The following is a 72,089-nucleotide window of genomic DNA, read 5'->3' on the forward strand; positions in this document are numbered from 1 at the left end:
CATCGAGGTACACGAACCTTATCGAGAATACTTAAGTCATCGCGAAATTTAAACCAAATATGACACAGATCTTTAGGTAGTGGAGTATCCCAAGATATACCCGTAGACCAAAGAGTCTGTATAAATACCTTGCCCGGTATAATGACTGGTGCCAAAAATCCAGTGGGGTCATACAATTGGGCTACATCACTAAGAACTCGCCGCTTTGTCGGCATTTCATTATACTGCTTCAGTGATACCATAAATAAAAATTCGTCACTCACCGGGTCCCTACGCAGCCCTAGCACTGTAGCTATAGGTAGGTGGATATTGCATTCATGTAGAGAAGAGGATTCTCCAATTTTCGCTAGAACGGCGGCTCTATTCGAATTCCACTTTCGAAGTCTAAAACAACCATTCGACAAAGTCAGGGATACATTCTTGGCTAAAGTGACTGTGTCTTCAACGTTAGTACAGCTCGTAAGGAAATCGTCCACATAAAATGAAGAAAGAACGGCAGAACGCGCCGACTCGGCTTGATGAAGGTCACCAACTACTCCACAATTATCGACAGCACACTGTTGTAATGCTCGCACTGCGTTGTATGGGCTACATGCCATGCCAAACGTCACCGTCATAAGCTGATATATCTTAACGTTCTCGTTCGGGGATTCGCGCCAAAGGATAAGTTGGAGATCTCGATCCTCCGGTGCTACTAAAACTACCTGGCGAAACGTCTTTTTCACGTCAGCGGTCAGAGCAACTGCGTATCTTCGGAATCGGAAAAGGATATCGTTCAACGAATTCTGAATGGTTGGACCCACACGTTGTATATCATTTAGAAAAACACCATTTGATGTTGGTGCTGAAGCATTAAAAACGACACGAAATTTGTCTAGCACGGCATGATGCGGAATGTAATATACATGATTGGAATCATTATAGGTACCTAGAGCTTCCATGTGCCCTAGCCCGATATACTCCTTCATGAAAGCGATGTATTTGTCACGTAATGGTGTATCGGAGGAGAGTCGACGCTCCAAACGATAGAATTACCTTAAAGCGCAGCAATAAGAGCCGCCTAGGGGTGGTGCGTTAGCTTGCATTAGTAAGCGCACCATGCGCCCATGCGCAAGCGCCCTTCGATGTTCACATTCATTTGCTCACATTCATCATCAATAACCTCGCCGCCATCAGACTCTTCCAAAATGTTGGCGCTATATGAGCGCAAGCCTGAATTATTTATTGAAGATGTTGACGCGGGCGCAAAAATAGCCCAACCCAAACTCGTAAGTTTTGCATGTGGTTCATTAGGACCACCATTAATCGTGTCTCCCTTCAAAATGAGACCCCAGACGTCAGCTCCTAGCAGAAGGTCAATGCTTCCCGGAGTACCGAAATGTGGGTCTGCCATTTGCAGCCCAGCCAAATGTTTATATTGATTTCCAAAGATTTGTGCTGTTGGAAGCACCGATGTAATAAAATCCTTGCCAACCGTTCCTCCGAATTGTCCTCAGAAACATATGCACATGCTGTTGCCAGAAGTATGATCTGGTCACCCCGAACATGGCATCCAATAACCGAATCGTGACGTCATAGCTTGAGCCGGCATTAAAGGTAGACCAAGCTGAGGTTTAGTAGTTGTAGTAGTTTCCACTCTCCTTGTGGTGAGAGGAGGAGCAGACCTTTGTGGCTCTCGACAAAAAATGGTATTATGTCTGCGGCCACATTGACGGCATCCTCCAGATGAACACTGTTTAGACATATGCCCTGACCTCAAGCAATTAAAGCATAGGCCTGCTTTCTTGAGGGCATCGAAACGTTTCTCCTGTGGTAAGTCAAATAACGTTGGACAACGCGTGACCTTATGAAGATTTTGACAATATTGGCATTTTGCTTCTTCCATTGAATGGTTGCATTTGACGGTGCGCGCCGTTGATACACGCTGATGTTGACGACTGGATGTGTCGGTACCATTGACGACTTCAACAAGCTCCGTTGACAAACTTTGAGCCCTTTTCTCCAAGAACTTGAGTAGCTCCGATAAGCTTGACAATTCCGTTGGGGAGCAGTGCATGCACCATTTACGCTTTGTTGTAAGAGGGAGTTTTGATACCACAATATGCACCGTTAATGCATCCCACTCTTGAACTGGCAAATTCATAACAGCTAACGAACGCAGAGAACCACATCTACAATATGCAACAATGATTGCGCTGACGCCAACGAAAGGTTTAGGAAACGTGTAACACGAATTTCAGCCAACTGTTTAGGGTTATCATATCGTTCCTTCAAAGCTGCCCACAGTTCTTCGTTACCTCCTGAATAAATACCACCACCTAATGGCACCGCTGAGCAGGGAACAGCTTGTCGCAGCTTACCAAGTTTGTACGCGGTGGGCAATTCTCGGTTGTGCACCAAGGTCTCGAATGCGTCCTTGAATGCCAACCAATTGTGTAACGCGCCATCAAATGAAGGAATATGTAACGGCTCCAATTTCAATTCGACCGACGAATTCATATTGCCCTCCGTAGGAGCGTACGTCTCGTCATTCTTGCTCGGACGCAAGCGCATCAGGCTGGAACATAAATCATTGTAAGTTTCTTTGGTGACGTTCCACCATGCTGAATGTACTTCCAACTCCTCCTCTTTCGCCAGACTCACGAGCGCCTCGTGGTTTATGAGCATGCGCTCGTAATGAGATCTCGCCGAATTCAACAGTTGCTCAACCTTGGGTGCATCTAATTTACCTGTGCGCGCCTTGCGCACCTGTTCCAATGTGCGAAAAATAGCCGACGCATGAAACTGGCGAAGATTGATTTCTGCCATGTTTCACTACGTATGTAAAGTGCGGGTATGCTTTACAATTACAACGAAGATTTTATCCAAAAATATCGCGTGAATCTTTTAGGATAGCGTCAAACCAATTTATTTACGGAAACCGCCAATTAAGGCTCTCAAAATTAAAAAGGTTCTTAGTCCTCACAGGAGGCACCAAAAATTATGTTAATGATTAAATCGAACGCAGGAGTAAGACACGTCTCTTTATTACGGCAATCCAAAGTAGAAGAGGCCGTTACAGCGATAGTAATACAATAGTTTAACGAAACAATAGAAATAAGGAATACTAGATAATTGAGGAACAACGCACAGGGTGCATCGTGTGAAATTCGATAATAAATTTAAAGTAAATCTTAGACATGTGTCTGAAACATTTTGAGAAAATTCCTTAAAAGGTTGACACCGAGCGTATTCTCCTGAAAATTGGGGATGTCAATTTGAGGCAAGGTACCATCTAACCATTTTCTGTCGAAACTATCCTGAAGTTTCCTTAATTTCTTAATTCTTCTTTTAAATTTATAATCATGGTTCTAAAATGAAATTTTGCGGTTCTTCTTTGATTTTCCATTTACGTAAGAAAAGATATTATACTATATATAAAACTATGGGATCTGGCCACACGTCGCTTCATTTCATTTAAGTATTATGTATATAAAGAATGATAATCATCCAATCAAAGGTATATTTCCTTTGCCAAAAACTATGTATAGCAATCCAATTGATGGCGATCCGTTTCTTTATATGCAATTTTTTATTGTCATTTTTTTTTTTTTGTTAATTTAAAATCTCGATACGTATTATCGAATTCATAAATGGTTAATGACTAACAAACAAATCTTAATTACAAGCCAATTCCTCCAGATATGTTCATTTCAAAAATTTGTTAAAAAAATACATTTGCAATTTAGTTACGAATATATTGTAATATAAATGATTTATTTTTTTTTTCGTTTTTATTTAAAGTATGTACATACATTCCTGTTCTGACATAAAAAAGTCGAAGTTATCTCCCGTTGAAAGTAAATTTTCATATGCATATGCACAAAAGCAATATTAAAAATGTGTCCATGAAACAGACTTTTAGTTCCCGCGTGTCCGGGTGTTCTTCACCACAATTATCTCGGTTTGATTATCTAGCAAGCCACTTAAATTAGTGCAGATAGATTTGAACGCCCATATCCTCCTCTCCTCGATACGGATATGAATTTTGGTGTGAAATTTTGAACAGCAAAACATTTGTTCACGTAAAATCGAAATATTAACCTACATGCATACATACAATTTTCCCGAATATATATCAATTAGCATTTTCTATAATGAAACTAATTTCGTGTCTTTATTTAGATTCTTTTATGAAATAAATTTAAAGAGACGTTGCTCCATTAAAGTTATTTTAAGATAATAAAAATATAATATTATTAATACAGAAGATGTTACTCAATGCGTGTGATTTGAAAAAAATATTATTGGTATGGAAATGAAACTGAAAATATAATAAGGTTGTATTTAAATCAGATGTCGGTTATTTTAAGCCGCCATCCCAGGGCAAACCTGAACCCAATGGAATGCAATAATTTCTCCGAACTGCGATGAAGGTGTAAGAAGCGATATTTATTACTGGCTTTCGAAACAACAATGATAGCGTCGCATTCTTTTTAGAAGTTCAATGCTTATCATTACATCAGTACCCCCGCGTCATTAATTAAATTAAACTCTAAGGAATAGAAACAGCTTCAAAGTGACAAATCTACTAAAGAGTTAATCAGAGTTAAATTGTCGATAACCATTAATAACAGCATAGATATATAGTCTAAATTCGCACGACGTATGCATATGTTCAGGGTTATATTTTTTCAGTTCACAGTTAATTTTCAAAAATGGGCACCAGCATACATACGCGTACAAGGAAGCAATTAATTACTCGATCGCTTTGTCCATGAAGTCAAGAAATCGTTTGGCATATTGTTCGGGATCACATGTAGAAATTCCATCTACATTACTTCCATACTTCACAGTTTTAGCTGCTTTGGCGGCCTAAAAAATAGAATTATAAATTAATAAACGAAATTAACTTTTGATCATTAAATAAACAATGTCAATACATTGAAACAAAATGTGTTTTACACATTATGATAATGTATATATATTTTTTTTTACAAATTGTAAGAAGTTGAACACTTTCAAAACCGGTCCTTACGAAAAGAAATTCTAAGGAGTCCAATTAAGAAGTTTGGGGTACAGTAATTTCAAAAGGTCTGTTTTATATCTTCAAGTACAAAATATTAAAAATATCTTAAAGTAAAATATTGAAAATTTTAAGTTCAGCAAAAACTTTTCGAATTGTTCGATAATTAGCAGAAAGTTCTCTGGAACTCGTGCGTGTAAAACCTCGAAAGCGTTTCTCTCGATAGCTTTCAACGAAATATTTACACCTTGTTTTTTGAAACCTGAAAATCTAATGTGTGCTCGAAGAATTTTTTGTTTTCTAATTACGATTTTTTATAAACTGTTGGTTTATTTAACGAAAATCTGGAAAAACAAACTTTTCGAAAACTGAAAAAATATTTTTTGTTCTAAAGATTTTTCATTTTTAATTTCGATTTTTTAAACAGTTAATTGTTGGGTTTTTTCCCGAAAATATGAGAAAAAATTTTTTTAAACATTTTGCTGGCTAAAAAAAGGTTTTGTTTGATTGATGAATGTTCAAGGATTAGTGGTGGGCACCGCCGGGAGCTTCAATTGAAACTAAATCAACACAAACAGACATTACTTTGAAAGTTATTATTATTTTTTCTGAATTCTGACAAGTCGAAACCCCATACATATGCTTTGTTTTTCACTTTTTTAAATCAAAATACTTAAAAATTTTTGTTGCATCTTTTTAGAAATAAATAAATATGGATAATGTCTGGTTAAGGTCTCGTAGCGAATAAAAATAAATAAGAACAGAAAGATCATGCCATTCATAATCGTGTGGTGGGTAACGGAAAATCTTTTAGAATTACCTTTCTCTGAATAAAACCCGGTGCTGGACCGACCAGAGTTTTTTTCAAGAGGACTTGCTCTTTCCGTGCATACCCATTTTATGGTAGCTTCGAAGTTGGCGGATGCTATTCTAAATCCCATTATTTGATTTTTAATTTTTTTTTTTTATAAATTTATTCCGTCTAAACAAGAGGACCAAAATAGAAAATTACCTAAATATTTTTTTCCATTTAAAATGCGGCAACTGAAACGGGGCCATTCGAGATGGCAATTACGACAGCAGTATTGCAAATTTGTCAAAGTATCACGTTCTTCGTGAATTTTTGGAAACCCTTGCAACAACAATATGTTCTGCCGTCACTACAAATTTACAACACTGAACAAGATGGAGGTGGACGAGTTGTCGGAGCAGCCCTGCGGGAGCAAGTCCGGACAGGCAGGGCCAGCAACGACCACTGACGTCCCCGCAGATGACCGGAGCACGGAGCACGGAGCTACCCTCAACGCAGGAGCTCCTAGACGGACTAGGAGACCCAATGGGCAGCAGTGCGGTTGATGGCGGGGTAGAGGATCTCTCCCTCCTCGAACCCATTCTATGATGGCCGACGTCATGGAAGTTGCCCAAGTGAACCTGCATCATGCGGCGGCAGCCTCAGCTGTCATTACAAGCAGGTTCACTGCGGAGAAACTGGGCGCACTGCTGATCCATGAGCCTTGGGTCTATAAGGGAGAGATAAAGGGCCTCAAGACGGAGGCAAATAAGGTAATCTGGGACCTCTCGAGCGAGAGGCCTAGGACGTGTATAGTTGTCAGAAGCAATATTGATTTCTTTTGCATTTCAGAGTTTCTGACACAGGACTTGGTGGCGGTACAGGCCAGGGATACTGAGGGCAAAGACCTCGTCCTCGCCTGAGCATACTTCCTCATCATCATCATCATGGCAGCTGCCCCCTACAAATGACCACAGACAGGCGAAACAGTCCCTGGTGGTCCAGGAAACTATCAGACCTCCGGAAAAAAGTACGCAGACTATTCAACAAAGCGAAGCGTACGGGGGTCTGGGAGGAATATAGGAGCTATCTCACCTTATACAATAAGGAGATCAGGTCTGCAAAGCAGGCTAGCTTCAGGAGATTCTGCGAGAACGTTACCTCAACGCCAGAGGCGGCTCGGCTGCATAAAGCTCTGGCCAGAGGCACCAACGACGCAGTATTAGCAATCAAAAGAGGAGATGGGACATTCACGACCAGCGCAGAGGACAGAGCGACGGAGCTTCTGCGGGCGCACTTCCCGGAGACGGTTCGGGAAGACCAGTGTCTACCTATGATCGAACACAGGCCATCCCGCGAGGATTGGAGTACCGCCAAACGGCTTTTTACGGCGGACTCGATCCGGTGGGCAATGGCCTCGTTTGAGAGATTCAAGTGGATGGTATTTTTCCAGCGCTGTTACAGCAGGAGGAGCAGCATTTACTGCCTCACCTGATTCGGCTGCTGAGGGAAAGCCTCGCATTGGCGTTCATCCCTGAAGTATGGAGGACATCGAAGGTGATCTTCATACCCAAGGTGGGTAGGAAAGACTACTCATTGGCGAAATCTTTCAGGCCAATCAGTCTAACGTCTTTCCTACTAAAAACCATGGAGAAGATCGTGGACCATGAAATAAGGTCAACAGTGCTGAAGAGAGCACCCCTGCATGCGGCTCAGCACGCCTACAGAGCGGCTAGATCCACTAACACTGCTCTGTACCAGATAACCTCTGAAATAGAGAGTTCACTGGAGCATGGAGAGGTGATGCTTTGCGCGTTCTTAGACATCGAAGGTGCCTTTGACAACACGTCTCATAAAAGTGTAGCCAAGGCACTGGAGACAAGGAAAGTTGCAGCGCCGGTGCGCAGATGGATTGAATCTGTATTGCGTACCAGAGTTGCTGAGACCACAGTAGGTGACAAGAGGATTCGTCTTGGCACAACAAGAGGCTGCCCACAGGGAGGTATGTTATCACCCCTGCTATGGAGTCTAGTTGTAGACGACCTGTTAGTACTGCTAACGAACAATGGGATCCGCTGCCAAGGGTATGCGGACGACATTGTAATTATAGCAAGAAGCAAATACGAAGATACGCAGATACGAGACGCAGGTCCCGGTCTCAGGAACCTTACACTTGGGGGCAGAGAGATAGGAATGACCGGAAGTGTCAAATACCTAGGGTTAATGCTAGACTCTACGTTGCGGTGGAATCAGCATGTAAACCTGACCCTGGTCAAGGCAACAAAAACTTTAATGGTGTGCAACCGGCTGGCGGGCAAGTCCTGGGGCTGTAAGCCAAGGATCCTCAGGTGGTTGTACACCATGATAGTGCGACCAATAATCACATACGGGACGGTGGCCTGGGCCTCAATAGCTTCGCAGACTTCGGTTAAGACCAAGCTATCGAAGCTGCAACGGCTAGCCTGTGTCTGCATGACGGGCGCAATGCGTACCTGCCCAACGGCAGCACTGGAGGTTCTGATGGAGCTTACTCCGCTTCATTTGGTTATCGGTCAGGTGGCCAAGCACACAATTCTGCAAATAACGGCAGAGGGGTGGGGCAAAGGTAGGGTAATCTCGTCCCAGAGGATGGAAAAGATAAGTGGCGATGTACCATCAGCCCTCCTCCCGAGGGACAGCACTACCAAAACAGTTAACTTCAAGAAGAAGTTTAAGGTCACCCTCGGCAACAAAGACGAGTGGAATGATTCCAACCTCGAACTGATGCTGAGGAATAGTACGCTAAGGTGGTACACCGACGGATCGAAAATGTCGGAGGGAATCGGTGCGGGGATCGCGGGACCACGCACTAAGCTCTCCATACCCATGGGAGAGTTCCCAAGCATTTTCCAGGCAGAAGTTTTTTCGGTGTATAGAAATAAACCTCCATCGCAACTATCGCAATGAGAGAATAGCCATTCTCAGCGATAGCCAAGCGGCGCTAAAAGCGATCTCTTCTTACGAAATCAAATCGCTATTAGTGCAGGAGTGCAGGGTGAGGCTGAACAGCCTTGCAGTACGAAACCAGGTAGACCTAATCTGGGTGCCTGGGCACAGAGGTATAGTCGTTAATGAACTGGCGGATGAGCTAGCCCGTTCCGCAGCCTCCACCAAGATGGTGGGACCGGAACCCTTTATTGGGGTAGGTCCACATACCATAAAGGAGCTACTTCGCAGGGAAGAAGGAGTGGGCAGAGAGGAGCATTGGCGGCAAACGCGTGGTATGAGACATGCCAAGTTGCTAATGGGAGGATACAATCTAAGCAGGTTCAAGGTTATAATAAACCTCCCCAGGAACAAACTCAGGCTACTGGTCGCATGGTATACCGGCCACTGCAAGCTGAATAGGCGCCTGTACAACATGGGCCTATCCTCTTGCAATCACTGCCGGTTCTGCGACTTGGAGCCTGAAACCCCGGAGCACCTGCTGATTGACTGCACAGCAGTCTGTAGACGCAGGACTAAGGCCCAAGGATCAATGCTTCCCGATAGGGATCGCATAGCCTCACTAGCGCCCAGAAGTCTATTGAACTTCATCGATGCGCAGGGGCTAGGTGAGTCCATGTAGGTTAGGAGAGGGCACAATAGACCAAAGGTCGCGGTGCATTCCTCGTATTAATCAATCAATCAATCAACACTGTTGCTGTACTGCTGACTGCTGTAATTATTACGTAGCTCGGTCGCACCTAATATTTTCCGTTGCCATTTAACGTTCTTTATATAACATTAAAACATAAATTACAGTTTAAAATTCTATACTTTTAAAATTAGATAAATTCAACTGTGTTTCGGCCAACACATTAAACAGATGATTGATAATTCATCATAATTAACTTTTACTTGAAGCGAATCAAAATATGCAATACATACAACATATTCTACATTCTATCTTTGTCCTTACCTGTTTTTTTACACCATATTGTGTTAGCACATCTATAATGGCAATAAAATAAATTTCTCTTCTTTCTGTAATTACAAAAAAGAATATTGTGTTCATTGAAATTTATTTGATTATAGAAGCTGTTGGTATTTACAAAATTTGCAATGAACCGAACCAATATTTGATAATATTTTCATAACCTATCAATTTCAAATACAAGGTGCGTTCCAAAGTTAACAGGACTTGAAAAAAAAACCGAATAAATGGGTTTCTGGGCAAAATCAATTTCTTTTATTCAAAATAGTCTCCTTCTGCTTCAATACAGCTTTTTGCACGGTCCAAAAGCATGTCGAACGAGGTTTTTTTAGCTCGTTGGCCGGTATGGCCGCCACTATGCCGGTGCAAGCCTGTTGAATGGCCTATACGTCTGCATAACGCTTTCCTTTCATGGGCAAATACTCTTTTCCAAAAGGGAAGAAGTCGCACGGTGCCATATCAGCTGAATACGGGAAGTGGTTAATGGTTGAAATGTGATTTTTTGTCAAATAATCGGTCACAAGCGTCCATCGATGAGAGCAATTTTTCGTCCTCAGTCAATTTGTGCGGAACGAACCGTGCACACATCTTTCGTAAGCCCAAATGTTAGGTCAAAATGCGATAAATCCATCTTCAGTTCCATTTCCATGAATTTCAATAATGATTTCGGCTGTTTTTGATGAATTAAGGCACAGTTTCGATGGAAGTTCTGGTGATCACGGATTTTGATTGGCCCACATGTTGATCGTCATTTATGTCCTCACGACCAGTTTGAAAACGTTGAAACCACTCATGCACTCTGCTACGGGATAGGCAATCACCGCCATAAACATGTTTCATCAATTGAAACGTTTCGGTAAAAGTTTTTCCAATTTTAAAACAAAATTTAATGTTGGCTCTTTGTTCGAAGCTCATTTTCGCACCGATAACACAAACATACTGACACTTAAAACGCAATAACTTCACTTCCAATCGATGAAATGTCATGAAATTCTCACTGGACAATGGATAAAGATAGCAGTCGACATATAGATGGCGCCACCAGGGCGCTAGATTCAAAAAGTCCTGTTTACTTTGGAACGCTGCTTGTATAATAGCCCTGACACAGCGCTAATATGCAAGTTTTTAATGTACAAGAATTTCGTGCATTTATCAGTGCTAGTATATTTCTAAAAACAAATTTTAATATATTTAGATGGCAGAAAATAAACAACGCACAGTTTGCTATACATTTTTCCAATATTCTTAACTTTTTAGCACACTTTTTTGGCATTACAATCAATTATTACTTTTAATTTCACTCTATTATCTCTTAACGTAGTTAATAATAAACGAATTTTTTCGTAAAATTTATATTGATTTTCCAAATATACCAAAATTTCTATTAATAATTTATCTTATTCATTTTTATTTCACTTTTTTTTAATAAATAAACAAATTTTACTATCAGCTGTCTAAATGCACAAATCTGCCGTCTGTCACCATAAAATTGCAATGCGCATTAGCGTGTCTTAAGGCGCATTAATTTTGCTCGTCTGTCAGGGCTATAACATAAGTATTAGTATAAAAATGGTTTGTGAGAATATAATATAGCAAGATTTCCTTTAAAATATTATCAGGCTAACATGCTCATTAATAAAATAGTTACAAAAAATTAATTTTACCTTCAACGCTTGGAATAGCGTAGATATCCACTTCATAGACAACTTCCTTATATTGTGCGCCGCGCGGTGAGTCAGGTGGTGTATTGTAAGTCCATCTATAATTTACGTCTTTATATGTTTGAATAATATATGTATATTGTTCAGTGAATTTACCTTTCTCCACTATCACATTCCTCGCTTTCGCTGTTTTCGCTTCGTGCAGTCCCTTGAGAGTTTTCCCCTTGCAATGCTTCCTCTTCAGCACGAACACAGTCATGTATGCCGACTAAGAGCGAGTAGTCCATTATGTGCAACTTTGTAAGGAGCTTTTGTAATAAAACAAACCGATAAAAAAAATTTAAAATTCATTAAATTATTGAAAAATTAACTTTTTACTTACATCAACATCACTTGATAAAGTGTCCAACAATTTTGTTTTTGCTTCTCCGATTTCAATCTTGACTTTTTGCTTTATAAAGTCATTATCTTTGTATGTAGGTAAATACTTTTCTAACTCCTTTTCAGATGCCTCACGATCAACGGTACTGCCTTTTAAGTCAAATTTCCTTAAAGCGTAAATTAATTAAAAAAAATATGCTAACAATAATGTGAAGTTGATAGTAATTTGAACTCACTTGTGTATGGTTAAATGGGAACTAAATATATTCCTCATAACGACAAAATAATGTTGACCGCTTTCAACCGTTATTCTATACATACCCAAATATTGTGGTAAAAGAGTTTTGCCATGTTTCTCAACGATGTACTATTAGAATAAAGACACAATTTGAAAGGAATTTTAGAAAAGATAATGCAACAATTTTTCAACCATTGAAAACTAAAAAATAGCTAATTTTTGAACTATAGCAATGTATCTATGCTTCTCTTCATACTAGTGTGGCAAAAATACTTTTTAATTAAAATTTGACGCGAAAACCCAATCATTGAAATATGTTTTTTGTAGATTGATATGACTGTCAGTGATTTCTGTGCCGAATGTCACATCGAAATAATCATTAGTGTCTAGTATACGCTTGTCTTCCTGTGGTACATAAAGTGCATTCGCCGATTTTTACGATGAGTGAAATTATTCAAAAAAGAAGTTCCATTAAATTTTGTGAGCGGAATCAAATTTCTTGTGTCGAAACGTTCAAAATGTTGGAAAATATCTTCGATGATAATTGTTTGTCACGAACAAGTATTTTAGATTCGTACAAACTTTCAAAGAGAGTCTAGAACGCGTAGGCGACATACCACGTTGTTGTTGTTGTTGCAGCGGCTGAGTTCTGCCGAATTGACAGTCGATTTCGCCGGGGCCCGAAATATGGTTATCTGTAGTACTAGATTCCAGCACAAAAAAATTCATCAAGCTACCTGGCTGTCTCCGGATCGAAAAACTACCAACCAGATCGATCATGTTGTGATAGACGGAAGACACGTCTCCAGTGTTTTAGATGTGCTTGCGCTCCGAGGTCCTAACATCGACTCGGACCACTATTCGCACCCGCCTCTGTGCAGCAAAAAACGCACGCCAACAAACACAAGGAAGGTTCGACGTCGAAAAGCTGCAATCACAACAGACTTCCATACGTTTTTCTACTCGGCTTGCACTCCTGCTCTCTGAGAGCACTCATCAACAACTCGGTATAAGGAAACTGTGGGACATCATTTCAAATTCCTTACGTACAGCTGCAACCGAAACCATTGGTTTTCGGAAAGAGCAAAAGAACAACTGGTACGACGAGGAGTGCCGCGCCGCAGCGGAGAGAAAACAGGCTGCCTACCTCGCAACGTTACGATCGACCACAACACGTGCGGGATGGGATAGATACCGAGAATTGAAGAAGGAAGCGAGACGCATCTGCAGACAGAAAAAGAATGAGGCCGAAATGCGGGAGTATGAAGAGCTTGATAAGCTGGCCGACAGGGGTAATGCTCGAAAATTCTACGAAAAAATGCGGCGGCTTACAGAAGGTTTCAAGACCGGAGCATACTCTTGTAGAACCCCCAAAGGTGATCTAGTCTTTGATGCCCAGAGTATGCTTAAATTATGGAGGGAACACTTCTCCAGCCTGCTGAATGGCAGTGAACGCACAACACCAGGAGAAGGAGAACCCGATTCCCCAATCGATGACGATGGAGCAGACGTACCATTACCCGAACATGAAGAAGTTCGAATAGCAATTGCCCGCCTGAAGAACAACAAAGCGGCAGGGGCCGACGGATTGCCGGCCGAGCTATTCAAACACGGCGGCGAAGAACTGATAAGGAGCATGCATCAGCTTCTTTGTAAAATATGGTCGGACCAAAGCATGCCCAACGATTGGAATTTAAGTGTGCTATGCCCAATCCATAAAAAGGAGACCCCACAATCTGCGCCAACTACCGTGGGATTAGCCTCCTCAACATCGCATATAAGGTTCTATCGAGCGTATTGTGTGAAAGATTAAAGCCCACCGTCAACAAACTGATTGGACCTTATCAGTGTGGCTTCAGACCTGGAAAATCAACAACCGACCAGATATTCACCATGCGCCAAATCTTGGAAAAGACCCGTGAAAGGAGAATCGACACACACCACCTCTTCGTCGATTTCAAAGCTGCTTTCGACAGCACGAAAAGGAGCTGCCTTTATGCCGCGATGTCTGAATTTGGTATCCCCGCGAAACTAATACGGCTGTGTAAACTGACGTTGAGCAACACCAAACGCTCCGTCAGGATCGGGAAGGACCTCTCCGCGCCGTTCGATACCAAACGAGGTTTCAGACAAGCCGACTCCCTACCGTGCGACTTCTTCAACCTGCTTCTGGAGAAAATAGTACGAGCTGCAGAACTAAACAGAGAAGGTACCATCTTCTATAAGAGTGCACAGCTGCTGGCGTATGCCGACGATATTGATATCATCGGCCTCAACACCCGCGCCGTTAGTTCTGCTTTCTCCAGGCTGGACAAGGAAGCACAGAAAATGGGTCTGGTAGTGAACGAGGGCAAAACGAAATATCTCCTGTCATCAAACAAACAGTCGTCGCACTCGCGACTTGGCTCTCACGTCACTGTTGACAGTCATAACTTTGAAGTCGTAGATAATTTCGTCTATCTGGAACCAGCGTAAACACCACCAACAATGTCAGCCTAGAAATCCAACGCAGGATAACTCTTGCCAACAGGTGCTACTTCGGACTGAGTAGGCAATTGAAAAGTAAAGTCCTCTCTCGACGAACAAAAGCCAAACTCTATAAGTCGCTCATAATTCCCGTCCTGCTATATGGTGCAGAGGCTTGGACGTTGTCAACAACTGATGAGTCGACCTTGCGAGTTTTCGAGTTTTCGAGAGAAAAGTTCTGCGAAAGATTTATGGTCCTTTGCGCATTGGCCACGGCGAATATCGCATTCGATGGAACGATGAGCTGTACGAGATATACGACGACATTGACATAGTTCAGCGAATTAAAAGACAGCGGCTACGCTGGCTAGGTCATGTTGTCCGAATGGACGAAAACACTCCAGCTCTGAAAGTATTCGACGCTGGCACCCGCCGGGGGAAGCAGAGGAAGAGGAAGACCTCCACTCCGTTGGAAGGACCAAGTGGAGAAGGACCTGGCTACGCTTGGAATATCCAATTGGCGCCACGTAGCGAAAAGGAGAAACGACTGGCGCGCTGTTGTTAACTCGGCTATAATCGCGTAAGCGGTGTCTACGCCAATTAAGAAGAAGTGGTGGTCTGATAAATAACATATTCTAACTCTCGCATAATTATATCGCTCAAGAAAGCTCCCGACTTTATTTCTGTGGACAACTTCGTTAACTTTATAAAATCTAACTGGGACGGCACAGAATCACCGCTTTACCCATTCTTACGGACGTAATCGTTGCAGTCCTTTCGTTCATACGTACGACATGACCTAGCCAGCGCATCCTCTCTCTTAATTCACTGAACTATGTCAATGTCGTCGTATATCTCATACAGCTAATCGTTCCATCGAATGCGATAAGATATTTTATTTTATCGAATGCGATATTCACCTTTGCCAACGCGCAAAGGATCATAAAACTTCCCCAGAACCTTTCTCTCGAAAACTCGTAACGTCCACTCATCAGTTGTTGTCATCGTCCCAGCCTGTGCACCATATAGCAGAACGGGAATTATGAGTGACTTATAGAGTTTGGTTTTTGTTCGTTGTTTGATGACAGGAAATATTTCGTCTTGCCCTCGTTCACGGCTAGACCCATTTGTTTTGCTTCCTTGTCCAGTATGGATAAAACTAACGGAGCGGGTGTTGAGGCCGATGATATCAATATCATCGGCATACGCCAGCAGCTGTACACTCTTATAAAAGATTGTACCTGTTCGATTAAGTTCTGCAGCTCGAATTATTTTCTCCAGCAGCAGGTTGAAAAAGTCGCATGATAGGGAGTCGCCTTGTCTGAAGCCTCGTTTGGTATCGAACGGTAATAATACAAAATTTACTCTATTATATATTTTTAATGATTTTATGGAATCATTATGATATACATACACATGTATGTAGGTAAATTTTAATATACAAACATACATACTTATGTACATATTAAGTATATGCTTTGATACCAAATATATACCGATCATCTATAAATTATATGCCGAGTCAATTGCGCATAGAAAATAAACAAATCTGTAGGCGAACATTTATTTACATTGAAATTAGCATTATATTTCTCATTTAACACCGAAAATGTTCAGTTCTGTTATTTTCGAGTCCCCTGCTGCAAAACACGCTTACAATTTGTCTGTGGTGAAACTCTCTCATCTCTGCCGAGTGCCGAGGCCGAGGGGTATGGAAGCTAAACTGGTAGTGACTTCAGCTACGAGGTCTGAGACTTAATTCTGCTACCACGGTGAGCAGGAGTCCTTGGAGTTTACTCAAACCTGCGCATGCGAACTAGCCCCTCGGGGAGTATCGTGGTGATTGTGGTTATAACCCAAATGCGGGAAGAACTGACTTTGTCAGTTGAAAGGGAAGATGCATTGCAACCGGGTGCCGGACCCAAAGCACGGCAGAGGTTTTAGATGGGCTTCGAACCCGACCAAGGTGGTTTGTGTGTCCATTCCACACTGCCAATTGGTACTGAAAATGCCTAGCATTCTCAGGGCGCTGACCATCGCATTGATTTGATCCGCTGTGCTTTTGAGCGCCGTGGGGTGAGGCTGTCGTCCCTTCCACTCTGGAAAAAGCAGAACTAACGGTGCGGCTGTTGAGGCCAATGATATCAATACCGTCGGCGTGCGTTAGCAGCTGTACACTCTTATAGAAGAACTATTTTCTCCAGAAGCAGGTTGAAGAAGTCGCACGATAGGGAGTCGCCTTGTCTGAAACCTCGTTTGGTATCGAACGGCTCGGAGAGGTCCTTCCCGATCCTGACGGAGCTTTTGGTGTTGCTCAAAGTCAGTTTACACAGCCGTATTGGTTTTGCGGGGATACCAAATTCAGACATCGCGGCATAAAGGCAGCTCCTTTTCGTGCTGTCGAAAGCAGCTTTGAAATCGACGAAGAGATGGTGTGATTCTTCTTTCACGGGTCTTTTCCAAGATTTGGCGCATGGTGAATATCTGGTCGGTTGTTGATTTTCCAGGTCTGAAGCCACACTGATAAGGTCCAATCAGTTTGTTGACGGTGGGCTTTAATCTTTCACACAATACGCTCGATAGAACCTTATATGCGATGTAAAGGTAGTTGACGCAGATTGTGGGGTGTCCCTTTGTGTGGATTGGGCAGAGCACACTTAAATTCCAATCGTTGGGCATGCTTTCGCCCGACCATATTTTGCAAAGAAGTTGATGCATGCTCCCTATTAGTTCTTCGCCGCCGTGTTTTAATAGCTCGGGGGGTAATCCATCGGCCCCCACTGCTTTGTTGTTCTTCAGACGGTTAATTGCTATTTGAACTTCTTCATGGTCGGGCAATGGAACGTCTGCTCCGGTCGTGAAACCTTCAGTTAGCCGCCGCATCTTTTCGTACAATTTTCGAGCATTACCCCTGTCGGCCAGTTTATCAACCTCTTCATACTCACGCATTTCGGCCTCTTTCTTTTTCTGTCTGCAAATGCGTCTGGCTTCCCTCTTCAACTCTCGATATTTATCCCATCCCGCACGCGTTGTGTTCGATCGTAACGTTGCGAGGTAGGCAGTCTGTTTTCTCTCCGCTGCGACACAGCACTCTTCGTCGTACCAGCTGTTCTTTTGCATTTTCCGAAAACCAATGGTTTCGGTAGCACCTGTACGTAAGGAGTTTGAAATGCCGTCCCACAGTTCCCTTATACCGAGTTGTTGACGAGTGCTCTCAGAAAGCAGGAGTGCAACCCTCTTGGATGATTTGCAGCCAGGAGGTAAATTCGGCTGTATTAGAACGGAGCCTTCCCAACACCGGGCCGAATTGGGGAGTAACTGTGGCCTTACCGCGCCAAAGGGCTCTGGCGTGGCGGACCTCCTAGTTCCCCATAAACGGAGTAGACGCGACAGCTCACCTCGTTGAGCCGAGGGTCGTAAGAAAAAGATGAACGACAACAACAAAAAAACCACAAACCACAAACAGAACAGCAACTCCCAACGATTCGACCAGGCGACAACAACGGACAACGAGTACGGACCAGGAGAAGGACAAGGGAGACGGCGCAGCTGCAAGCGGGAAAGATTAAAGCCCACCGTCAAGAAACTAAGCGGAAGTTCAGCTTCCTTAATGCTCTCTCGCCTGAAGAGCGGGCGCCTTTCGAGGAGCATGCCAGGGAGGATGACGACGACATGCCCTCGTGCAGCGGCGTCCAAGCGTCGAAGGCCGCAACGCCCTCTCCCGGCAGCTGGCAACCCCGGCGGGTGCGATGACCCTCGCAGGAAGGGCATGAGCGGGGCCAGCCTAAAGTGGTACCTGCGGCACCTCCGGGACGGGAAGACCCGCGAGGTGGCGGAAGCCTTGACCAAAGGTAGAAGTATAGGGAGCAAGGCTTCCACTACAAAGGAGCGTGCCACAACTGCGTCCGTTCGTGCGCAAGGCAGCCGGGCAAGTGACCGTGGCCATGCCAGTGCAGCTGCTTATGCACAGATCGCGAGGCGGAAGAGCGGGCAGTTAACGCCGCAGGAGTCCCCCGCTCCAAGAGGATGAGGGGCGGCAACTCGGAGATAGCCGGAAGCCAGGTATCAGCACCGCTCCAAGGGGATGAGGGGCGGCGCAGATATGCGGATGCTGTCAAAGGCATCCGCATGGCTGTACTGCCTCTAAACTACCCGGCGGAGGCGCTGGATTCGGAGCAGCTTACCGTGCTCCAGGACCTCCTCATGGAAGAGGTATTCAGGGGTGATGAATACGCGGCGTCCTTCCTTGGGGTTGATTTTCCAGGTGGCATTATGCAGGTGGACTGCATGGACGAGATGTCCGCCGACTGGCTGCGGGAGTTTGCCCCAAAGCTGGAAGGCTGGACGGGTCCCGTTCTCTGTGCAAAAAGGGCGGAGGACATACCGGTCATACAAAGCATGACGATGTTCCGCCCCCGGTGTGGAGACAAGCCCTACCAGTTTGCTCTGGGTCTGGTTAAGAACCAGAACCGGGGCCTCACCATCTCAGCCTGGAGTATTGTCAGTGACAAAGTCGAGGATAAAGGTGAACTCAAAGGATGGAGACTGCACCTGTACGTGGACGACGATTCATATAAGTACATTCGTGCAGCGAGCTTCCGCCTGTTCTACAGGTACAACGCGGTGGTCATAAGGCCTTACAAGCCTGCATCCTCCGGGAGCAAGGAGGCGTCTGAGACTGTCACTCAGCCTAGCGTAGGCAATGCCAAACAGGGCACGACTGTGGCGGCCTCGGAGGTGGAGAGTATGCAGGTGGAGGAGTGCGCGGAACAACCCAGCGTAAGCAGGGTTGAGCAGGCCACGCGTGCCGCGACCTCGGACACCCCAGTTGTCCCGGGAGCAGAGCTCCCCTTCACCCAGGAACTCCTCGATGAATTAGGAGATCTCATGGACAGCAGCGCGAACGACGGCGGGGATAAGGACTTGCTCCTCATCGAACCACTATTATAGTGGCCGTCGATATGGAAGTCGCCCAGGTGAACCTGCATCACGCGGCGGCAGCTTCGTCTGTCATAACGAGCAGGTTCACAGCGGAAAAACTGAGCATCCTGCTGGCCTCAAGACAGAACACAACAAGGTAATCTGGGTTCACTCTAGCGAGCGACCTAGAACTTGTATAGTAGTCAGGAGCAATATTAATTTCTTCTGTATTTCAGAATTCCTGACGCAGGATCTGTTGGCGGTACAGACCAGGGACTATGAAGGCAAGGACTTCGTCCTGGCATCAGCCTACTTCCCGGGGGAGGCAACCACAGCACCCCCCCGTAGTGGTGGAAAGGCTTGTAGAGTACTGCAGGAGATACAGGCTGCCCCTTATCATCGGCTGCGACGCAAACGCCCACCACGTAGAGTGGGGCAGTACGGACTGCAACTCGAGGAGTGAGTCTTTATTGGAATATGTAGCAGGTAGCAATTTAGCAATAGAGAATGTGGGGTGCGAACCCACCTTCATAACGATAAGCAGAAGGGAAGTGCTTGACATCACCTTCAGTAACTAGGCTGCAAGCGGTTGGGTCTCACTTTGGAGGGTCTCGGCGGAGCCCTCCCTGTCAGACCATAGAATCTTAAGGTTCGCGCTGAAGGTAGAGATAAGACAACTGCCCCTAGACGCAACCCTCGGAGGGCAAACTGGAGCGCCTTCAGGGGGAGGCTGAGTGAGGAATTTAGTAGGGAGGGGCAGACTGACAATTCCGTAGCGTTACGGGCCCGGGAATAGAGAGCAGGTTATCTGCGCTGAACGGGTCCATTATTAACGCTTACAATCACAGTTGCCCCCTAAAAGTGCCCATAGACAGGCGCAACTGTCCCTGGTGGTCAAGGAAGCTTACAGACCTCAGGAAAAAAGTACGTAATCTATAGAATGGAGCAAAACATACAGGGGTCTGGAAAGAGTATAGGAGCAACCTCACTCTTTGTAATAAGGAGATTAGGTCTGCTAAACAAGCTAGCTTTAGGAGATTCTGTGAAAATGTCAACTCCACACCAGAAGCAGCTCGACTGCACAAGGCGCTGGCCAGAGGCAAGATTGACACAGTGCTGGCAATTAAAAGGAGCGACGGGACTTTTACGACCAGCGCGGAAGACAGAGCCACAGAGCTTCTGCGCGCTCTCTTCCCGTAGACTATTCCGGAAGACCAATGTCTACCCGTAATTGAACACAGGCCATCCCGCTCCGACTGGGCAATCGCGAAACAAATATTCACCGCGGACTCGATCAAGTGGGCATTGGCCTCGTTCGAGAAGTTTAAGTCTCCGGGAGTGGATGGTATCTTCCCAGCGCTTTTACAACAGGGTGAGCAGATTCTGCTGCCACGCCTGGTTCGGCTGCTGAGGGAGAGCCTCGCAATGGCGTATATCCCTGAGTCATGGAGGACGGCTGAGGTGATCTTTATACCCAAAGTTGGAAGGAAGGACTATTCGCTGGCCAAATCTTTCAGGGCAATTAGTCTAACTTCCTTCCAACTAAAAACTATGGAAAAGATCATAGATATGAGATAAGATCGAAGACGCTGAAGATTGCACCCCTGAATGCTGCTCAGCATGCATACAGAGCGGGAAGATCGACCAATACGGCTCTGTACCAGCTAACTTCGGAAATAGAGAGTTCACTAGAGAATGGGGAAGTGATGCTATGCGCCTTCCTGGACATCGAAGGTGCTTTTGACAACACATCTCACAGGAGTATAGCCAGGGCACTGGAGAGAAGGAATGTGGCAGCACCGGTGCGTAGATGGATAGAGGCCGTACTGCGCACCAGAATCGCTGAGACCACAGTAGAAGGTACAAGGATTCGTCTTGGCACAACAAAGGGCTGCCCACAGAGTGGTGTAATATCACCACTACTATGGAGCCTAGTCGTGGACGACCTGTTAGCACTGCTAACGGACAATGGAATCCACTGCCAAGGGTATGCGGACGACATTGTAATCATAGCCAGAGGTAAATTTGAGGACACTCTCTGCGACCTGATACAAAGAGGTCTAAACCTGGCAAAGAAGTGGTGTAGTGGAGTTAAATTAAGTATCAACCCCTTAAAGACGACCGTAATTCCGTTTACGAGACGCAGGTAGGGTCTCAGGAATCTCACACTTGGTGGTAGAGAGGTCGAGATGACTAGCAGGGTCAAATATCTTGGTCTTACACTGGATTCACCCTTGGGGTGGAAGCAGCATGTGAACCAGATGCTGGTAAAAGCAACAAAGGCATTAATGGTGTGCAATCGGCTGGCGGGTAAATCCTGGGGCTGTAAGCCAAGGATCGTAAGGTGGTTGTACACCATGATTGTGAGACCGATAATCACGTATGGGGCGGTGTCCTGGGCCTCAATAGCGTCGCAAGCTTCCGTAGGAACCCAACTATCAAGCTACAGCGACTAGCTTGTGTCTGCATGACGGGCGCAATGCGTACTTGCCCTACGACAGCTTTGGAGGTCCTGATGGAACTCACACCTCTTCATTTGGTGATCGGTCAAGTAGGCAAGCACTCACTTCTGCAAATGACAGCAGAGGGGTGTGGCAAAGGTAAGGTAATCTCGTCCCAGAGGATGGAGGTGATAAGTGGTAATATTCCAATAGCCCTCCTCCCGAAGGACAGCATTACCAAAACAGTTAACTTCACGAAGAAGTTCAAGGTTACCCTCGGCAATAAGAATGAGTGGAACGACTCCGCTCTTGAGCTAACGCTGAGGAAAAGTACGTTGAAGTGGTACACCGACGGCTCGAAAACGTCGGAGGGAATTGGGGCAGGGATCGCGGGTCCACGCACCAAACTCTCCATACCGATGGGTGGCTTTCCGAGCATTTTTCAGGCAGAGGTCTTTGCCATAAGTCGGTGTATAGAGATAAAACTCCATCGCAACTACCGCAATGAGCAAATAACCGTACTCAGCGATAGTCAAGCGGCACTAAAAGCAATCTCCTCCTTCGAGATCAAATCGCTACTAGTGCAGGAGTGTAGAGAACGGCTGAATAGCCTAGCTGAACGAAACTAGGTGCACGTAATTTGGGTGCCTGGTCATAGAGGAATAGACGGCAACGAACTGGCTGATGAGCTCGCCCGCTCTGCAGCATCAACCAATATGGTAGGGCCCGAGCTATCACCGGCGTCAGCTCCCATACCGTAAAGCAGCTGCTCCGTAAGGAAGAAAGAGTGAACAGAGAAAGGAATTGGCAACGAGCGCATGGTATGCGACATGCTAAGTTGCTAATTGGAGGGTACAACCGGAATAGGTTTAAATCAATAATTAACCTCCCAAAGAATAAACTCAGGCTACTGGTCGCATCCTACACCGGCCACTGCAAACTGAACAGACATTTATTTAACATGGGTCTATCAGCTTGCGCCAACTGCCGGTTTTGCGACAGGGAGCCTGAAACACCGGAACACCTGCTAGCCAACTGCGCAGCAGTCTGTAGACGCAGGTTAAAGGCTCTTGGATCCATGTTTCCAAATAGGGATCATATCGCCTCACTAGCACCCAGTAGGTTATTGGACTTCATCAATGTACTACGGCTTAGTGAGTCCCTGTGAATTAGGAGAGGGCACAATAGACCTAAGGTCACGGTGCATTCCTCAATAATTTATCTATCTATCTATCGGTCACTAGATCACCTTTGGGGGTTCTGCTCCGGGCTCGAAACCTTCAGTTAGCCGCCGCATTTTTTGTTAGAATTTTCGAGCATTACCCCTGTCGGCCACTTTTCAAGCTCTTCATACTCACACATTTCGGCCTCTATTCTTTTGCTGTGTGCAAATGCGTCTCGTTTCCCTCTTCAACTCTCGGTATCTATTCCATTCCGCACGTAATACGGTCGATCGTAACGTTGCGAGGTAGGCAACCTGTTTTCTCTCCGCTGCAACACGGCAGTTGTTCTTTTGCATTTTCCAACCAATGGTTTCGGTTGCAGCTGTACGTAAGGAGTTTGAAATGCTGTCCCACAGTTCCCTTATACCGAGTTGCTGACGAGTGCTCTCAGAGAGCAGGAGTGCAAGTCGAGTAGAGAATCGTTCGGCTATCTGTTGTGATTGCAGCTTCTCGACGTCGAACCTTTCTTGTGTTTGTTGGCGTGCGTTTTTTGCTGCACAGAGGCGGGTGCGAATCTTGGCTGCAACAAGATAGTGGTCCGAGTCGATGTTAGGACCTCGGAGCGTACGCACATCTAAACCACTGGAGATGTGTCTTCCGTCTATCACAGCATGATCGATCTGGTTGGTGGTTTTTTGATCCGGAGATAGCCAGGTGGCTTGATGAGTCTCTTTATGCTGGAATCTAGTACTACAGATAACCATATTTCGGGCCCCGGCGAAGTCGATCAGCCTCAACCCATTTTTGGTCACATCGTCTTTCTCTTCCGTCGGGGCGTGGGCGCAAATCAGCGATATGTTGAAGAACCTCGCTTTAGCTGGACATTCATTCGCCAGCGTGAATGATAGTACTCGGCGACGGAGTTTCTCTCCCACCACCAAACTTGCGCTCCTATATATGACCACTGTAGTAAATGCGACAAGGACCTACTTGGAGCCTTCACTCTAACGAGGACATCAACCAGCTGGGCAGCGGCACCTTCCCAATTAAGGGACCGGACATTCCAGGTGCATGCCCTCAATTCACAGTGCTAATTTTGTTTGTCATGGTCGTCATCAAAAGGGTGGGGTCTCTCATCCGAGGCTGATTTCTAGTCTTCATTGGGGTTATTTTTTTACGTGGCGGGTCTTAAATCCAGCGCACAACCTTAGGTAGGGTATTTTTCGCCTTCAAACGGATGTTCTTAGGCTACCCAGAGGACACTTGTCATGAGCTGCTTGAGCCATATATAAAAGAATCCTTTCTGGCCACTCCCAAGTGAATAGCTATCAGAGAATTTTCCTCCCATGCGTGAACTTCTAAATATAACTCCCTCCATTAAACTTCTACATATCCATAATAGACCCTGACATTTCAAATATATGTCCACCGAGCAATGAGTCTCATTAGTCATCTCTTTGCATGCCCTCCTGACCTCACACATCCGACACCCCTCTCCCTTTAGTCCAACCCTATCGAAACAACACGTTTCCTTTCCTGGGCCTACCGTTGGAAGACGGCGATGCCAACTTATCTAATCCTTACCCTCATAACGGCGCTAGGTACCGTTACAACAACAAGAACAACCATCTGAGGATCAACACGTCACTAATATAAAGGAATTGGTGCTTGAGAATCGACTATTATCAGTCAGAGATCTTACTGGAACGGTTGATATATCGGAGGGATGAGTGAAAATCATTTTGAAAGATCATAAATCTTGACATTAGGTAAATGGGGGCTCAGGGAAGTATTTACTCGATTAACACAATTTGCCCTTGCGAATGGTAGCGACAACAACAGCAAATAGCTGCAGCAGCACGAGTACCGCAGGTAAGAGCGGCCCAGGGGCTAGACGCAAGCTCAGCTTCCTGGGCGCTCTTTTTCCGGAAGAACGTGCACTCTTCGATGAGCACGCGCGAGTTAATTTATTTACTCGTTAGGAATACAATAAATATATAACTTTAAGTCAGCCAATGAGATTGGTTCTGACTGATCCTTTATTTGTATATTTCACCGTATACACATGTACTTCAATATTGAATATATTACACATAAACTGTACAAGTGTTACAAGTGGTAACTTGTTACTCGGCAGTCGATAATGATAAAGTGACCACAATTCCCAAGACAGCCGGTTCTACGCACCGGAATTGACTCGGATTTCATCCGACCAAGGGCTGTTTTTTCGGCGCGCTAACCCAGTTTAGATCGGTAAGTGTTAATTTGTGTTTGTCGTCACTGGAGCAATGCCTTGCAGCAGTCCAACCCGGGCCCGGAGGAATTTTTCTGTTGCGTATGCGCAAAACGGCTCCATCCAAACTCCACCTCGGTAAGGTGTAATAGATGCAATGGATGGAGCCATCTTAAGACCTGCTCAGGCCTTAAGACTCATAGGGAGTGGACCACGCGTTACGTGGCCCCATGTTGCCTGCGCAATACTGCCATACAAGCCCCTACGGCTGTGCAATCCGCACATAGTTCGCGCGCCGCGCCGCCACTCAATCCGAGTGGCCAACAGAGGACCTCCACGGTCCCCAGGAGCTCAATTAGGCAACATAGCTCCCCTTCTGACTTGTACTGACTAATAAACTAAAAAAAGCTAATTAAATATCCAAATTTGTTTTTTTTGTTTGAGCTCAAGTGAAAGTGATGGGGATAAAAAAATAGTGCGGAGATAGCTAAGAGATCGTAGCAATAGCGTAGGTATAAAAACAAAAAAACAAATTATGAATCCTCATTAACAAATTTTCTTTGTAGATTATTGTTGAACAAAGCATTTGAATCTAAAAAGACGGTGGAGAATTTTAGGATATGGCAAGAGAAAAAGGTATCACCCCACAAAAGTGGAAGATTTACTAACGTTTGTGAGACATTACATAAAATCTGCATAAAATTTACGACCCTCAAAATTGCGAATCTTATCACACACAAAAAATGGGCACCGGGTAGCGAACCGCCTCACCGCAATCGGCCAAACGATAAGAGACCAAATAATGTATACTCTAATATATTTAATTCAAATATGTATATGTCCTTTACCTTGTAAATAATTTTATTTTTAATGTCAACTAAAATACAAAAATTTTGTTCATATAAATAATTTTTTTTTTTTTAATTTTTAATGAGATATTCCATTCATTGGTTTCTTATTTGTGTTCTTTATTACTAAAAATTATAAAAAACATAAAATTTAAAAAAATTTGCTCACATTTCCATAAATTTGTCTATTACGATTGGTAATTTGTGTTCGAATGACGATTCGAACGAACGGATACGATTATATACTCGTTGACGTTTGTCATCATGCCAGATTACGATAGAAGCGTTACGATCACGTATGTCATAATACTAAATACAGACTTTTACGTGACGAGTGATACGTTCACGGATGTAAACATTCGACCCCTGGTTGTTTACTAGTAAATAACTATTTGGGTTGTTATTGTTTGTTGTACTGATAGTGCGCTTCTATTGTTCTAAGATAAAGTTGTTTTGATGATTTTTCTTTAATGTTTACTGAAACATAAGGTTGTGGTTAAAGGTTAAAATATTAACTCGCGCGACGACGGCGAAGTGCCCTTTTGCAGCGGCACTCAGCGCAGTGCGTCCACCGCGACCATTGCAAGTCGTGCGAACCCCGCCCCCACAACCCCTCAAAATAGTGGCGAACGGAAAAGGAGAAGACAGAGAACATTCCACGCACCCCAGAAGCAGGAAGCACAAGAGGTCGTGACGACCCACGTAGAGCGGGCATGCGTGATGCCACTCTCAAGTGGTACTTGAGATACCTGCGGGACGGCATGACACCAGAGGCAGCAGAGAATCGGTCTCTGATTAGGAGCAGGGGCAGCAACCCGAAATATTTAATATATATGTACATCCCCCCAGTTACATGTTGCCCTACAGGATATTAAACGAATATAGGTGCGCTACTTCGTAGTGAAAACCGTTTGGTACTAGGCGACTTTAACGCGCACCACGATCTTTGGCTTTCCTGCCTGTCAAATGATCGCTGGGGGATGGAGCTGGCGGAACAGATAGACGATTCGACATGAATGACGAAGCCCCCACCAGAGTTATGGGCACCTGCAATAGCTCGACTTATGCTAACTCTCGCATCAGACCATCTGAGCATAATTATCTCGATCGAGAAACCTCCTGATTTCGTTTCTGTGGACAACCGTACCTTCATTAGCTTTAATAAAGCTAACTGGGTCGGCTTCAGAGAATTTACTGAAAGCACCTTCAACGCTCTACCTATTCCTACGGACGTATCCGTTGGCGAACGTCGATTGCGCAAGGTAATCGCATCAGCTACCGCTCGCTTCATTCCGGCTGGAAGAATAGCGGAAATCCGCGGACGAAATGGATAGAGCACCTGAAGTCCTGTAACCTCTCCAAAGGTGTGAGTATGCTTTGGGCTACTGTCAAAGCTTTGTCTTATTCGAGGAGACATGACGACAGAGTTGAAGTTCAATTCAATGGTCATGCCTCCTCGGACCCGAAGAAGTGCCGAAATGCCAAACGACTGTGCGCCACTTACTTTCACCGATGAGGAGGTTCAGAGTGTCATCAACAAAGCAAAATCCTCTAAATCCATTGGCCCTGATGGAATTAACATGCTAATGCTAAAGCATCTAGGCTCGACGGGAGTAAGTTATCTCACCAAGGTCCTCAACCTGTCGCTGACCACTCTTCGAATACCCGATGTGTGGAAAGTAGGAAGAGTGGTCCCACTACTGAAACCTGGGAAACCCGCCAACAAAGAGGAATCTTTTCGTCCGATAACTCTCCTCTCCTGAGTAGTGAAGACACTTGAGGCCTTGCTACTGCCGACTTTCGCTCACCACCTGAGCCTAGCCAGCCACTAGCATGAATTCCGAAAAGTGCACAGAACCACCACAGCACTTAACATCTGTTCGAAGGTAAACAACTACCTCTCCGACCTTTCTCGTTTCCTCACTGCACGGAACCTCACACTGTAGACTTGAACTTAATATTGCAGTCGATGGCGTGAAAATTCCGACTGTCAATAACCCTAAGATTTTAGGTGTAACCTTTGATGGTCAATCCTCCTTCACTGCACTTTAGTGTGTCCGTTATTTACCAAATTGATTATTTTTGACGAGACGCCCCCTAAACTTTTAGTTTTTCATCTAAAAAAAAAAATCAGACCATAAAAAGCCCTTAATTTTCATAATAAACCTTGCCCCAAACACGATACATTTCCCATTGAAATTACATGGGATTTTGCAACTTATTACGAATATTTTTTTTCTCTGGAACTTTCTCGTTTGAAGGAATAAAAAAGTCATATTCTTGTACGGAATTAAATGCTCTACAAAATAAGTCCGGACAATTTTTCGATATACTCACTCCTTTAAAAGTTATTCAAGGTTAAAGTTAACTTCTGATTAATTTCTAGAATTTTCGAACTTTTACGGCAAATTGAATTTTTTTTGTAAAATTCAATTGTTTATTCTAAAAAATATAATTTTTTGTTGGTCATAAATCCGGCTCTACTCTGATTCTTATCTCGAACAGAGTGAAAAAAAATTATTTTCGAAATTTCATAAAACTCGGTTAAGGGGTTACATGGCTTTACAGGTTTCAAAAAATCGAATCCGTTGTATTGTCTTGTCTTATTAGGTTCTACAAGATAAGATAAAAAATAAGAAAAATTTGCAAATCAAATCAAATTTAAACCATTTGAGTACATCAGATTTCCTTTATTAAACATTCCTTAGTTACATTTGAATATTTTTTTTGATGTGCCAAGCTAAAACGCATCACCTGATAATTGTGCCTCTAGTTGTTTTTGTATACTGCACAATGTTCTGACCCAAACAAGAAATGCCGAAACGAAAATGAGTCACCTGATCATGGTGATGCCAGATAGGGCAGCGTGTACCTGGATAATGCTGATGCCAAATTGCACAGTATAACTCATATAAATTAAATGAACTTATTATTAATCGCTAGCAACATGTGATTAATTACTCTTCAAGTTTCAGAGTTTTTCTGCCGTAACATCAGAGGGATGATGGGACCAGGACCATGCATCGCGGTGGGATCCCATACTTTCACGGAGCGGCTCCGCACAGAAGAGATAACGGAGAGAAAACAGCACTGGCAGCAGGTATGCGCCATGCCAAGCTGCTTCTAGGCGATACAACCTCTCCAGGTTCAAAGAACTAATTAACCTCCGCCGTGACAAATTCCGCCTCCTCATCGCAATCTACACAGGGCACTGTAAGCTCAGGAAGCACTTGTCCAACATGGGCACGTTGTTGTTGTTTTAACGGAAATTCAATCCCCGTTGGGATGGTAAATGTCATTTGTGTTGTCGTCGATGTCATCTAACGGTAGGCCCAAGAAACGTGCTGTTTCGACGGGGTCGGACCAAAGGGAGGAAGATGTTAGATGGGTAGGGTTTGTAGGGCATGCAAAGAAGTGGTCAGTGTCATGGAGACTCGTTGCATGCAGGACATACATTGGGTATGTCAGGGTCTATTCTGGATAAGTAGGAGTTTAACCTGCTACAGTGTCCAGAACAAAGTTGCGCAAGGGTCACACGCGTTTCTCGCGGCAGCTGGAGCTCTTCGTCTGCGATGGGTGGTGGTTTGACTCCAAGAACGCCATTCACGGGAGGGGAGTCGGTGAAGGTGTTGATGGCTCCGCTGTGAATGGCGGTCAGTATCTGTCGAAAATTAGTTGCGTCCAAAGTCCGGTCGGCGTACTGTACGACGTCGTCGACGTAATCCAGGACTGACCTTTTGATGCTCCTAGGAGGCGGTTCCGCTCCAAGCAGATGGCTGCAAGGGTGATTTCTGCGAAAGCATCCCAGCAGGAACTGCTTGGAGAGGAGTTCATTATGCTCCTTAACTGGGAGCATAAGCGTCTCACTGTGGAGGTGTTCAATGGGAGACATCAAAGGACATCCTGTAGTGGTCCGGAGTGCAGTGTCATCTGCGTGCCACTGCATCCAGGCGACCATATGGGAGCTGCGTAATTGAGGACCGGCCGGCCGACTTCCTTGTATGTTGCCAACAACGTTTCTTTGTCTTTTCCCCATGTGCTGCCGGCTGGCGACTTGAGGATTTTGTTGCGGCTTTGTACCTTGGCGATAATCGCGGTCGTATGGGGAGTGAAGGAGCATGGACTATCAAAAGTTACACCTCAAATCTTAGGATTATTGACAGTCCTAGTTTTGAAGCCATGGACTGCAATATTAAGCTCAAGTCTATACTCCTTTGTCCAGTTCGTAAATATGATCGCTGTGGATTTGGTGGGGGAAAGTGTTTGGTTCCGTGCAGTGAGGAAACGAGAAAGGTCGGAGAGGTAGCTGTTTACCTTCGAACACATGCCATCGATTCCATTGCCCGACGCCAATATCGTGCAGTCATCAGCGTACGTGGTTATGGAAACTCCCTCTGGTGGTTGCGGGAGTTTCGAGATGTAGAAAATAAACAGTAGTGGGGAGAGGACACCACCCTGCGGAACCCCCTGTTTAATTCTTCTCAGTTTAGATGTTTTACCTCGAAATAGTACGGATGACTGGCGACCACTCAGATAGTTCATGGTCCACCTCTTTAGCCCTGGAGGGAGCGTAGCTGTTTCGATGTCCTGCAGTAGCGTTGTGTGATTGACTATGTGAAAAGCTTTTGACAGGTCCAAAGCTACGAGGATCGTTCTTTCGCAGGGTGGTTTCTGGTTGAGGCCACGAACTATCTGGTGGCTGGCTAGGCTCAGGTGGTGAGTGAAGGTCGGGAGTAGCAGGGCCTCAGTGTCTTCACTACTGGGGAGAGGAGAGTTATCGGTCGATGAGATTTCCCTTTGTTGGCGGGTTTCCCAGGTTTCAGTAGTGGGACCACTCTTCCGACTTTCCACACATCGGGTATTTCAAGAGTGGTCAGCGACAGATTGAGGACCTTGGTGAGATATCCTACTCCCGCCGAGCCTAGATGCTTTAGCATTAGCTTGTTGATTCCATCAGGGCCAATGGATTTGGATGATTTTGCTCTGTTGGTGACACCCTGAACCTCCTTATCGGTGAGAGTAAGTGGCGCGCCGTCGTTTGGCATTTTGCGCAGCCGTCGGTTAACACATCGTTTAGCTTTGTCTACCGAAGGGTGCAGTGTGAACTGCCGGCTAAAATAGCTCGCGCACTTCTTCGGGTCCGAAGAGGCATGACCATTGATTTGAACTTCAACTCGGTCGTCATGTCTCTTCGAGTTAGACAAAGCTTTGACAGTAGCCCAAAGCTTACTCCCACCGGTGGAGAAGTTACAGGACTTCAGGTGCTCCATCCATTTCGTCCGCTTATGTTGGTTTACCATACGCCGAATCTCCAAATTGAGATCCCTTATTCGGGGATCCCCGGGATCGGCATGGCGTGAGGTGTCGCGCTCATTAGCTAAAACGGCTGCTTCGACTGGGAAGTTGGGGCGGATTTCCGCTATTCTTCCAGCCGGGATGAAGCGAGCGGTAGCTGCTGCGATCACCTTGTGGAATTGACGTTCGCCAACGCATACGTCCAAAGGAATAGGTAGAGCGTTGAAGGTGCTCTCAGTAAATTCTGTGAAGCCGACCCAATTAGCTAAGTCAGAAGGGGAGCTATGTTGCCTGGTTGGGCTCCTGGGGACCGTAGAGGTCAAACGGGGTTAGATCGCCGAAAGAACAGCTCTTGGTCGGATGAAAACCGAGTCAATTCCGGTGCGTAAAACCGGCTGTCGTGGGAATCGTAACATCGGCATAAGTCTCCTGCGCTAACTGCCGGTTCTGCGACCTGGAACAGGAAACACCAGCACACCTAAATCTGGATTGTGCAGCAATTTGCAGAAGAAGGCTTAAGGCCCTGGGTTCCATATACATTGACAGGGATCACGTCACCTCAGTAGCGCCCGGCAAACTCCTGGAACTATTCAGACTGCTGGAACTTTGTGAAGACATGTGATATAGGAGAGGGCACAATATACCCTAGGTCGCGGTGTATTACCTCATTAATAACCAATCTATCTATCTAACACAATTTTTGATACACAGAGATATTATTAGGAAAATATATCTGAATTTATGAATTTTCGGGCGAAAGTCAACTATAGATACTGATATTCGATACCTACAGGCATTACTCGTGCAATGTTTTATCTCGTTATATTAATTCCTGTTTGATTTGTGTACTTGAAAATGAAAAAATCAAATTAAATTTAAAGTTGTGGTATATGGGATATAGGCGTGGTTGTGGTCCGATTTCGCCCACTTTCGAAAAATGTCGCGTGCTAGATATGTGATTTCACCAAAAAGTGCCAAGCAACGCTTATGGTCCAATTTTCACATAAGCGACAAAAATGTCATAGAGCCGTCCCACGCCATCTCGGGGGTAAAATTTAATATTTTTGGCGTATTTAGTGCCCTTTCAACATTTTACACTGTACTCATAATACTTGCGCTAGGCAAATTTAGTTGTTGTAGATTAAGTGGTTTAGAAGATATGTGCATTAAACTTATTAGAGAGCGGGGCCTTTTTAATAATTTCCCTTGCTACTGCGATCTTCTGTGCCAAATTAGAGTTCTATAGCTTAAGTTACTACTTAGTTATGGCACTTTATAGGATTTCCGATTACGTGAATCTACGAACTCGTAATTGTTTTTGTACTACGGTACCCACATACCATCAAGACATCTCAATTTTATACTAAGTTACAGCTTGCACGGACGGACGGACTAACAGACAGTCACCCGGGTTTTATATACTTATAACCCTACATCTATTTCGCTTAGTTTTAGGTGATATATACAGCCGTTAGATTAACAAAAATATTATACTCTGTATTAAGACAGAAAGAGCATAAAATATGAGGGTGGACAACTCTTGGTTTTTGCACCACGATAATGCACTGTCACATACTGCATTGGATCTGTGTGAGTTTTCCCTCAAATTTTCAACCAATATTGTGCCGCTTCGTATGACTTCTGGCTATTCAGCAATCTCAAAAAATCCGCTCCGGGAAAACCGATTTGAGTCAATTAGAGACATTAAACGTGAATCGCTACGCGGATTGAAAGCTATTCCGGAAACAACGGTTTAACGTTGGCACGAGGGCGACATAGGTTTTGAAGAAATAATTGAAAATTTTAAAATTATGAAGGAAGTCTTACTATTTTTGCTTATAGTCTACAATACATTTTGCACACAAACGTAAAGATGAAAGTTCTGGAGTTATGGGCGAAAATACTCACTGGGTGATATTGCTTTAAAAATGCATGCATACGTTCGATTTCCTCCGATGTCAAGCTCTTTATTATAAAAAATTTGTCATAACTTTGGTAAAACTGCGCTCCGGATTTACCTGATGAGTCAATACGTAATGGCTGTGAGCGAGTTAATGACTCGCGATAATCAACATCATCAACACTGAATCGCTCACGCAAGTTCCGAAATACTAAAGGACAATATTCTTTGACTTTGAAATGTGACGGCATATTTTCCCTAAAATTCAAATAGTACATTTTGTGTTACTCGCAAATTTGTTTATATTCATACTTATTAAAAAGATGATTATCAACTTTGATTTTTGAGAATGCACGAAAGTCATCTGGCAAAAGCATCACAGGAATATTAACATGACTTAGTTCATTTATCTGAAATTATAAGCAATAAATACATTTTTAGTTTTACACCTGTTATACAGAACATTAATTTATGTTTACCGTGTGATTAATGCCCCACATAAAAACACTCAGAATCGGTTCGTTGGCACGAAAAAGTTTTACTTTTTGATGCTTTACACGAAAATGTTTTTTTTTTAATACACGTGGCTGCGAAGACGACGACATTTTCTTGTCCATACTACAAAAACTTCCTGGTTCGACAATTGCTAAAACGGTTTTATCTATGTTTCTTGCTTTTAATAAAAGTTAAACATCAAAAACTTTTACCGTAAAAAATATCTCTTGTTCAGTGCGAACCGCAATCGAGGTTTATTGTGCGTATGGGGAATTTGGATGGATGTACCATACGATATCTGCAAAATAATAAAAAAAGAGTATGGAAGCAGAAAGGTCGAATAAGTGAGCATAATTGCATTATACAAAATTATATAACGTAAAAATAAATCTTAAAATCTTTCCTTTTACCCTGCCTCTATTCTTTATCTATAGAAACAAGGAATTCAGCAAGGATGTTTTTGATATTAAGGTTTCTTAAAATGTAATACCATGTTCAGACCGAAAATTTAAAAGATTACATTACATTTAAGCATTTCATAACCCAATAGTGTTCTTACTGCCGTTGAAAAGATTAAAAACAGCTGTTTTTGCCATTCAAGAATTTACATCGCTCAATATTTATCAATAGAAAACATTGTCATATAGTATTTTGTAATAAAAGCCGTATTCTTTTAAATATTTTCCATATAATGGAAATAATGAACGCATTTTTTCATTTGGGAAGTCGATTTTCAGCAGAAATTACATTAATTGCTCTAATAAAAATCTGTTTGTTTACATTTGTTCACATGACCTATGAACTGCAACATCTCACATCGCATCACCTCCCGTCACGTCACATCACATCACATCACGTCACGTCACAACACCTCATCACCCAACATTTCACAGCATACACCAATACACACACACGCATCAAACACAGTACTTAACACCGATCATTACTACAACACTACAACACAACAACCACACGATCACGATCGTAATCAGCATCTATTCACCACCCAAACCTTCAAAAGGGATTGATCCGACCGGGATCGGCCTCTTACCGCTTGCATCCGTGAAGCAAAGCAGTCGTCCGTGACATTTAGTTTTTCATTTTTAACCGCAATTTATTTCTTATTAAAACCGCCAAGTGACGGGAGTGAAGTGAATCACCAAGTTCGTCAACCGTGTGCAGCAGTGGGTTCCGCAGAACATAACAATAAAAATATACACATAGATTATATATACATATATACCTAAATTTTGTAATTAAATAAATTTTATAACGAGTGTGAAAATCAGTGGGTTTTATTTTCGATCTCATACGTATACTATACCACGTAAGTATACTAGTGACTTACGTTACTAACATTTTTTCCTTGTTGTAGTGTCTAAATCAGCTGTGATAATGTAATAGATTTCCAATGCTGCCAAGTAGATGGCGGAAAATCAGAGTCGCACAGAGAGATTTAGCGTGGATCAGTTTCAAATCACTCCGATGAAGTGATTTTGAACTGTCCTTTTTGTATGGCGAAATCTTGATAAATTTATAAGATTAGTGGGATAAACCACTCAACAGCCGAAATCGTCTGAACATGGTATAAATGGCCTTTATAAAAATTTGGATTTTTATAAATAACCGGATTCACTCAGATGTTTATCAACCAACACTTCTTAAAACTATTTCTGAAGTCTAATAGCATATAGTTCTAATATATAATTCCGTAAATCACTTCGCCTAGAAAGATGATACAAATGGAAAAGTAGCATAATTAATAAATTCCTCCCACAAAAGTTCACCACTAACAAGTCCAGCTATTGTATTTTATAGCAGTATATCGATTTGCGTTTAGTGTGCAAAACATCAATATGTAGATATATAGACTTACTGCATATAAGGGGTACTTTCATGTGAACGCATACATTTTACCACTTTTTAGGAAATTTTTTTTTATGCGACAACAAAATTCAAGCATTTTTAATTTTTTAATATATTCTTATTTGTATTTTGAAATGTACAACATTTTTTTTTTCCTTTTTTACATTTTTAATTTATATTTTTTTTTAAATCAAAGTAGTCCCCAACAAAAAAAAGTAGTTCACTGGTCATGGCGATAGCGGCTGTTCATGTTGTCTGAAATAAAAAAACGAGCGGATTATATTCAGTAGTTCTGCGGCTATCGACCCTACCAAATATAATCAATTTCATTAAAAACAAAGTCGAACTTCAAAAAAAAAGTCAGGGAAATTTTGTTTTTTTCGTTAAAAATCTTTTAAAAAAATATGAAAATATTTTCGAAAATAAACAATTCTGGTAGGGACGATATATACAGATGAGTAGAAGACTATATGTAAATTTTAAAGCAATCGGTTGAATACTTTTTGTTTTAGGACCATGACAGTTTCAGAAAATGATGATTCGAGAAAAATACGTTTAAGACAGGTAGACAGTCGCTTACGACACGTCGGCGACTATGAGCTGTAACTTATCAAATACTATGAATTTCGGTCTGAATTTTTCAAAGCATGTTTCCAATAGGTTTTACTGTCAAAATATAAAAAAATCGATTTTTCGAAGTGATTACATGAGAATACCCCCATAATGAACAATTACCTTGACCGTTCCCATGACAGTCGAGTAACCGGACTAAAATTTTTTATCGGACCAAGAACTGTCAGGATCAGCCGCTAAAACAACTTCAACAATTACCTTTACATAATTAATTAAAAAAAATGTGGTTTCTATTGTTTCGTTCGTTCGTTACTTAGTTAAAAGTCTTTTACATTGTATAATTCATTGTTAGCTATTTTTTCCTCCATTTTATCTTTGTCAACGAAATAATAATTAACACCCTGTTCTCTCCGGCGCCTGGAGAACGTGCTGTGTGTGATATCCTAAAACCAAAAGTCTGAGGAAATTCTTTGAAAAGCTTCTTCAGCAATGTAGTCGTCCCAGAACCCCAAGGGCCGCATACAACTAGGGAGCGGGGCCCTTTAATAGAACCTTCTATTGACATCCAGCCGCAAACTATAGTTAGCAGTGAATTACAAAAACATTAACTTCAACACAGTATTTAGTTTAGAATTACTCCTATTATTATTATTATTATTAATGATTAACCATTCAAACCAAAAACTCTCAAAAATAAAAACAAAACAAATACATTGACGAAAACGAAGAAAGTTAGGCAGTCAGATATAAAAAAATCTATCAGTCAAGTAGTTTTCGAGTTATTCGATAATTTGGAAAATTACTTTTATATTATTAATTTTCCAAATTCTCGAAACCGTACTGATGCTTCGGGATAAGTTTTAGAATAACATCTCCCGATTTAAAAATGGGTATGCGCGGAAACAGGAAGTCCTCCAAATCAAATACTTTTATTAAATACTTAATTTTTGATCTATTACAATAACAAAAGGGTTGCATTCTAACCAATATTCGGTGTTGCCTTATGTACATATTTTTTAAAAGAAAACCAAAAAAAAATAAAGAAAACTCATAATACCCCAGTGGCAAGAAATAAATAACACATTGCCAGTTTTCCGCATAGAATTCCTTTAAAGTTCAAAAATGCAACTATTTAAAATACGTGTTTCTCCCATTTATAATGAATTTTATAGTTATTTTTTTTTTTTTTATTTTATTTTATAAAAGCTTACATAATAATACAATTATTATACAAACTTAAGAAAATACGCAGCACTAGCATCATGGGCTATCGGCCGACTGGTTATGTTATATGCGTCGAAGAAGGTCGCTGTCTTTCAAAAAGTTGTAGATTTTCGGAAATGTTGTTGCTTGAGGGATCCATCAATAAAATTATTGGATCAGTATTATTGAAGTCTTGACAGTCTATGAGTTTGAAGTGCTGGACAATGTTGCAGAAGATGCAATAGATTTAAATCTGAATCACAAAATGGGCATTGGTTGATCTGAGTGCCATTTAGTATGTGAGCGTGTGTGATAATGGAGTGGCCAATGCGAAGTCTGATATATGGAATGATATAATTAGATGAAAGCGATGACGGAAAGGATGGTTTGATACGATTTGAATTTATTCTAGAGTAGTGGTGTCTGTAATTCATCCAATCAAGCGCCAATTTAGTGGATCTTTGTTGAATAATAAGCCGTTTTATATCACTCTTAACAAACAAGGCAGATGTAGTTGTTGGAGTGATGCACACCTCCTTAGCCACCGAGTCCGCAAAAGTATTTCCAATGATTCCAGAGTGACCGGGTATCCATTTTTAGTCTATGTGCTAACGAAAACAATAGCGATCTAATGCCAATAATGATGTCATTGTAGTTAATGCGGTTTTTTAAAGCTTGAAAACACGATAGACTATCTGTACAGATGATGAATTTACCAAGGTTTTGTTGGGCATACTGGACAGCTTTGAGAATACCCGTAGCTTCAGCGGTAAAAATTGAACAAAATGGAAATAATAAACCATACGATATTCTTTGTTGGTTATCATCAACTACAGCAAAAGATGTATGCGACGATTTGGAGCCATCAGTATATATAAACTGCCAACCAAAAGATTTGAAGTGCGCAGACAATTCCAAAAATCGAGATTTATACACAGTGCTTGGAGTGATGGATTTGCGAAGAAAAGTAAGATCACTAATGAAAGAAGATTCATTTACTTTCCACGGTGGAATATATTTACTGCAAGGCAGCAATATTTTAAGCGGCAACTCATTGGTTTTAGCAAACAAAGCACTTTTAAAAATAGAAGACGGTATTTTAGGAGACCTCTTTCTGCAAAGTGATGATTGAAAGAAAGTCCTTTTTTATAGTAAAGTTCGTGCTGAGTATGAGTTTTGAATAAAGCTTATTTAAGCTATCTTCCACTGCATCTTTTAGAGAAGGTAGGCCAGCTTCCGTCAGTATGTTTTTAATTGGCGATGTTGGAAACACTCGAAGAGAACAACGAACTGAAGAATGATAGGGCGCAGCAAGCATCTTTAGATGATTCTTAGAATGATGTCCATAAATTTCCAAGCCATAATTAATTACAGATGAGATGAGGGCTTTAGTGACGTTGACCAGTAAAGCCGAGCCGATGAGTGAGCGCTTACATGAGAGGTATTTAATAATATTTAAATTAACAAAAAGTCTTTTTCTTATATACTGACAATGTTTCTTAAATGTATACTTAGAGTCTAATATAATACCAAGGAACTTAATACTATCTGTACACAAAATGTTTGTATTATCAAATGTGAGCGTTGGGATAGTACATTGATGTTTTTTACAAATATGAAAAAGTTTCGATTTAGGAAAAGATATTGATGTGCCTGAAGTAGAAGACCAACGAGAAAGACGCAATAAAATTTCAGAGAAAGTAATTGTTACTGAAGTCAAATTTGAAGTTTTTGAGAATAAAATTAAATCATCAGCATAAATCTGATGCCGGATAGTAACAAAATCTGATAGAATGGTACTGATTTCATCAAATGCAATAGTAAATAGGATCACCGAGAGCGGTGACCCTTGTGGGGTACCATTATCTAATGGTAGAACAGAGGATGAAACATTGGATATGATAACACTTAATTTACGGTTGGATAGGAAAGATTTGACAAAGTTAAAAATACGAGAACCCACTCTCCACCTACTAAGCTGTCTTAACACTACATGAATCCCAATCCTGTCAAATGCTTTTAGGAAATCTAAAGAAAGAATAGAAACATGATTTTTGTGGGACAGAGTATCAGAGATAAAGTGATCAAGGTGCAGGAGAGCATCCAACGTACCCTGCCCCCTCTTGAACGCAACTTGGTTGTGCGAAATGAGATTATTAGATTGAGCATACCAGGCGAGTCTAGTAGCAATAATCTTTTCAATCAATTTACCAAGGCAAGGAAGAAGGGAAATGGGACGATAACTGCTGACCACACCAGGAGGTTTACCAGGTTTTAAAATAGGAATAATCGCGCTAGTCTTCCAGAGGACAGGGTAGTTGCCACTGAGAAAAATACTATTGTAAAGTTTGACTAGACGGGATATAAGGAATGGAGGAAGGTGCTTGATGATAAGGTAAGAGATTTTATCAATGCCAGGAGTTTTGCCCTTGACTGACGAGAGGGCTAAATTAAAATCAAGTTCAGATATATCGGCATCTAAATATTCAGCTGATTGAGATAAGGTGGAAGGAGGAAGGTAAGGAGAGCAAAGAGAAGAAAGTTTACTAGAGGAAAAATCAGAAGAGAAATTGGAGTCCAAAGAAATATTGGAAAAGTGGGTGGCAAACTCTAAGGCTATATCTTTGGGATATATCGGGTGATTTTTTAAGAGCTTGATAACTTTTTTTTAAAAAAAAACGCATAAAATTTGCAAAATCTCATCGGTTCTTTATTTGAAACGTTAGATTGGTTCATGACATTTACTTTTTGAAGATAATTTCACTTAAATGTTGACTCATGTGGTTTCAACAAGATGGCGCTACATGCCACACAGCTCGCGATTCTATGGCCATTTTGAGGGAAAACTTCGGAGAACAATTCATCTCAAGAAATGGACCCGCAAGTTGGCCACCAAGATCATGCGATTTAACGCCTTTAGACTATTTTTTGTGGGGCTACGTCAAGTCTAAAGTCTACAGAAATAAGCCAGCAACTATTCCAGCTTTGGAAGACAACATTTCCGAAGAAATTCAGGCTATTCCGGCCGAAATGCTCGAAAAAGTTGCCCAAAATTGGACTTTCCGAATGGACCACCTAAGACGCAGCCGCGGTCAACATTTAAATGAAATTATCTTCAAAAAGTAAATGTCATGAACCAATCTAACGTTTCAAATAAAGAACCGATGAGATTTTGCAAATTTTATGCGTTTTTTTTTTAAAAAAAGTTATCAAGCTCTTAAAAAATCACCCGATAGTAGAGTGCCCCGAGGAGTATTTAAATAAGTAATAGGAGAAGAAGGTGATAAACCAGCCAGTCTTTTCATATCAGTCCAGATTTTTCTAGAATCCGAAGAAGAAGTGATATTATTCGTAAATTCTTGGAAACAATGAACCTTAGCAGCCTTAGCTTTATGGCGAAAAAGTGCATTGGATTTTTTGTAAGCTATTAAGTTTGCACTAGAACGTAAACGTTTAAATTGATGCCATGCGATCTGTTTCAGATTTCTTAGTGCAGAAAGCTCATTATTCCACCAAAGAGGAGCAAGCTTGACTGGTTTAGAAGAAGAAAGGGGAAAAGAATAGTTAGAAGCAGAACGTATAATTTTTTGGATTCTAGAAGCCTCTTGATTTATATTGGAAGAAAAGGGGAAATAACGTGAATGCGAAAAACAGGCTTCTTCAAACCTATCCCAATCAGCCGAATCCGTTTTAAACCGAATCCTGGGCTTAAAAAATGAATGAGGGCGAGAAGTAGATATTTTGGAAAGGATGGGAAAATGATCACTGCCATGGAGATCATCAATACAACACCAGGATATTTTTGAGGAGAGGAAGGCAGAACATATGGAAAGATCAATATTAGTGAAGGTAGAGTGAGTGGAAAAATGGGTGGGGGAACCATCATTTAAAACAATGCAGTTGGATCTTAGTAAGGCATCCTCAATGCTACGTCCCTTGGAGTTAGCCGAAGAAGAGCCCCAAAGGGGACTCAAGCATTGAAGTCACCACACAAGATAAAAGGATTTGAACCGGAAGGAATAAGATTTAAAAATTCAGTAGTAGAAAATGATTGATCAGGAGGGGAATAAGCACAGATGATTGAAATTTTATAGGGGGCGAGGATCTCAATAGCTACAGAAGAAAAAATTGAAAGGGGTATGGGAAGTAATACGTGAGGTAGATTTCTTTTAACTAGGATGGCAACTCCCTGCTTGTTGGTGGTGTTATGTGGGAGATTAATAAAATATCCCACATAAGCCCTAGGGGTAAAAGCTGAGGCATTATAAGATAGGTGAGTTTCATTCAACAGGATAATAGATGGATTGTACGATCCCATAAGTAACTCTAAAGTTAATATAATTATTAACATAACCGTTAATGTTTCATTGAGAGAAGTGTAATCATATCATATGTAAACTTATAAAAGAAAAAAGTTAAGCTACGAATATTTTATTTAAACTAAATGTCTTCATTGTAAGAAGGAAAATTGGGTAATGCAAGAGGATCTTGCGAGCAGGAGAAGGGTGGGGAGGTGTGATAGGACAGGAGGAAAGGATATTGAGAGGAGAGTCAGAGATGGATAAAGGGGAAAAGAGAGGGGAAGGAGAAGTGACAGAAGAGGAGGTAGGATGGGTTGGAAGGGATTGTTTAGATGAATTGATGTCTGTAGTTGTTGTTAGATTAGTTTTGGTAGGATTGTTGGATTTGTTATTAGGTGTTGTTTCATTATTGATTTGATTAGTATTGTTAGAAATTTTAGCTATAGAGGCAAAAGAGTTTGCATTAGAAGTTGCATGAGAAAATTGAATTTTATACTTGGTAACAACTTCCCGCATACTACATTTATAAATAGTTTTAATTTTTAATATTTCTTTAGATTGTTGATATTTAGGGCAAGTATTAAGATGATGCCGGGTGGTCGCCCGAGCAATTTGCACACATTATTCTCTTACATTCAGTAGGTGGGGTATGATCGGAAGGGAGGTTGCATGAGACACAAGAAGGTGAATTACGGCAGTATTTTTGCTGTGTGGCCGAATTAATTGACATTGCTTACAACGCATAGGATTAGGGTAATACGGACGGACAGTGAGGTTCCTCCAGAGCTAACATCAGATTCTTTCCCAGGAAGTTTGTATTTATCAAAAAGGTTAATAAAACTACACCCGTAGGATTACGAGGAGCCGTCAGCAATTCGTGAAAACTTATCTTTACAGCGAAACACCCTGCTCACTTAAGACCATCAACAATATCTTCTTCTGATAAGTTATTCAGGAATGGGGCGTATATGGTGCCTTTAACCGTATTCAGAAGTATTATGAAGCTTGACATTGATATGACCTCCGCCAGGTAAAATTTTTGCAGAAAGAAATTTGCTAGCTGTTTTGTTGTTATTTACAAAGAGCAGTAGGCTACCATCACGTAGCTCAGTAACTTTACTTACTTCCCTTACTGATTGCTTGAATACCTTTATACGTAGCGAAGCATGATAACGAATTAAGTGGCTTGTTGTCGTCCAGCGATGACATGACCAAAAATTTTGGATCATCCGTGTTTGAGACTGGTAATTCTGGAAATTGGTCTAACGGGATCGGATTTGGTTTTTTTCTTTTCTTTTTCATTATTGGAGATAATAGGGAAAACCTATTATCCCCTAATTTAGTGGCCCCAGGGGCCATAGTAAACGCGAATTTTAGTTTAACAAATTAAGAAATTAAGTGATTGAAAAGATATAAAACGATAAAAAATTAATTCACAAACAAAGCACGAGCGTAATATAAACGCAGAACAAACCGTTATACCGTTTTAACAAACTCAATAAGCACAGAGCGAAAAGCAACCGGTTACGATGACAGTTCGACGGTGTATGAGAATGTTTTTATAGTTATATTTTTTAGCTTTTATATCCACAAACACTTGACTAATTCATTTCTAACCATTTATTTTATATATATAGTGTAAAAATAACTTTTATTCAACATTCAACTTTTGTTCATACAATAATGAAAGGGTTGCAATCTAACTAATAATCAGTGCTACCTAACGTTCATATTTGACCCAAAGACCAAAAGAAATAAGGAAAACAAATAATAATACTGAAGCGCGGCGCGGCAAAAAAATATAACCCTGGCCGATCCAACACCGGGGTGTGTCAGGTTTTTTTTTCCTCCTTTTTGCTTTTTACTCATGATATAGCAAGAATAGGGATGATGATATATGTATTTGGTGTATAAACCTATTTTTTATTCGTTTGATAAATGTGTAGATATGGCAATACTTATTATTTGACAACACGGAACACTTATTGTTATTGTGCGTATAATAATAATATTTATGTAAAATATAAAATGCTTATTTTAAGCAAATAACTAAAATATTAATAAAAAATAAATATGTAGAAATATTGAAGTGAAATGTAAGTGTATAAAAAATGCAGGCACGATTCCGATTACTTTGGCGGAGGGGTAAAAAAAACCGAATTTCCGTATAAATGGGGTATGTGCGGATAGGGGAGCCTCTCCAGAGCAGAAATATCCAAAAATAATATAAAAATAACTTTTATTTTTTTAAATATTCACAATTAAAAGTTAAAAAATTTGCACTAATAACTCATGGTATTTCTCTATGTTTCACTAAATTTTTCCACGTTTTTTACTCTGTATATTTAAATATACACTCTAAACATTGAAATAAGTTCACATTTCACTTTTATTTTCGTATATTTTACCTAAATTTATTAATTTAAAAATCACTTAACACACTCATCGTTGAAAAAGTTAGATTGTTTACAATTATGAGGAAAACAAGCCTTGCCACATCTTAAACAGCAAATATGTAGGATTTTTAACAATTTTTCTTCGTTTGCTTTTTCGCGTGATTCTCTTTTCTATATTAACTATAAAAAAACTTTTTCTACATACATAGCTGTTTTCACGAAAATAGTAGTGCCGGTGACTACTAACTGTTTACCAGTCAAATCACATGATAAGAACAATATTCGATCAAAAAGTTATAAAAAAAAACCTAATTTTTAATTAATGTATGATATATTTACGGTTTTATCTACGAAAGAATTTTTTTAGTTTACATACAGTTATTAAATTAAAATAAAATTGAAAAATTATGCTGTTCAAGAAAATAGTAGGCGAAAAATCTAAGAATATGAAAGAAACAGTAAATATTTCATATTTAATATGTTTCCTAAGGTCTAAAATTTTGTTGTAAATCCGTTATTGTTTATAACGGCTAGGCATCGACGTAGGATGGAATCAATAAGCTCCCTACAACGCTTCACAGAGACTTGAGCCCATACCTCCTTAAACACTTGCCAAATCTCTGTGCTTCTTGATGGTTTTGCTGTTGCTACGCATCTCTTGACATCGCCCCATAAGTTTTCGATTGGGTTTAGGTCCGGAGATTGTATGGTATCACGTAGATGTTTTCAGATGCAAACCACTGATTAGCTAGTTTGCTCGTATGTTTAGGATCATTATCCTGCTGAAATGTCCATTTTAAGGACATTTTCCAACTAGCATACGGTAGCATTACATCTTTCAATGTATTAATGCACACTGCTTGGTCAATAATTCCAGTGATCAAAGAGATTGGACCATCGCCAGCATACAAGAAACAAGCCCACACCATAGTGTTTAGCTCAACATACTTTACTGTCTTTGTGGTGTACCTTGGTGGTATTCTGTGTTTGGGAGACAACGAACACACTGCCTGGAGCCTATACCACCAAACAAAACAATTTTGATCTCATCCGTAAATACAATATTATGCCACTTTTCGGCGGGCCGATACATATGGTCATTCGAAACTTTTTATTGCAATTGGCGTGCTTCTTCGTCAAAAGGGGTACTTTTCTCGGACTCCTTGCATGTAAATTAGCTTCTATTAGCCTTCGGCTAACTGTGACAGCACTGACCATTAGATTCAATTCATTTTTAATTATTTTTGACAACGCCGAAGCCTTCGCTTTGCTGTATCGCAAAACTCGTCGGTCCTCTAGAAATGAAGTCTTGCGCTTACCACCACGAGTTTCCGACTTAATAGTATGATGAATAGCATTAAATATCATCGGAGCAGTGCAACCAATCATTTCTTCGATTTCTTTATATGTCTTGCCTTTATCTCTTAACTTAACTATTAACTCTCGCTTTTTGATTGAGCAATGCTCTTTTTCAACCGACTAAACAAGAAATAAAGAGCGATTTCAATAAATTTATATCACACAATTACTATATTATTTTAATACACTTACTGATGTCTGTTAAAATTAAAAAAAAAAAAATTTTAATTTTTTTCAACTATTCCCGTCAAGCACTACTATTTTAATGAGCAAGAGACTTTTGGTGCAAATATTGAAATATACCATAAAGAAAGCAACGTAAAATAAAAATAACTGCATTTTGGTGTGTTTTTGTTATCAATATTCTGTTCTACGAAAGTATTGTAGAAATGTTCAATTTGCAAGCAATCAATGCTTTTTGCAGAGTTGCATTTGGGGTTGCCACATTACATGGGGTTGCCACATCACTCCCGAAGATTTCCCGGGAAGACGAAAGCGTACTCGACGACCAGATTTTGTTTGGTGCTCTTTGTGTTGAACTGTTTGATTCGACGTCCTTCCCTCGGATTTTGACTTTGAAAAATTTGTCGCCGCGTTCGACTACGGGAAATGGTCCCCCGTATGGTGGTTGAAGACTGATGGTGTTGAGTGTAAGTTCTTTTCTACGAATGGTACGTGCGCTGTTGTTTGTAGTTGGTGACGGCTTTAGTGACTGCATGCGTATGCGTAAATTTTGGACGAATTCACCTTCGTTGGCATTGTGCGTATGTTTTTCGGCAAAGAACTGGCCAGGTAATCGAAATGTATTTCCATAAACCATCTCTGCGGGTGTCGCCTTTAAATCATCTCTCCATGAGAAACGAAAACCTAGGAGGATGAGTGGGAGAACTTCGACCCAGTTGTCTGTCATGTAGCATTTTATCGCTGCTTTTAATGATCTGTGCCATCGCTCTATAATTCCGTTTGACCCGGGGTGATACGCAGTGGTACGTAAGTGCTTGATGCCTAAAAGTCTGGATAGTTCTCGGAATAGTGTAGATTCAAATTGTCTGCCTTGATCCGTTGTTACTCTACTCGGTACTTCAAATCTAAAGATCCAGTGCGTGTAGAAATTGAAAGCAATGGTCTCTGTCGTCATGTCTTCGAGCGGAAGTGCCTCTAACCATCGGGAATAACGATCGACTATTGTCAAACAGTATCGATAACCTTTGCAAGGTGGTAGTGGTCCGACGATATCCATATTTATGTGGTCAAATCCTTGCTCTGGTAACGTGAATGTCGACAACGGTGCTCTGTTGTGGCGCTGCACTTTAGCTCTTTGGCACGGGATGCATTGCCTGGACCAAAAGCATCAATCTTTTCTGAGACTCGGCCACACAAATTTTTCTGCAATCAATTTAGTTTTTTTAGCGGCGCTGGTGTGTGCCATGTTATGTATGGAGTCGAAAGCTGTTCTACGAAACGAAGGAGTTAAGTATGGTCGGACTTGGCTGGTGCTTACGTCACAAAAAATGTCTACAGCGGTGCCTGGAATCGCCAAAGGTTTGATTGATAGGCTGGTATTCGAGTTTTGTAAGTTTTTGAGCTCTGGGTCAGACTTTTGACTCTCCGCAAGTTTGGCGAAGTCGATGGTGCTTGGAGTATGAATGGCGTCAATACGTGACATTGCATCAGCTACTACGTTCTCTCTTCCGGGGATGTACCGAATGTCTGTTGTGAATTGTACGATAAATTCCGAATGACGCAATTGACGCGGAGACGCCTTTTCAAGCTTTTGCTGGAACACATACTGAAATGGCTTGTGGTCGGTGAGGGTGAAAATTTCTCTTCCTTCTAGCATATGTTGAAAATATTTGACTGCTTTGTATGCCGCTAAAAGTTCACGATCGTAAGTGCTGTATCTTGTTTGTGTTTCAGTAAGGCGTTCGGAATAAAAACCTAGTGGCTGCCACTGGTCGTTGTCAAGTGGTTGTAGTACAGCTCCTACCGCAGCTCCAGATGCATCAACCGTCAAACTGAGTTGCGCCCTATGTTTTGGGTAGGCGAGTAAAGTTGCTTTGCATAAGTCGTTTTTGCATTGTTGAAATGCCTCCTCTGCTTCAACTGTCCAATCCACTGATGATGTGTCGTTTTTTTGTTCCCTTTTATGAGGTTGAATAATGTCATTTGCCTTTCTGCGGCGCAAGGCAAGAATCTGCGAAAAAAGTTTACCATACCGACAAAGCGTCGCAAATCACATACTCTCGAAGGTAGGTTGAAATTTTGAATTGCGCGTACTCGTTCTTCTGGGGATGAAATTCCACTGCTGTCTATTTTGAAACCTAAAAATTCTACTTGCGGCTGACCAAGTGTGAATTTCGAACGGTTCATAACAAGGCCGTACTCGCGTAGCTTTTTAAATACTAACTGTAGATGATGACGATGTTGATTCATATCCTTCGATGATATCAAAATATCATCGAGGTATGGTCAGGCGAAGTCGTATTCACGGAAATGTGATCCATGAATCTTTGGAACGTTTGACTGGCATTCCTCAAACCAAACCACATGAACGGAAACTCAAGCATGCCGAATGGCGTTGTAATTGCAGTCTTTGGTATGTCGTTCGGAATCCGGTGGTAGGCCCGAGGCAGATCAAGTGTGGAAATAATTTTGCAACCATGCAGGGAATGAGTGAAATCGTGCAGGTGGGGCAGGGGGTACCTGTCAGGCTCGGTGACGACGTTTAGTCGCCTGAAATCCCCACAAAGCCTCCACTCGCCGTTTTTCTCGTCTCGGCTTTTGCGGCTTCTAACTTCTCGGGAGATAAGCGTCTCGGTTTAGAGAAGACTGGTGGTCCTTTGGTGACGATATGGTGCGCGACAAAGTGTTGTGGTGTTTTGACTGAGGACTTATCCATCGTGATATCTTCGAATTCCCTCAATAAATCGTGGAACGGCTGATAATCTTTGGTGTAAAATAAATTGGAAACTACCTTTTTATTTGTTGGTATTGAAAATAGTTTGCTGGTGTTTGTGACGTCGTCGATGAGTTTGCGTTGTCGTAGGTTGACTGCTAAGTTGAAATGCGATAGAAAATCAGCTCCGATGATGGCTTGTGACACATCGGCAATGATGAAATTCCAGGAATACTGGCGGCGTGACCCTGATTGAGGGACATAGTTTTTTCGGCGTAAGTTTTTATGGTGGACTTGTTTGCTGTGTAGAGGTAGTTGTTTTTTGTCTGGGCATCTACGTTGTTGTTGCGTCGGTGGAATTACGCTGATTTCAGCTCCCGTGTCGATGAGGAAGTTTATTGCGGATTTTTTGTCTCGGACGATTAAGCGGCGGTTTTTATCGTTGAGCCTGTCGTCGACCGCCATTGACGACAGACTAGTTAGTTTAACTTTTTCACGCAAAGGCTACGACATTTTTTGGCATCGTTACCAAATTTGTGATGGTACCAGTACAAACCAATCGAATTGTTGTTTTGCATACCGAAACGTGACGGAGGACGGCTTCTGCTGCGACTTCTAGGCCTACGATTTATGTTCGCCTTTATTGAGGCTATCTCTTTCGTGATTTCGGCTAGCTGCTGCTCGATGCTGGATAGATTGGCTGTTGCTGTGTTTGGAGTTTCGACCACGTGTACGTGTGGGGTGTCGCTAACCTCACTAATTTGTCCGCGAGCAGGGCAACTTTGTCGAGCGGTTCGTTGCTAATGGAAATTCGAATTGTGAATTGCGAATCCGCGAATTGTGTTATTATACGATTTTTTAGCGTGGTATACAGGTCACTGTTCGGTGGATTAAGAATTATGTCGCTTGTTTGGGCTAGCACGTTGCTTTCGATCGCGGCCACGACGGTGTGGTATTTTGTTTTGTCGCTCGTTATACCTGCCGCAATGAATTGCGACTCGACCTGCGCCATCCGGCTTTGCGTGCCAGAATGGTGGGATCCTGATGGAAACTTTGGCCACTTCCACGTTGCGGGTTTGGATGTCCTCTGCCAATTGGCCCCGATGCTGCAAATTTTGTATTACCTGGTTTACCGTTTCTTTTTCCGTCATTTTTCGATCACGTCGGAGTCACCAATATGTGGGATGTCCACACTAATTTTAGATTTATTAAAATATAAAATACTGATACAAAGTTGATGATTGAAAATGAAATGGAGAGCGAAAATTATGAAGCGTGCTAGCAGTCGGCTTGATGCGCCAAGAAGAAGGAAAAATGGCGGTTCGTCAAGCTGACTACTTATCCAGTTTTTGGGTTGCCATATCTATGCTTTTTGCAGAGTTGCATTTGGGGTTTATGTGACTGAAGTACTTTTGCGTAGTACTCCTTTCTGCGTTGGCGGCCTTCGGCCGCGCTTTAAAAAACTAACCCTGGTCGAGCGAATACCCGGGGTGACTGAAGTACTTTCGCATAGAACTCCTTTCTGCGTTGGCGACCTTCGGCCGCGCTTTAAAAAAATAACCCTGGTCGTGCGAATACCCGGGATGACTGTAGTACTTTCGCGTAGTACTCTTTTCTGCGTTGGCGGCCTTCGGCCGCGCTTTAAAAAATAACCCTGGTCGAGCGAATACCCGGGGTGTCTGAAGTACTTTCGCGTAGTACTCATTTCTGCGTTAAAATAAAAAAAATATATTGAGTTTCATTATAAAGTGGTTATATTTTTTGGTTATTTTGCACTGATATTGAAACAAAATTTGAGTTTTCGTTATAAAATGGTTAAATTTTGGTTATTATATCTGTCAGTGCTTTCCATTTATTTTTGATGATACGTTTTTTTTGTATACTAGGTGACAACATATATAATATTGGGTCGGCTTTAGTATACCATCCCAGGATTTCGGGAATAAAATGGGTATGGTCGGATAGAGGAGATTCTCCAGATCACGAATATATATGGTTATAGTCGCAGGAAGCTTATAGTTTTCGAGTTATTCGCGTTTTAAGTTGAAAATTTGCAATATTTTAATTACATATTTTCGATATATAAAATTAATTTTGCACTTATATTTTTCACTTTTATATACACTAACACATCACTTATTCATTTACACACATTTATTTTATATAATATAGTGCAAAAATAGCTTTTAGTAAACATTTAAATTATTTTTGAATTTGATTATTTGAGAATAACAAATGAATTACAAACTGTCATATAATCAGTGTTACTTATCGACATCATTTGTAAAAATAAATGTGTCAAATAATCAGTGTTACTATAGTAAAATACTTACAAACTAAAATAAAAAAAATATATATATAAAGTAATATTATACCCTAAATATAGGAAACATAATCGTTGATAAACATGAAAAAAATATAAAAAATTTAAGTGGCTGCCAATGTAAAAAATGAGTTCTACGGGAGAAAAAAAATGTATATACCCGGTGTTGGACCGACCATGGTTATTTTTTTGAAGCGCGGCCGAAGGCCGCCCACGCAAAGAAGTAGCAATGTCATTGAGGGCATAACAACCACTCTAACATCAAAGCGATCTAACGGATATAAGTACTGCTACTTTTAAAGCAAAGTACCGTTGCTTTTATTTGGCATTTTTATAATTATTTCGTGTTTGGAATATTAAGCTGTGTGGACATATAATTATATTAATTTTTATTAAAATTACGGAAATATTTTTGAAAAAAAAGGAAAATAATTCATCAGGTATGATAAATTAAATATTGAAAAGAATATTTAAATCATTGTTTCTAATACTTTGTTATAATTATATGTAGATCTGAAACAAGAAGCGACTATAAATGCAAATCAAACAAATTGAGCGTGTCAGAGGTGAAGAGAATGTGGAATATTTCAAAAATATTCAACACATTTCAAACAAAGGAGAGCTGCATATTATTTTGCGAAGAGGAGGGTCTCATTGCCAGAGGAAGGACTTGCAGGGTGCATAGACTGCCGATGGTGCTCTCCATGACGGGAAATAGCACCGTCGGTACGTTTAGGTGCCGAAAAGGATCTTGCCGAATGCGTTCCGGAATATCTCGATCCACGGGCACCTGGCTGGAAAATGTTAGAATGCCATTGCCACAAGTTTTTTACCTAATGTTTTGCTACGCATCGCACTGGTCGCATGACGTAGTAAGGAAAAACAGTATTGTCAGGGAATCTATTTTATCTAGCGCTACCATATGTGACTGGTATAATTACTGTCGCGAAGCGGTAGTTTTATATCAAGTGGAAAATCAGGAGGCGGTAGGTAAAATAGGTGGCCCTGGCAAAAAGATCCAAATTGATGAAAGCATTCGGGAAGAGGAAATTTAATAAAGGTAAAGTTAAAAATATACAATATTAGGTACTTACTTATATGTTTTTCTCATTTTAGGCAGGAGTGTGGAAGGTCACTGGGTGTTGGGGATGATTGAGGATGGGAGCGACGACCTGCGGCTGGAGGTATGCCCAGATAATGTTAGGTCTGCGGAGGTGCTCATACCCCTGATTAAGAAGCATGTTGCGCCAGGAACTACAATAAGCACAGATTGCTGGAAGGCGTACTATGGTTTGGCGAATCACGGGTATAAACACCGACAAGTGAATCACAGCGATTTGGACAATCCATTTGTGGCTGCAGATTGAACGCATACGCAGCGTAGAGTCCCAGTGGCGTGTGATTAAAAGGTTTTTTGCGAGGGACAACCACAACAATCCCGAAAACTTCGCCGACCTAATTTTTGAGTATGTTGGGCGGAAAAATGTGGCCAACAGACACGAAGATCCTTTAGTCAAATTATTAGAGGCAATAAAATTTATATACAAGCCTTAATACACGTTTGTTTTATTAAATTTAAATAATTTCTTTATATTTTATGTTTTCCTTTCTCTTATTTGGGGTATAATTTGTTTACTTAATTTCTTTTAGTTATTTTACACGTACAAAAGAGTTCTACGCGAAAAAAATTTGATACACCCCGGTGTTGGACCGACTAGGGTTATTTTTTTGTAATCTGTTCCCTTTATTTCATTTAGTTATTTTACAAATGATGTTGATAAGGTAACACTGATTATATGACAGTTTGTAATTCATTTGTTATTCTTAAATAATCAAATTCAAAAATAGTTTAAATGCCTATAAAAAGCTATTTTTGCACTATATTATATAAAATAAATGTGTGCAAATGAATGAGTGATGTATTAGTGTATATAAAAGTGAAAAATATAAGTGCAAAATTAATTTTATATATCGAAAATATGTAATTAAAATATTGCAAATTTTCAACTTAAAACGCGAATAACTCGAAAACTATAAGCTTCCTGCGACTATAACCATATATATTCGTGATCTGGAGAATCTCCTCTATCCGACCATACCCATTTTATTCCCGAAATCCTGGGATGGTATACTAAATTCTTCCCATAATATTATTATATAATATTACTATATAATATTTCTTATTTGTTTATTTAATTAAATAAAGAACATATCCACATGAATGTATAGAGGAATTTTTGGGAAAAAAGGCATTTCAATGATGTCGATAAGGTAACACTTTTCATTTGACAGTTTGAAATTAATTTGTTATTAAAAAGTCATAATTCAACAATAATTTAAATGTATAATAAAAGCTATTTTTGCAATATATGATATAAAATAAATGTGTACAACCGAATTAGTGATGTGTTAGTGTATATAAAATTGAAAAATTCATATAAGTGCAAAATTAATTTGAAATATAGAAAAAATGTTATTATAATATTGCAAATTTTAAATTTTAAACGCGAATATCTCTTAAACTATAAGCTTCCTGCGGCTGTAACCATATCGATCCTTGATCAGGATAATCTCCTCTATCCGACCATATCCTTTTTATCCTTGAAATCCTGGGACGGTATACTATATTCTTCCCCTTAATCTGGAGCATCAGCCCTATCCAACCATAACACTTTTAACCCTGAAATCGTGGGACGGTATACTAAAGCCGACACGAATATATCAAATAAACCCTAATTTAATTAAAATTTCAAAACAAAAATTAATCTCATCAGCAAAATATTTATTAGGAGTGATTAATAATTACTTTAAATACTATTTTCATTTTATTTGGTACAAATTTCAGTACTTATATGGAATAATACATGAATGCTCTAAGCAATTAAAAAGTTTAGATTGGAATGCATTAAAGTATATACATACATACACATTTCAGATGTGAACAACTTATGAACGCATCATATTCCTATGAATATACACATCGTTGGCTTCAATTTCAGTATTTGCTTTCATAAGAAGGATTACACTAACACTTATACCTTAAAACTTTCTTCTTTGGTCCTTTTTAATTTAACTACTATAAGAACAATAGCCGAGATTTAGTTAAATCAGTAATTAGTAGTCGGCATTAGTGACGGCCGATATCCACGATTTTTTATGTGATATTCGATACATCAATGGATTTTTTTACTTACGGGGCATCTCGACAGGATAAAATTTATGCTATACTAACTGTATTGCCGTGCCTATTGCCTGTGGAGACTCCACATTGCTTATAGCTTACAATATATGGCGTAATAATTAGTATGCCATAAATGATAAGCTATAAGCTGTCACTTCAGCAGTTTTACAGCGCAGTTTTCATTTCTATGAAAATTTCGAAAAGGCAACATATCCCATTTGCACATATGCCGACGGCATTTTCATTTCGGTAATATGAAATTTAGAAGAGCGAGTATTAAGACGGTTGTGTTATATTATAAAAATAAAGTAAATTTTCCAAATAACATTTTTTCAAAAAATTAATATTTAGTTTAATATTGTTAATTTGCAGAAAAATTATGCAAATTGGGTTGGGAATAAACGAAATCTTAAATTTAATGAACTTATACTAGCAAAAATCAAAATAACATTGCTCATTTTAAATTTATTATTTTAATTGGTATATAAAATGTATGCCACAATTAGGACATAGTAGTCCAAAAATATGAATTCTTATTTTTCCCAGAAGTACATTTGTAAAAAAAGGATCTTTATCCTTTGTTATTATTTCGTTTTTCCCTGAAATATATTTGTAAGCAAAGGGACCGTTATCCTTTTTTGGTTTCCACATAAAAGATTGAAGGAGTTCAAGAGCTTAAAACGTGCGCTACATCAGCTACCTAACCGACGTCATTTCGCAATGTGATAAAATTAAATTTTCAAGAGCTCAAAGCATGCGCTACATCAGCTAGAACCTACCTACCCTACGCCTTTGCCCAAATGATTCGTTATGTTAAGCAATTGTTTGCTAAATAACGGGGCATCTCGACAGGATGAGATTTATAGCATACTAACTGTATTGCCGTGCCTATTGCCTGTGGAGACTCCACATTGCCAAACTAATTAGTATTCCATATATTGTAAGCTAAAAGCTGTCATTTCAGCAGTTTGACAGCGCAGTTTTCATTTCTATGCAAATTTCGAAGAGGTAACATATCCCATTTGTACATATGACGGCATTTTCATTTCGGTAATATAAGGATGGAGTCAAGTTCTCTGATCGCCATTCACTTGGAAGTGGCCAGAAACGATTCTTTTACACATGGCTCAAGCAGGTCACCAATTCCGATCTTTGACCAAGTATCCTCTGGATAGCCAAAGAACATCCGTTTGAAGGCGAGCTAAAGTGAGAAGGCGAAACATCCCCTGCATAGGGTTGTGCGCTGGGTTTGGGACCCGCCACGTAAAAAAACCACTCCAATGAAAAACCAACAACATCCTCGGATAAGAGCCCCCCTTTTGATGACGGCCATTGCAAACGCAATAAGCACTACGAATTGAGGGCATGCAGATGGAATGTCCGGTCCCTTAATTGGGAAGGTGCCGCTGCCCAGCTGGTTGATGTCCTCGTAAAAACAAAGGCTGGCATCACCGCCGTCCAAGAAATGCGATGGACGGGACAAGGACAGAGACGAGTAGGTCCTTGTGACATTTACTACTGTGGCCATATAAAGGAGCGCAAGTTTGGTGTAGGATTCGTGATGGGAGAGAGACTCCGTCACCGAGTACTATCATTCACTCCGGTGAATGAACGTCTAGCCACAATCCGCATCAAAGCGAGGTTCTTCAACATATCGCTGATTTGCGCCCACGCCCCGACGGAAGAGAAGGACGATGTGACCAAAGATGCCTTCTATGAGCGCATGGAACGCGCTTATGAGAGCTGCCCCCGCCACGATGTCAAAATCGTGCTTGGCGACTTAAATAATGATAGATGTTTACTTATTTATGTTTATTAAATATAAATCAAATATTATACATATACATATGTATATGGAAAAAGTGTCCACAACTCAATTATAACTTGAAAAATGTTGGAAAGTAATTTTTATTATAGGTAATATAGAAAAAAGAATAACGCGAAACAAACAATCAAAGAAATATCGTTAGGAATCCTACATATTTGGTGTTTAAGATGTGGCGACGCTCGTTTTCCTCATAATTGTAAACAATCTAATGGAAGGCATACAAGCACCAATTATTGTACCAATTTCATCGAATTGTACAACTGATTGGATGAAAATCAAAATTTTTTGATATTTTGTCAAGTTGGTTGTGTTAGTTGGATTGTGTTTGGGTTGGTCGTGCGATTTGAAACGATTTCGCCATTTTATTTCGGCTGTCGAAGAGAGCGCGTCATATATAATAAGTAAAGCAACAGCTTCCGAACTCATGTTTAACCTTTAACTAGTGACACGGTTTTTGTGTAACTTAACTGGTGACGAGCGGCTAAGAGGCCGCTGCTTTATATGGTCTATAGCATCGAAACTATATACGATAGCTTACTGCAGTCTTTCAAACCATTAAATGAATATATAAAAGGATAAAATAAAACTACTTAATAGACTCTAAATGTTATTTTTAATTATTAACTTTCTAATACAATCTATAGGTTGGTATGCAGCTCGCAAGTAATTGCTTAAGAAAAAAAATACATTATTTCTCAAGTAATTTGACAGCTGGTTACGCATTGTGAATGATCTACATTAGAAGAGCAAGAGAGAATAAACAAAGAAAACAAACTTTGTGCGTAATATGTATGTGTGTATGTGTATGGTAACATAAATATTTTCATTGAGATTTAAGAAATGTTGTTGATGATTGGTAGGTTTTATACAACATTTCAAAATGGAATATACTTCATAATAATGATTTCAACTAATTTAGGATGAATTTGACGATTACTTCGATTTTCCTTCAAGAAACAATTGTTGATTTGATGTTTCTTCTCAAAACCAGGTTTGCAATATTCACATTTTACTGAAAAAAAGTATTAAAATTAGTACTAGATTTCTTGAGAGCTGCGTACTAGCAGAAGTAAATTTATCGCAGGAAAGCTTCTTGACCGTTTCTTAAGCGTTTTTTTATATGAAGTTTTTACGTTTCTTGAGAGCTGCGTAATAAGCTTATGTAGGAACTAAAATAAAAAATCCAGAGATAAGATCAATAATCACGCACAAAAAAATGAAATCAACAAATAATGACAAAAATACTATTTATTATTATAGCTAAGGTATATTTATTAACAAAAAAAAAATGAAATATGAATTCACAAATATAATTTAAAAAACTGTCAATGGTCAATCTATGGTAATTTTTATTGGCAGTCAGGGCATAATTATTTAGCGCACTGCAGGCATACATGTTTTTTACATGAATGGCATTAGTAATTAGACTTGCGATTTAACTTAGGAGGACAACTGGTACAGGTTTTCCGTGATTTTGGTATTACCTCGGAGTTTTGTGGTTCTGGTGGCAAATCAGAACCCAAAATACGCGCTAAGTTGAGGCGTATATCGCGTGGAATGTGGGTATTATAAACTCTGCGCTGCATGTGTGTTAATACCGCGTTTCTGGCCAATATTTTTATGAATTGTCCACGATTAATAGTATTGGCACCATCAGCTTGATATAAAACATGTGCGTCCACCGTAGTTATGTCCAACATTCGATAAAAGATCACCATAGGCCACCTTCGCGATCGGCGACTGCAGGTGTATATGGAGCATTTTTTATCTACCTCATCAACGCCTCCTTTTGTTGAATTGTAATAGGCAATAATTTCAGGTTTGCCTGTATTTTCATCAAAACACTCACTATGATGCATTGAAGATACTAAACACACAGCTTTATTTAGCTTTGGAACGTGAGAGATCAAAGTCATTTGATTGGTAAATCCATAGAGTGTAGATCCCACATCTCTTGATTTGGATGGCACGAACTCTTTGGGAATTTCTCTATTATTTTTTTTAGAGTACCCACACATGTCAGACCTCGTGTTTTTAGAGCATTTACCAATTCAATCGATGTAAACCAATTGTCGAATGTGACATTGCGGTTACTACCGTGTATAGGTTTCGTCAAACGAATCACTGCTTGTAAGGGAACCAAAAACTTCTTTTCTTCGTTTGTCAAAGTTTCACCATCAGATCCCTTACCACAGTAGATATATCCATTATAAAAATAATTAGTCTTGGCATCGCACATACACATCATCTTCAAACCGTACTTGGATGGTTTATTTGGCATATACAAAACAAAATAAGAACGACCTCTGAAAGCTATCAACATTTCATCGATTGTTGCACACTCTCCAATGTTGTATAGGGCTTGGCAGTTATTCACAAATATTCCAAATATGTTGGAAATCGCAGCTAGCTTATCATTCTGTTTTCTTTCTTCTCTATCTGTCCCATTATCAAACCGCAAGCATAACAAAATATTAAGAAACCTTTTTTGTGACATAACAGATCTAAAAATGTCTCTTCCTGTTCCATCCGTTGCAAATAAGTACTCACAATTTTCGTGGTTTGATTTGAACACAGCTGTATACATAAGAAGACCAAGGAATGCATACAATTCGACCATGTCTAAATCTTGTAGTTCAGGACGACTTTCTCTGCTGTGCTTCAATTTGAGTTCACGAATTTTCTCATTTGTTCACTTCAATATTTCTTCTAAGATATCCGGACTCATTATTTTCTTCCACAGTGAATAGGGGTCTCTTTCGTCATGAACATTCAACCTCGATTCCGGCACACGAGCTATAATGTTGTGCTGGCTTATTCGCACAACTCTGTTTGGCGAATTTTTTGCCCACCTGGAATGATTTTTGCCAAAGAAACATCTAACAAATCTTGATAACGGTTCATCATCACTGTCACCTTCTGACTGCTGATTCCCTTGAATTAGTTTTTCATCTTCAGAAGCACTTTGTTCACTATGCGAGTCGTGATCACTTTGCTCTAGGATGAAGTTTTCGGGAACATTTTCAGCTTCTGATCCACATGAATCTTCCTGAGCCAAATAAACTTCAATCACACTGCTCGACACTACATTTTTAACTCCTAACTCCTTACGCTTCTTTTTTGGAGGTGCAGACACTCATTGTTAGTAAAAACTGTAAAAATACGAAAAAAATAATAAAGCAAAATTATATTAAAAAGTTACACAAGTGGTGACGTAAGGTCTGAGAGGCCCATGCCGAAGTTAAGCAACGAAGTGAATATTCAAAATGAAGTTGGCCTCAAAATTGTGTTAAAAGTTGTGTCGTATGTAGCGACAAGGGCAATTTCTAGCCCAACTCAATCAACCAACTAATTGTTGCGTGTATGTCTTCCATAACCTTTGCAACGAAGAGTGTGCTAAGTGATTTTTAAATAAATATATTTAGGTAAAATATAACAAAATAAAAGTGAAATGTGAACTTATTTCAACGTTTAGAGCGTATATTTAAATATACTAAGTGAAAAATTTAGTGAAACACAGAGAAATACCATGTGTTTTTAGTGCAAATTTTTGAGTTTTTAATCGGAAATATTTTAAAAAGTATAAGTTATTTTTATAAATTTTTTCCATATTCCTCCTCTGGAGAAGCTTCCATATCCGCACATAGCGCAAGGAAATTCGTTTTTTTCGCCCCTCCGCCAAAGTAATCGGAATCGTGCCCTGAACTCCTTTAGTATTTTAGTCCAGTCATTATAGTAAGTTCACCTCGGAATTCGATATACCCATTTATGTGTCTGTAAATACTTGTATATTGACGCCCTAAACTTGTCTCAAAACCTACATATGGTAGGTATACCCTATATCGAATTCCGAGATTCTTACCTAATTTAAGTTTAATTGGGTTGGGTTTACTTTAGTATCTCATTTTCATTGCTTATTCCTCTTAAATGCGTGCACGGATTTTTTTAAATTTATATAGCACGGATAGCCAATGAATTAAACTTTGGTTTAAATGTAAATTTATTGTTAAATGTTAATTTGTTTTTTTGGATATAAGTAAGCAAAAAACGCACATTTTCACATTTGCTCAAATAATGGCTCTCTTCTTTTGAGGTTTTTGTTGCACCGCTTGCAAAAAATTTAACCAATTTAACACACACACATTCTTTGAAATATATTTAATTGAATTAATGATAAATTATGAATTTTAAGTTGCAATTTTTTGTACAATTTAATAAATAAAACAGCTTTCAATTACGTGTTATACTGTTCCTTGAAATGTAAGCAAAATTACTGAATATGAACTGTCAAACGACGAAGAAAATAAGCACAAAAGGAAGACAGTAATAACCCAACGAATCAAAATGGTAGGTCTTATATACATTTGGGTTACTTTACATAGGACTCGTTTCGGATCGAAGGTTGAAAGTATTAACAAAATACGTCCATATAACGAAAATTTGGAATAAAAAATCGCGCGATTTTTTATTCCAAATTTTCGCCTGCAGCGCTTGTTTCAATGTAATATATTATTACGGAAAATATAATGAAAATTTTGAATGAGATACTAAACTAAACATTCCCCGCCATAGTTTGCACACTCCGGTTGGAAAGCTAGATGGAAATACTTAAAGGTCCATATCCACCTCTTAAGTAATTGCTCAAGAAAAAAAAACACATTATTTCTTCAAGTAATTTTGACAGCTGGTTACGCATTGTGAATGATCCACATTAGAACATAAACAAAGAAAATAAACTTTGTGTGTAATATGTATCTATGTATGTGTGTAGTAACATAAATATTTTGATTGCGATTTAAGGAATGCTGTTGATGATTGGTAAGTTTTATACAACATTTCAAAATGAACGATACTTCATAATAATGATTTTAACTAATTTAGGATGAATTTAACGATTACTTTGAATTTCCTTCAAGAAACAATTGTTGATTTGATGTTTCTCCGCAAAACCAGGTTTGCCATATTCGCATTTTATTAAAAAAAAGTATTAAAAATTAGTACTAGATTTCTTTAGAGCTGCATACTAGCACAAGTAAATTTATCGCCCGAAAGTTTCTTGACCGTTTCTTAAGCGTTTTTTTTATATGAAGTTTTTACATTTCTTTAGAGGTGGATACTAAGCTTAACAATTGTTGCTAGATCTGTTCCGTCCGAACATTTATTAAAATCTAGTCAGAGAGTAATACTATGTTCAGACCGACACTTGATCACACGATTTCGGCTGTTGAGTGATTTATCCCACTAGTCTTATAAATTTATCAAGATGTCGCCATACAAAAATGACAGTTCGAAATCACTTTATCGGAATTTCAAATCATTCTAATCCACGCTAAATCTTTCTGTGCGACTCTGATTTTCGCCATCTACTTGTCAGCATTGGAAATCTATTACATTATCACAGCTGATTTAGACACTACAAAGGGAAAGAAATGTAAGCCAACCATTTTTTTACAGCAATGAATCTAATTTCACCTGAAAATCGACTTCCCAAATGAAAAAATGCGTCCATTTTATGGAAAATATTTAAAAGAATACGACTTTTATTTCAAAATACTGTATGACAATGTTTTCTCTTGATAAATATTGAGCGATGGGAATTCTTGAATGGCAAAAACTGCTGTTTTTCATCTTTTCAACGGCAGTGAGAACGGGCTGATTAGTGAAGGGCTTAAATGTAATCTAATCCTTTCAAATTTTCGGTCTGAACGTGGTATAAGAAAACAAATAAATCTAGTATACAACTTAAATTTATGAATAAAATTCTATCCTTGCAAAGCATAGGAAAAGAAGATTGTATTTTGTAAAAAATATTTTTGTAAATATATTCAGTATTATATTTTTTTAATTCTTACAAAAATGTCAAATTTCAAATGTATATAGCAAAGTTTTTTTGTAATGACAATTTTTCAAAACTTGAAGTATATTTCGTAAACATATGTAAATAAACAAATGTACATTAATGTGCAGTTTGAATGTTTTTAAATTATTTTTTTATTAATTTTGGTAAAAGCGATACTTTCGATGTCAAGTTTCGATGCACCACATCGCCTAAAACATAAACTTTTTTAATATACCCCTAATTGGTATTTAAAGATAATTTGAACTGCCGGAGTACCGTATGGAAGCGTACAACTAATTATTGAAAGCTACATAGCGGTGGAAAGAAATCTCCATTTAAATAACAGCTTCACTAAATTTTCCAAAACTTTGAATTTAAGGTGGCGCGGTCTATATTTTTCTGCGCTATTTGGTATTCTCTTTTATTTTGAAATTTACTTTCATGGTGGCAACAGCTCTCGGTCTCAAAGGAATGCTTACATTATCTTTTCGAAAACTAAATGTTATTATTCATTGTTTATATGTAATATGCACATATGAATGCAAATGTACATAATAACAAGTAAGAAAGCGCTGGGTTCGGGTGCCACCGAACATTTTATACTCTTGTAACTTGCAAGAGTCAAAGCCAGGGAAAAACATTAAAGGTGTAAATACAATCATATGGAGTAAAGTCAGCCGAATTTTCGAAAATCCTGATATTAAATATGTAGGGGTTAGACGAAGTTTTCGCTCAAATATATCTATTTAAGACACAAAGATACACAGTTATGAGTAAAACACGCTGTCTTATTTCCATTGGGATAACTCAAATATTGGCCGATAAATGCGGTATTAAGTCTCCTGGAATGTTCGAAAATCTTTATATGAAGTATATGGAGGCTAAGGGAAGTATTGGTCCCATTCAACCCATTTTTGACATACAGAATAAGAAAATGATTATCCCTTAATTTCACTTATATACATATATAGGGGTTTCAGATAGTCTCATAAAGTTATAAGTTACAACGAACCAAAAGTATAGCGTTCAGAGTTGTATTTGCGTAAACTTATTTGAGTATATCCAACAACAAATTTTTTAAACCAGTATAAGAATTTATGATTTTAAGATTTTACGATGCTTTACGTTGTGAGTACCCCAATAGTATATCACACATTGACCGACATTTTCGATCAACAGTGAACTACAGGTACCGAAGTCTAAATATTCGGTACTTAGGGCGTTATGCACTTTTTATTAGATTTGAAAAATTTTCGGTCATAAGGTGGCACACACTAAAGGCATTACTCTTGCAAAGTTCAATCCCTTTGTATTTTCGATCAACAGTGAACTACAGGTACCGAAGTCTAAATATTCGGTACTTAGGGCGTTATGCACTTTTTATTGGATTTGAAAAATTTTCGGTCATAAGGTGGCACACACTAAAGGCATTACTCTTGCAAAGTTCAATCCCTTTGTATTAATTGTTTCTTGATTTGTGTACTGAACGAATCAAGTAGACGCAAATCGAAACACATTTCCCCATATACTTACTGCAAAATATTTTTAATTTGTTCCTGAGTTAAAAAAAAATGCAACTTTTTAAGAAGGCATTTACATAGCATACAAAACATTTATTTTAATCTATATATATGTATATATATATAAAAACAAACTCACATTTTTAAAGCAAAACAGCAATTTAAAAAAGAAATGCGATGAAATTAAAACCTTAGTCGTCCATAATTTCTTCGGGCTGAGTTACATTTTTGCATAAAAATGCGTCCAAAGTTTGTTGTATAAAAATTGCTTTTTTCTCCATGTAAACGTTTTTGTAGCATTGTATGGCGTCGGAAAGAGATTGACTTGCCTTGGCACTACGATTTTCATCGGGATCATTGTTGCAAAAAATTTCAATCGCCTGTTCTACCAGTTCCATCGCTTTTGCGATTTGCGCAGTTGTTAGCTTTTTTGATTCTGTTTGGATAACGGTCGGATCAGTTTCATCATCCAACGTATGTTCAGTACCAAAAGTTAATAACATTTCGTTTGTGAGCTCTTCATCCTGTAAGTTTAACAGTTCGTTGATATCCTCAATCCCCATTCCTTCAATATTATTTTCCCTAGCCAGATTAGCAATTTCTTCCCGAACAGTTGGTATATCGTTAATCGGAACATTGTTTTTAAGCAAGTACTCTGGCCATATATTTCCCCAACTTCCATTCATACAAGTCACTTTAACTTCTTTCCATGCAAAACCAATATTTTCGACAGCCATCTTGATATTGTAATCCTTCCAAAACTGCGGTATGGTTAATTTATCTGCTTTATCAGTTGCTTTTATAAGTTGAGAAAATGTTCGCCGTAGATAGTAAGACTTAAAGTTGGATATTACGCCTTGATCCATAGGCTGTATGATAGAGGTGGTGTTAGGAAGCATAAAAACAATTTTTATATTTTCAGAAATATCATCTGAATATATGGGATGTCCTGGAGCATTGTCCATCAGTAACAGCATTTTAAAATCAATCTTTTGAGAGCAACAATAATCTTTCAGTTCGGGAACAGCGCAATTTTTAATCCAATCTGTAAATAGCGTGGCAGTCATCCATGCTTTCTTATTAGCACGCCAGTGAACCGGAAGATCACTTCTATTCGCATTTTTAAGGGCTCTTGGATTCTCAGACTGGTAAATAAGAAATGGCTTGAATTTAAAATCCCCTTCTGCGTTTCCACCTAGAAGAAGGGTAAGTCGATCTTTAGAGGCTTTATACCCAGGAGCAGATTTTTCGGCCTTGGAAATGTAGGTTTTTTTAGGCAACCGATTCCAATACAAGCCAGTTTCATCGACATTCAAGACCTGCTTGCGAGAATATCTCCCTTCTTTGACAATAGCTTGTAGTTCAAGCTTAAATTTTTCCGCAGCTGGCTTATCAGCGCTAGCCGATTCTCTTTTTAGAGAGATATTATGCAAATTTGCCCTAGATTTAAAGCGTTGGAACCAACCGCTACTTGCTTCAAATTTTTCGGAACTTCCACTGCTTGTTGATGGAGTATCATTCTGTAGATCATGAAAGATGCTGATGGCCTTATTTTGAATAATCACTTTGCTCAGGGGCACTTTTCTTTGGTTCTCATTTTCAATCCAAACCGACAGAAGAGCTTCCATTTTAATCAACAGCGGACTTCTTACTTTGACTTGTTGTGACTGTAGCGAGGTAGCAGTTTTTGCAAATTTTGTGATTTGGTCAGCATCTCGGTTGCAAATTGTCCTTACAGTAGACGAAGCTAAGTTAAGATGTTTTGCGATGTCCCCCGACTTAAAACGTTTTAGTATGTCTAATTTCAATTCGACACTGATTTGTTTGCGCTTTTGACTCATTTTTTTGCGTGATTAATAGCCAACTGAAACCGCAACTGCGACGGAAATTCTCTGCCGAAATTCATATTTCTATGTGCAGCACTTGCATATATGCCCATAATTGGGAATCCCCTTTTTACGGAAAAATTATTTTCTGTAACTGAATATGTATGTATATACATATGTACATTGCTGCATACGTAGGCATTCAAACGACCGAAACTGAAATTAACGACGCAAATTGAAAACATTGTACAATACATATGTATGTACTAGAGGTCTCTAGTATGTACATACATATTTTGCGACGCAAATCGGGTCGACGCAAACGGGGGCCCCAGTGTATTCTACAATGCTTTACTAATATAAGCTTAGTAAGCAGCATTGTATAAACCTACAAGTAACAAAAGAATCGGCTGTTTTCCAAGAATTTTTCGCAGCTGAGATCACCTGATCGAAATCTGTCTTTTTTAGGCACAGGGATGTAATTAAAAGAAATGTACTAGATCAACTTTTTTGTGAAAAAGTATTTGTAACGGAAAACATTAATGAGAACTTTCAAGAATATTTTTGAAACAAAAGTTTATTGAATATTTATTGCTCTTCCTCACCACCTCTGAAGTTGCAATGTAGGCGAGTTACCGATCTTTGTTGGGTGTTCGGTTCACCAGGAGGCCTACTTTCACCCTTTTTATATATACAGTTTTAAATCAATCTACTTATTATAAAAAAAATTACTAGACAAAATTAAATATATAAGGTCAGGTACAATTAATGAATATTAATTACATTAAAAATATAACATTGACAATATATGTCAAAACAATCAACTGGAAACTATTTAAACAAAACCCAAAATAAATATAAAAAAATCAGGTACAATTCCATTGTATGTATGTATACATTAACAATACAAGTCAAAACAATCAACTTGTAATTATTTAAACAAAAACTAAAATAAATATAAAAAAATCGGGTACTTAGTTTTTACACAAATACTATATAAATATTTTTTTAAAAAATTGGAAACATTTAATAATATATTGATACAATAATTAATATTTTGGACGAAACTGATTAAATTTAATATTTAGGAATTTAAAAAAACGAAAAATATGTGAATTTTTTATAAAAATATTGTTAAAGTTATAAATTTTAAAACCTAACACGGCAACACACTATAGCAGATTTGAGGAATTTTAAGGTTTTAGTAGTAGAATATTTGAGGGCAACCCGTTTTAGTAGCAGAATATTTGGGGGCAACCCGAACCAAGCGCCTAATTTGTAGTAGAATATTTAGGGGCAACACGTACCAAGTGCCTAATTTGTAGTAGACTTTTGCGTATGTGTTAGTGAAAAATGAAGGATTGGTTAGGTTTATACAATGGTAAGCAGCTCTCAAGAAGCGTAAAAACGTAAAACTTCATATAAAAAACGCTTAAGAAACGGTCAAGAAACTTTCCTGCGATAAATTTACTTGTGCTAGTCGCAGCTCTCAAGAAATCTAGTACTAATTTTTAATGCTTTTTTTCAGTAAAATGTGAATATGGCAAACCTGGTTTTGCGAAGAAACATCAAATCAACAATTGTTTCTTGAAGGAAATTCGAAGTAATCGTCAAATTCATCCTAAATTAGTTGAAATCATTATTATGAAGTATATTCCGTTTCGAAATGTTGTATAAAACCTACCAATCATCAACAACATTTCTTAAATCTCAATGAAAATATTTATGTTATCATACACATACACACATATATATTACGCACAAAGCTTGTTTTCTTTGTTTATTTTCTCTTGTTCTTCTAATGTAGATCATTCCCAATGCGTAACCAGCTGTCAAAGTTACTTGAGAAATAATGTATTTTTTTTTCTTGAGCAATTACTTGAGAGCTGCATACCATCCTATAGTAAGCAAAACAAAGTTCTTGGAAGGACAATCTTATGTCTACAAAGTCAAGAAATGCATCTACCTTCCAGGAATTTTGCTCACAACTTAGTTCATGCACCCTCTTGTCTATGTTGTGGAGAAAACCCGTTGCGTGGGTTACGGTACCGGGGATTTTTAAATCTTAGGGCTAGAATTCAGTAATAGTTTGAAAAAGTTTTAATATGCTTTTGAGTGTATTAATTTGAGTAAGTGGGTCCCGTACAACCATTGAGCAGCGAGAATTGGTCATAAACCATTTCAAAAATGGAAAATCAGAGAGAAAAATTGCGACAGTGCAAAATATAATTTAGCGTTTCGTACATGAAGGTCGCATTCAAAATAAAGGCTGAAACGCACAAAATAAAATTTTGAACGTGCGTAAAATTAAAGAAAACCCGAGGCTATCAGTTCCAAAGTTAACAAAAAAGATTCAGGGAGATCTAGGGAAATCATTTTGTGCTGAAACTGTGCGTCGGAACTACGTACGCATGTCTTTAATGGCCGAGTAGCCCGAAAGAAGCCATTCATTAGCAAAAAAAAAAACAACTAAGTCGAGTTACCTTTGCCAGGAACCTGGAAACTAAGAATTTTAACTTCTAACGAGTTGAAATTCAACCTTTTCAGATCAGATGGAATGGCTAACGTGTGCGGGAACCCAATACTGAGGTTCAGAGATGTAATATTAGGCCAACTGTTAATAGAATGGTAGCAGTGTTATGGTATGGGCATGTAGGTCTGCAGCCTGCGCACATAGGAGCATTTTCCTTCAAAAAACCGGACAAAAGTGAGAATTACAAACTTCAGCAATGCTACTCAAAATTGAGTTTTTTTAGTTCCTAACTAGCCGTACTACAATGAACCGATTAAATGAATGACCATCAGTCCGCTATATTACCACACAAGTAGTCGGAACCTAGACTTCGTTCAGTACGCACGTCCTTATTCGCGATGCTCTCTATTGTTCTCGAAATTGCAAGTGGTTTTTTGTGTTGCGTGAAGTGAATTCTGGAAAATATTTTGTATGGAATCTGAACAACATGGTATGTATTTAATATTAATAATATAAAAATTAATTCGCTTATGTATTATTTTTTTTTTTTTTGGGAATACAATGAATCATCAAAAACACTAAAAAAAATTTTAATTTTTTTTAGAAATTAGTGATTTTGTTATAGGGTCGGGGGAGGTCGAGCTATAAAATATTTTTTTTACTAAACCACAGGGTTTCTATTTAACATACATATAAGCTAAACATTTTCCCCGTCTTCCCCTCTTTAAAAAAGCGCGTTGAATTAGGTTGGTCACTTGCATAAAATGGGTATTTATTTTTTTTTAATTAAATGCTGAAATCCTGCTAAAGTATTCTATATGGGTGATATAAAGATGATAAAAGGGGGCTCTATAAGAGCCGGTGTCAAAATTGGACAATGGGCGTGGTACCGCCCACTTAATGGTGAAATTCCATATCTCGGAAACCGAATGACCGATTTCGACAAAATTTGGAACGTAACGTTCTTTTCATATTTCTATGTCACTCTGTGAAAATGAGCGAAATCGGATTACAATCACGTCAACTTCCCATATAACACAATTTAAAATTCCATTCTTTCACTTTCCAGTACACAAATAAAGAATTAATTAAAATAACGGAATAAAATTTTGCGGTAATAATTCCCTTAAAGTAAGCCACCTCCAACAAAACTGTTCAAGAATATGTGAACCCGATACCAATAGTTGACTTTTGACCGAAATATGGTTCAATGTGTGAGATTTGAAATTGAAATTCACACAGAATCCTTTTTTGGCACTAGTATCTCATTGTGTAACAAAGGGGGTTGAATCGGGTCAATACTTTCCTGAGCCCCATATACCTAATATAAAGATTTTAGAACTTCTAGGAACTGCTCAAGGAAAGTTGCAGAACATGTTTTATTCATAACAGTGTATCTTTGCACCCAAAATAGATACAATTGCGCGAAAACGGTCTTTGTTGAGGGTATTATAGACAAAACACTGTACCTTAATATATTAAAAGAAAATTTACTCCAAAGTGCTGAGAAGAAGAAAGTGCTGAGAAACTTGGGATACGTCAAAATTTCCGGTATTATCAGGACAACGATCCTAAACACAAAAAGTCAATAGTGGAGACCTGGCTAATATGGAATTAACCACATCTAATGAATACACATGAACCTGATCAAGACTTTATGGTCTTTGTTAGAAACTAACCTCCGTAAACACCGCATAAGTAATAAGGAACAGCTAAAAAGTGCTATTTTGGAAGATTGGAACAAAATTGGAACAGAAAGTTCAAAAAAACTAGTTCAGCCCATGCAAGTAAGGCTAAAAGCTGTATTAAAAGCTAACGGATATCATACTAAGTATTAAAGAAGTTTAAAACAAATCACTTATCTCATTTTTAGTAAAAAGTATACTGCATGATATAAGCTGTGATATGAAATTTGTTTACGTTTCTGGTTTTTTGTTTATAAGTTATTAAGTTATAAATAATAAATGGAGCATCTTTTATAAACTACACATTCATATTAACAACTAGGAGTTTGAATTATTTCAATATGTGTTTTTGTTGTCAAAATATAACATTTCAAATTTTGTAGTTTCATATGCATGAAATAAGCTGTGAGACACTGTATACCGATTAGTTTTGGGTGATACATACAACCATTAGGTGAACAAATCTATAATACTCGGTGGCAACTGGTTGCAAGAGTATAAACAATGATAATGAATGAGAAAACAATTTTCGTCTATACTCCGTCTTTGCTCATAGATTTTACACTGGACAGCTGTCATTTCATATTTTAGTTAGAAACTAACCAAGACCCCTTCTTTCGGCAAAGTGTATCAGAACTTAACTGACAGATGGTTGTTAACCAGAAACTGAAAAGACTATTTTGCTGATAAAGACGGCAGTCATCAAGAATGTGTTAAGTAATGCACATAAATATTTTTAATACAAGGTGGGTTCCAAGGTAAACACGACTTTTTGAATCCAGCGCTCCCTGGTGGCGCCATCTACATGTCGACTGGTGCGTTAGAATTAGCTATCTTTATCGATTGTCCTGTGGGAATATAAACATGGCTCCATCATTTCATACTGTAGTCCAATTGACACTAAGCCTTGTGGACTCCACATTATGAACCAGTCCGAGGAAAGATGAAAAAGTCGGGTGGCGGGGTTATGGCATCGGCTTGCAATGTAAGCGGAAATAATGTAATTATTTACATCAAATTATAAACCTCAAAAGTAAGAGTATTTTTCTACTATTTAAGGGAAGTTATTAAGCATATAAACTTTCCTCTTTAATCACTTTATCTATTAAAAAAACCGCATCAAAATCGGTTGAGTAGATTTATTAAGATTAGATTTAACCATACATAGGGACAGAGAAAGCGACTTTGTTTTATACTATGTAATGATGAAAATGGATAGAAGATAAACACTGCGGTTGTTAGCCGACCAGATTTTACAAAACTATTTTTTATTACAAAAACATATCAACACGTTATAGTTTTAAAAATAACATAAAACTTGTCATCATAACATAAAACTTGTTATTATTGAAAATTTGAAAAACAGCTGCCAGTGTTGTTTGCTTTTCATTCACAATAGATTAAAATTGGAAATTAACAATGTTGCCAACCAAAATGCAACTAATTCTCTAATACCATGTTCAGACCGAAAATTTATAAGATTAGATTACATTTAAGCATTTCATAACCCAACAGTGTTCTTACTGCCCTTGAAAAGATTAAAAACAGCTGTTTTTGCCATTCAAGAATTTACATCGCTCAATATTTATCAAAAGAAAACATTGTCATATAGTATTTTGTAATAAAAGCCGTATTCTTTTAAATATTTTCCATATAATGGAAATAATGAACGCATATTTTCATTTGGGAAGTCGATTTTCAGCAGAAATGAGATTCATTGCTCTAATAAAAATTTGTTTGTTTATATTTGTTCACATGACCTATAAACTGCAACATCTCACATCGCATCACCTCCCGTCACGTCACATCACATCACGTCACAACACCTCATCACCCAACATTTCACAGCATACACCAATACACACACACGCATCAAACACAGTACTTAACACCGATCATTACTACAATACTACAACACAACAACCACACGATCACGATCGCAATCAGCATCTATTCACCACCCAAACCTTCAAAAGGGATTGATCCGACCGGGATCGGTCTCTTACCGTTTGCAACCGTGAAGTAAAGCAGTCGTCCGTGACATTTAGTTTTTCATTTTTTAACCGCAATTTATTTCTTATTAAAACCGCCAAGTGACGGGAGTGAAGTGAATCACCAAGTTCGCCAACCGTGTGCAGCAGTGGGTTCCGCAGAACATCACAATAAAAATATACACATAGAGTATATATACATATATACCTAAATTTTGTAATTAAATAAATTTTATAACGAGTGTGAAAATCAGTGCGTTTTATTTTCGATCTCATACGTATACTATACCACGTAAGTATACTAGTGACATACGTTACTAAATGGTCCTTCGAGCCTTTCAGAAAGGCACCTAAGCAAAAAAAAAAAATAATTTAATAACTACCAGTTCAAGTGCGCAAGTGCAGTGTCTGAAGCACAAAATTCATAAAATAAAATAAAACAAAACCTTTAAGTGAACATACTATGACAAAGTTAAAGTAAACAAATACATATGTTACAGTGAAAAAAAGAAAAAGAAACATCCCAGAATCACAGAAAACAGAAAGTGACGTGAAAATATAAGTACATAAAAGAAATTTAAATATAAGAAAAATAGAAAGTGACGTGTAAAGATACATAAAAGAAATTGAAACATAAAGTGAGTGAAAAAACAACAAAAAACCTACTAACATCAAAACGGGCGCCGTATTAATACAGCAAAGCTTAACAAACATAAAACCAAAAATCAAAAACGGCGCGAAATAAACTAAAAACCAAAACAACAAAACCAAACCCTACTAACATCAAAAACGGGCGCGGTAAAAGAAAAAAAGTTCAACAAACATACAAACATTAAAACTGAAACAGTAAACAGGCGATAATCAAAAAACAACAAAGAGAAAGACAGCAAATCATCAGGGACAGCGCTGGACGTACATAAGAAAAGAAAAAAAACTGAATAAGGAACTGAAGGAAACAAAAAAAGAGTAATGGTTCAATGACCCAAAACCCTTGGCGGAAATAAAAGTGAGTCCGTTCCATATTTACTTTAATATATA

General features: G+C 39.5%; 1 protein-coding gene across 4 annotated transcripts; it reads right to left on the bottom strand.

Moving 5' to 3' along the window:
* Nucleotides 1-4,624: 4,624 nt before the first annotated feature.
* Nucleotides 4,625-53,852, bottom strand: LOC120779424 (phosphatidylinositol 5-phosphate 4-kinase type-2 alpha). Of its 4 annotated transcripts, XM_040111623.1 has the most exons (11): nucleotides 53,631-53,852; nucleotides 34,004-34,089; nucleotides 33,776-33,942; nucleotides 33,609-33,706; nucleotides 33,305-33,554; nucleotides 12,029-12,159; nucleotides 11,794-11,959; nucleotides 11,568-11,719; nucleotides 11,415-11,509; nucleotides 9,736-9,800; nucleotides 4,625-4,854 (listed from the first exon to the last, which is right to left on the bottom strand). In XM_040111623.1, the coding sequence occupies exons 3-11, from the start codon at nucleotides 33,911-33,913 to the stop codon at nucleotides 4,738-4,740; spliced, it is 1,212 nt and encodes a 403-aa protein (XP_039967557.1). In that variant the 5' UTR covers nucleotides 33,914-33,942; nucleotides 34,004-34,089; nucleotides 53,631-53,852; the 3' UTR covers nucleotides 4,625-4,737. The 4 variants fall into 4 exon arrangements, with proteins under 4 accessions (XP_039967557.1, XP_039967558.1, XP_039967556.1 ...); XM_040111624.1 differs by having other exon boundaries at nucleotides 33,776-34,089; nucleotides 53,635-53,852; XM_040111622.1 differs by having other exon boundaries at nucleotides 33,776-34,089.
* Nucleotides 53,853-72,089: the final 18,237 nt, after the last annotated feature.

Source organism: Bactrocera tryoni, unplaced genomic scaffold, assembly GCF_016617805.1.
Source record: "Bactrocera tryoni isolate S06 unplaced genomic scaffold, CSIRO_BtryS06_freeze2 scaffold_11, whole genome shotgun sequence".
Taxonomy (NCBI): domain Eukaryota; kingdom Metazoa; phylum Arthropoda; class Insecta; order Diptera; family Tephritidae; genus Bactrocera; species Bactrocera tryoni.

Bases quoted from the DNA above. Each gene is read 5' to 3' on its own strand.
- LOC120779424 (XM_040111624.1), bottom strand. From the start codon at position 33,913: ATGGACAAGAAAATGTCGTCGTCTTCGCAGCCACGTGTATTAAAAAAA. The intron at 12,160-33,304 runs GTGAGTATTTTC...TTATTCTAATAG, and splicing joins TTTTAAAGCAATATCACCCA to TACATCGTTGAGAAACATGG. The intron at 11,510-11,567 runs GTAAATTCACTG...CGTAAATTATAG, and splicing joins GAATGTGATAGTGGAGAAAG to ATGGACTTACAATACACCAC.